At 35.4% G+C, this 72,089-nt stretch overlaps 2 protein-coding genes across 4 annotated transcripts; one reads left to right on the top strand and one right to left on the bottom strand.

Annotated features, from left to right (window-relative positions):
* The first annotated feature begins 15,686 nt into the window (after window positions 1-15,686).
* On the top strand, window positions 15,687-17,750 carry LOC141719100 (serine/threonine-protein phosphatase 7 long form homolog). The gene is made up of 3 exons (XM_074521482.1): window positions 15,687-16,453; window positions 17,099-17,580; window positions 17,725-17,750. The coding sequence occupies exons 1-3, from the start codon at window positions 15,687-15,689 to the stop codon at window positions 17,748-17,750; spliced, it is 1,275 nt and encodes a 424-aa protein (XP_074377583.1).
* Window positions 17,751-23,591: 5,841 nt separating this feature from the next.
* LOC141720382 (uncharacterized) lies at window positions 23,592-55,959 on the bottom strand. 3 transcript variants are annotated; one of them, XM_074522768.1, is made up of 26 exons: window positions 55,719-55,959; window positions 55,113-55,279; window positions 52,857-55,028; window positions 49,531-49,606; window positions 43,328-43,450; window positions 42,934-43,201; window positions 42,353-42,844; window positions 42,090-42,275; window positions 41,706-41,996; window positions 38,037-38,684; window positions 37,043-37,439; window positions 36,788-36,930; window positions 36,404-36,574; window positions 35,080-35,292; window positions 33,837-34,394; window positions 33,688-33,747; window positions 33,267-33,589; window positions 32,567-32,990; window positions 30,886-31,353; window positions 27,712-27,828; window positions 27,454-27,575; window positions 26,630-27,368; window positions 26,234-26,488; window positions 25,509-25,691; window positions 24,894-25,235; window positions 23,592-24,463 (listed from the first exon to the last, which is right to left on the bottom strand). In XM_074522768.1, the coding sequence occupies exons 2-26, from the start codon at window positions 55,270-55,272 to the stop codon at window positions 23,714-23,716; spliced, it is 9,681 nt and encodes a 3,226-aa protein (XP_074378869.1). In that variant the 5' UTR covers window positions 55,273-55,279; window positions 55,719-55,959; the 3' UTR covers window positions 23,592-23,713. The 3 variants fall into 3 exon arrangements, with proteins under 3 accessions (XP_074378869.1, XP_074378870.1, XP_074378871.1); XM_074522769.1 differs by lacking the exons at window positions 55,113-55,279; window positions 55,719-55,959 and having other exon boundaries at window positions 52,857-54,694; window positions 54,919-55,029; XM_074522770.1 differs by lacking the exons at window positions 52,857-55,028; window positions 55,113-55,279; window positions 55,719-55,959 and having other exon boundaries at window positions 43,328-43,508.
* Between the last annotated feature and the right edge of the window lie 16,130 nt (window positions 55,960-72,089).

Here is a 72,089-nt window from a genome sequence, read left to right as displayed (position 1 = left end):
TTTTTGCCTTTAACCTTTGAGCCTTCCCTTTATCCTCCAGGAGCTCCCCCTTCTCTAGGTAGTTAATAAATGGAGTCATCCAATTTGGGTTGTTGTCTATTTCCATGACTTCTTCAGATTCTGTGCTCGGTTTCTGCAATTCCTCGAAGTAGACGGAGCAATCCAGGTCTGATGAATTTTGAACAAGTTTAGATAGTGCATCAGCTTCTGAATTCTCCTCTCTGCATATTTGGATGACTTGGAATTTTGGTATGGAGGCGGGGTAGCTTTGGACCAGAGCCTGGTACTTGGCTAGAACTGGATCCTTAGCTATGTACTCGCCATTTGTTTGCTTTACCACGATCTGGGAGTCGCTGTAGATTTTAAGATCCTGGATCCTGAGTGTTCTTGCTAGCTTCAATCCTGCGATCAAGGCCTCGTACTCTGCCTGGTTGTTTGTCGCTGAGAAGCCAAAGAAGATTGCTGTTTGGATTGTGAATCCTTCTGGGCTTTTAAGGATGAGCCCGGCTCCTGATCTTTCATTTGTTGAAGAACCATCGACTTTTAGGGCCCAGGCTTCTTTTTCTTGATCTGTATTTCTCTCAGGGTCAATGCTCGTAGGCACGGGCTCTTTTTCTAGGAAATTACATTCTATGATGAAGTCAGCTAGAGCCTGGGCTTTGATTGCTGTTCTAGGAATGAAACTCAGATTGAACTGACTTAGCTCAACTGCCCAATTTACCAACCTCCCTAAGACATCTGGCTTGTGTATTATCTTCCTTAAGGGTTGATTGGTTACAACTCGTATCTCCCTTCCCTGGAAATAGTGTCTGAGCTTCCTGGATGTTGTGACCAAGGTAAAAGCAAACTTTTCTAGCCTCGGGTATCGGGTCTCCGCATCTTAAGGGATTCATCTTTATCTGGTTGTACCCAGAGTAGGCGTCCATGAAACTTAGCATTACGTGCCCAGAAGTTGCATCGATCAATTGATCAATGTTTGGCAAGGGGTAGGGATCTTTGGGGCATGCACTGTTCAGGTCTGTGTAGTCGATACACATTCTCCACTTTCTGTTTGCTTTTTTCACCATTACTACATTTGCCAGCCATTCCGGGTACTTGACTTCGCATATTATTCCGGCTTTGATTAGTTTCTCGATTTCTTCATCGATTGCTTTCTGCCTTTTTGGGGCAAAATTTCTTCTCTTTTGCTTGACTGGCTTCCTCTCGGGGTTGATGTCCAAGCTATGCATCACTATGGATTCATCCAACCCGGGCATGTCTCTTGGTGTCCACGCAAATATGTCAGAGTACCCTTGGAGTAGTGATACCAGGTCATTTCTGAAATTAGCCTCTAGCCCGGATCCTATCTTTATCTTTTTTGAAGGATCGCTTGTATTGATCAGAATTGTTTCTATTTCAACAGCTGCCTCTATTTTGGACTGATCCATATTTGATACAATATGTTGGATCCGAGCCTCTGTATTCTTCTTCATATAAATCTGAGCCTGGGCTGTCATCTCTTTATTGTTTTTTTCTCCATTTTTTTCTGGGTTTGTTGCTTGCACAGTAGGGTTGGTTTGGCCAAGGCCTAGGCTCAATTCTATCCCTTCTGTGACTTGGTTGCTTTTTTGCTCTTCTGAGCTTGGTTTGGTTGCTTTTGGATTTGAGACGGACTCTATGATCTGAACTTCTTTTCTCGCATCATCCCTTGAGTGAGGGAGATGTTTCTTAATACTTTGTTGTTTCCGAATTACCATGGCCTTTCTCTTGTTGTCTTGATGGGTCTCAGCCATTACCAGAGCCTGGCTATAACATCTTTCAGCTACCTCATAGTCTCCCTTGATTTCTCCTACCCCGGTTGGGGTTGGGAATTTGATTTTCAAATGTGATATTGAGGTGATTGCTTGGATCCTGGTCAGGGCTGAGCACCCGATTATGCCGTTATAGGATGAAGGAGTGTTGATCACGTAGAACTTTATCACATGGGTAACTTGGTTTGAGCCCGATCCGAATATGACTGGCAGGTATAAAGTTCCCTGGATCGGGACCAGGTTGTTCCCGAACCCATACAGAGGGTCCTCTTGGCATTCATTGGAGCATACGCTCCCAAGCTTCATCTTGTCCACAATATGTTTGAAGAGTATGTTCACTGAAGATCCGTTATCAATCAGCTTCCTTCTTACTTCGTTTTCAAAAATATCAAGTGTTACCACCAAGGCTTCGTTGTGATTCGGGTTGACCCCTTCATAATCCTTGCTGCTGAATGAGATGATCATCTCCGGGTAGGATTGAATGGAGAACACCTCATCTCCTAAGCCCGGGCTCCTAGGGGGAGAGTGTGAGCCTCCCAGGACCACATTTACCACATTCTTACCTTTTCTTTGCCTTTCTTTTCTCTGATTTTTCTCCCTTGAGATGTATTGATTCAGGTTGCCTTTCTTGACTTGATCTTCAATGAAGTATTTTAAAGAGAGACAATTTTCAGTCTTGTGTCCATGGGTTTCATGGTAGTCAAACTGCCTGTTGTAAGGCCTGCTCTCTGGCGGAGTCTGCATTGGCTTTGGAGAATAGTATAATGGCTTTCCCTTGATTTCCTTCAGTATCTCTTCCCGGGTCCTGTTTAATGGTGTCCACTCTGGCTCTTGCCTAGGCTCCCTTGCCTGCCTAGGTGGACCGGGATCACTTTTGGATTCTGTTTTAGGGCCCAATCTTTGGAATATTGGGGTGTTTTGTACGACATTTGTTTGTTGGGTTTGGTTGCTTTGTTTAAACTTTTTCGCCTGATGGTAACCCCCTTTCGGTCGGTCATCAGAAGATTTGTTCCTGTTTCCTCCATTTCGAGTCATTCTCATCACCCGGAGAACATCTATTTCTTTTATGAACCGAGCTGCCATAGAATAAGCAGCGGCCAAGCTTTGGGGCTCTTTGTTTATCAACTCCACAATATACCTCTCATTGTGTTCCGGATCCAGGTTTCTTCGAAAAATGCTTAAAGCCTCCCTTTCATCGAGATTCGAAACTTTGTTGATGGCTTCCTGGAATCTCCGCATATAGGCTGAGAGTGCTTCGTTATCATACTGGCGGATTGTCTCCAGGTGGCACATGTGCATTTCATGTGTTTTATTGGCTCTGAATCTTCTAAGGAAGGCTCCTCTGAATTCCTTCCAGGAGTGGATGCTTCTTGATGGGATTCTGCTGAACCATCTTTGAGCCCCCCCTTTGAGGGTCGAGGCGAAGAATCTGGATTTCGTCAAGTCATTGTAATAGTATATCTGAGCTATCTGTTCGAAGTAGTTGAGGTGCTCTTCCGGGTCCCCCAGTCCATCGAAAAAGTCAAAGTTGTAGTGTTTGAGATTTTTCTGTCATGGGATGGCTTCTAGGGAGTGGCTGAAGGGCGTGAGGGTCTCCCCTACTTCCAACCCGGAATCTCTCTCCATTTTCTCTGGGGCTCATAAATCATGTCTTTGAGATCTTTCTGACCCTCCTCTTCGTCATCAGAAATGAGTTCGGGGGTAGGGTCCCTCCGAGTTCTTTTGCCTTTTGTTTTAGCTAGGAGCCTCTCCTCCTCCTGCTGCATTCTTTTCTAAATTTTTTGCTCCAGCTTTTCCTCTTCTTCCTTTCTTATCTTTTCTCTGATTTCTTCTAACTTTTTCTTTCTGGTTGTTACTGTCTCCTTCTTACTAGGCTCTTTTTGATTCTTTTTTGCCTTAGCCCCAATTCGGTCGAAGACAGATCTCCTGGATTGCTGAGAGTCCCCGGATTCTTCTTGCTCATCATCTTGTTCAAATTCCATCTGAGTCTAGGCTTGTTCATCTCTATAGAGCCTGATTGCTTAAGCAAGTTTGTGGCTTGTTAAGTTAGCCATATGCTCCTCTGCAACTGGAACATTGGTGTACTTGTACTGATTGAGCTCTATGACATTTCTAGCGTCCCTTACCGGGGTATGCTGCATCAGTGGTAGCTCCTGGAAGGTCTTCCTGTCTCCTCCGGGTTCTTGGACTTGAGAGGGGTCTTGATCCTGAATGTGGGTACTGGCGGAGGGCCTACCAGCTGTACTTTTTCCTGCTCTTGCCATTACCACAATTGTACAAACAACTGACCAAGATTTGAGGCTACAAATGTGGATCTAAGGTTGCTTTTTTGAAGATTACAAAAAATTCCCAGAATAACAGCAAGCAAACTTTCTGGGTTTTGCTAACAATAATACTAAACAAGAACAGCAGGCTCTTGAACATAAAAGAAAATATGCAAGCTAAAACAGTTCTGGGTTTTAAAATTACCAAGACTATCAAACCCCAGGCTTCAAAACTATCAAGATTATCAAACCCTAAACAACCAAAACTTAACAAACAAGAGCGGGCTCACACAAACGTGGCCTAAAGTAACAAGCTCACACAAACGTGGCTAAAATGAAAATTCATATTCAAGAAAGGGTTTTGCTGTTTATGTTCTTACAGGTTTGGAAGTGGACTCTCTCAAGAGTTTGCTGATGAAGATGAATCCAGGGGCACCGAGACCCATGGATGGAGCGCCCCTCCTTCTAGCGCCAAATGATAACTCCGGTGAGCGGGCGGCTCCGTCCGACGGCGTTCCTGGACCTTCTGTGCATGGGTGAGGTGTAGCTGCTGGTTGGGCGCCTGCAAAACAACACCGGAAGGGGGGTTTAGCTCCCACGGCGCCTCCGTGTGAGAATAAGAACAGGCTTTGGAGAAGATGAAGGTATGTATATTTATGTAGTTTAGAGGCTGCTGTGTGTGTATATGTGATGGCTGCTGTGTGTGTGTGTGTATATGTGATGGTTGTTGTATGTTTTTGAATGTATGAGAGTGTGTGAGTGTGTAAGAGTGAATATTTTCCAACCCCTAAACCCTTCAGCCATGGGGGTATATATAGCCCCAAGGTAGAGTTTAGGGGCAGTTACCTCTAAATCTGGGCCGTTGGATCTTGGGACCAGAGGACGCCTGGCTTGGGTGGATTGCTTACACGTGTCCAGGGGAGGACCACCTCCAGAGTGTCCTAACGGCCTTTGACACGCGCCGTGCTTGTCTGGTGTGCTGGTTGTTGATAGCTGTCATAGTTACGTGCCCACGTACCTTTGCTTGGCGGGTTGTGGGATGTGCATGTGTTTGCTGGGACCTCCCTCACGGTGGTTTTGGCCCCGATCCGGATCCGGGTATGCAGGTGGATCCGGATCTGGGCAATAGGATAGACCCGGGCCTGGGCTCTTATGCTTGATTGGCTTGGGAGAGGGGGGTCTTAGCAGGTCAGTTGAGCCTATTCCTTTAGTCCAGGTTGACGCCTATCCGGGTCTCTTATACCTTATGAACATGTGTTTTGAAAGCTGATTTATGAATGTATTTTCACACACTCTGATTTGGTGGTAACCAGATTTAAGATCGATCTTAAAGAAGAACTTAGTCTCATGTAATTCATCCATTAGATCTTCAATGAGGGGGACTGAAAATTTATCTTTAATAGTAGCTTTATTCAACCCGCTATAGTCAATGTATATTCTCCAACCACCGTCTTATTTGTCAACTATGACAATATATGTTGCAAATGGACTACTGTTCGGCCTTATTATCCCTTGATCTAACAATTCTTGGATAAACTCCTCAATGACATTCTTCTGTACCAGTGAATATCTGTATGGCCTGGGATTCATTGCACCAGTTCTTTGCTTTAGTAGAATTCTATGATCAAATTTCTCTCTAGAAAGAGTTAAGTCTTTAGGATTCTCAAAGACTCCAGCATACTCTTCTAATACAGTTGCTAAGGAAGCATCTTGGAAGGGTGTAGTTAATTCCTTGGTGCATAACTATGGAGCACTACATACTTTAACAGGTACCGTCTGCAACATAGATAACTCACATGTTACCTACAGAAGCTTATCTAGCTTTTGGGACTGTATCCCCTTCAATTTCTTCCCTTGAATCCCTCTCAATGACACCTTTGTCCTATTATAAGTAAATTGCATTGTAAGCTTATAGAAATACCAAAGTATTGGTCCTAGCTGAGAGAACAAGTCCACTTCAAACACCAAATCACCACCACTAAGTGGTAATAACAGTACATCTTCCTTAAACTCTACACCTTGCATCTTTTATGTAAACCTTCTAATGATCTTATCACATACTAACTTTCCTTCATCAGCTACTCTCACTCTCATTGGAGTGATTGCTTCAATTTGGCAATCCATATTTAAAGCTCTATTAGTATCTATGAAGTTCTATGTGCTACCTATATCAGTAAGAACTGCAAATTCTTCTTTCCATGATGCCCTCTTAATCTCATCGTTTGAAATGCAAATACCCCTTTTATGTCTTCAAATGATATTTGTACACACTGGTTTGCTTCTGCTGATTATTCCTCCAATACCTCATTATCATGTTCAAGTTCATCTTCATCATCCTCCATTTCTAAATGAAAAAAAGTAGTTTCTTCGCCTTGCATTGTGACATGGTACAAACTTCTCATCACACCAAAAACATAAATTTTTGGCCCTTTTGCCACTGAGTTCAGCATGAGTCAATGTTCTCATGTTGGTTGTGTTGTTTGAGTTGATTGGAGAATTAAGTTATAGTGAGGTTAGAATAAGGTTGATTTATTGGGGCAGAATAGGGCTTTTCTTGGTTTGAAGGTGAGTTAATGTAAGACCTTGAAGCATGAGAGGTGGGTAGTGGTGGTTTAAAATTTGTTTCTTTGGGATTTGGATGAAGCTTCAAGAAATTTTTCTAAGTAGAGTGCTCGTTGAATAAACATGGAAGTGACCATCCTTACTACCAGGGGATTTTACTAGCAGAGGCTTGCTCTCCAGTATTAACCAGATACTTGCACTGATAAGCCTAATAACAACTCGTTGATTTCAGCAATATTCTTAGCATTCTGTTTTATATTGACATTACTATTATTGCAGGCTTGAATCAGATGTTTGTTTTTAGTTTTCAGCAAGGATTAAATTTTTACCTCCATTCTGTTAAAAAATCTGGACGTTCACCTTCACCATCAAACCCCTCCCTATATCTAGTGCACTTCCCTTGAGCCATCTCCAAGGTTTAAAGACTCTGATACCAGTTATGCGATTATTTAACCTTAAGAGACTTTTAATAAATAAAAATATTCTGATCTCGAAGAGATGGAGATTGTAAAGTATTCTTAGAGAGCTAGACAAATAGAAGAACAACTCTCATAAAAGCAACTTAATGATAAGAAAGAAAAATAGAATCAAGAGAGAAATGAATTTGATTGATAATGATAGATAATGGTTTTTAGGTTACAAAAATTGAAATGATAATGAAATGTGACTTGTTAACATCCATCCCTAATGGTCCTTGACACCGCCTTCTTTATAACGGTTTCCTCACACTTCCTGCTAGTGTCATTTCTCCATTATGCCCCCAACCATCAGCTGCATCTAAGAGCAAGTCCAACAGTCTCTTAATAGATTCCTTATAAATATTATAAAATATTAACTCTTAGTGATTTAAGACATAATTTTGAATTTCAACTCGAACAATGTTCCTTATCTTCAATCCTTATTATTATAATAATAATAAATTTGAATGGGATATGAAAGGAAGAGAGAGAATAGAACTAAAAAGATGAAAGAGAAATCAATTTTTTATTGATAAAAATGATATAAGGGATGACTTGTGTTTCCTTAAAAATAAGGTATGAGAGAAGTGTTTTAGTGATATAAGACACTGTTGGAGTGCAATTTTATGTCATCTTCCATATATTTGGATTTAAGAGCATGTTTAAGGAACCGTTGGACTTGCTCTAACTATATTTTGTCTTGTTGTGGAGTCATTTCAATTGTTTTAACTTTTAACTATCCTTGAGTGAGTAGCTTTGACCTCGTGGCTTTTAGTCATTTTTATACAGAGTAATGCATCACGAGTTTGGTACGAGTTGGGTCACTGAGTTGATTTAGACGTAGATGGTGAATGGGAAGCTTGCGGATTAGTTGTTATTTATTATAGATATGTGGTTGGTGGTTGTGGCGCCTAACGAGATGTTTGTGTGATTCACCGTATTTGCTCGCATAGTGTTTGTGAAAATGCCTCAACAAGCTGGTAACACATAAAAAGAGGGTGTAAGCCAGAACCAACAGGGACCAAGAGTTTGGAGGTGACAGAATAGCTGAACAGTGCCAAAGTGTACGCCAGAAGTTTGACTGATGCTTGTAAAAGCTGCCATGACTTAACTTCAGCTATGTTTTGTTCGAGTGAATTAGGTTCTGTTTGGTATTACTGTTAAAAATTGTTGTGCTGTTAATCATTGCTTTCATGCACACCTTCCTTTTCATTCCTATTTTTCCTAGGTGATTTTACCTTGTTTGCATTCTTAACATCTTTCAGCTTATGCTTAAGCTGTTTCTTTGTCATTAAGCCTACGTTTACTTCAGTTGTCTTTTCCTGTTTTAGTTTGTCAGAAGTTAATTCCTTTTTAACTTCTGATTTCTCATTATCAGACTTTACAGCTACAAACTTAACAGGCTTTAACTTAGATTTTTGATTAACAATTATAGGTTTAATTTCTACAGTTCCTTTATCATTCTTATCATCTCCATAACCTAAGCCCTCTTTCCAGTTTTCACTACTTAACAAATTCTGAGTTATTCTTCCAGAGTTAGTCCAAGTCCTGATAATCTCTCTTTCCTTTTCTAACTCAGCTTTTAGAGATTCATTCATTTTAAGCACTTCATCCCTAACATAGAAAGCATCATCTCTATCTTTCTGAGTTTGATGGAACATGACTAACTCTTTTTCTAAATAATCATTCCTCTTTTTGCAAGCAAGATTTTCAGAAGTTAATCTTTCACATGTTAAAGTTTGATCTCTATAGCTAATGAACATGGTTTTAAGATATCTTCTCAACTCATTAATATCATCAGTATGAAAGGCATAAGTAGTTTGAGGTACCTTTAACTCAGCAGCTTCAGAACTGCTTTCAGCACTTGCCATATCAGCATTTGCCATCAAGGCATAATTCTCCTCACTTTCAAAATCTGAGGTGTATGTCCAGCTTTTGTTCTTTGTGACAAGAGCCTTGCCTTTCTCACTCTTCACTTTCTTGCAATCAGGAGATATGTGGTCTTTCTCACCACAGTTGTAGCATTTGACATTTAAATAATCTCCTCTGTCAGACTTTCCTCCTTTGCCCTCAGATTTTCTGAAATTCTTCTTATCAGAACTTGCACCTTTCCTGGAAAACTTCTTTCCCTTCCTGAACTTCCTGTATCCAATCTTTGTGATTCCTTTCACCATAAGGGCACACAGCTTCATCATCTCTTCATCAGCATCCGTCTCAGGCAAGCTTTCAGATTCTGAGTCATCATCACTATCAGAACTTGATGACTCGGTATCAGACTTTGTGAAGAGAGCTTTACTCTTGTCTTTCCTTGAGGTAGCTGCCTTGGGGGATTCTTCTTCAGCCTTAAGAGCAACTGTCTTTGACTTTCCTCCTTTCCTCTTGCTTCTTTGTTCCATATCAAGTTCATGAGTCTTGAGCATCCCATAAATTTCATCAAGAGTCGTTTCATCAAGATTATAGTTGTCTCTTATTGTTGTTGCCTTCAAATCCCAGCTTTCAGGAAGAGCCAACAGGAATTTAAGGTTTGAATCTTCAAGATCATACTCCTTATCAAACAGTGATAAATCATTCAAGAGTATGACAAATCTATCATATAAATCAGTCAATGACTCATTAGCCTTTGAGTCAAAGTGTTCATACTCTTGAGTGAGTATTGTCTTCCTGTTCTTCTTAATCGTATCAGTTCCCTGACATCTTATTTCCAAGGCATCCCATATCTCCTTTGCAGTCTTGCAGTTTATTACCCTGTTTGACATTGCATTATCAATGGCACTATGCAGTAAGTGTCGTACCTTCGCATCCTTAGCAATTGATGCGATATCTTCAGCAGTGTAGTCACTCTTCTCCTTTGGTACTGACTTTGCTGCTTCACCTGCAACTGCAACAGCGAGCTTGGTTGGTTTGTGAGGCCCTTCCTTGATTCTATCAAGATATTCTGGATCTGTAGCTTCCAGAAACATAGTCATCCTCACCTTCCATATGGGATATTCAGATGGTCTCAATATGGGAACTCTAATAGCCTCATATCGGCTATGGATTTGTGTCTTTAGAGGTTATTCAGTTTTGGTGGGCTTAGTTGGAGTTTCTACTTCAGACATGATTGTTTTTGGATCTTAAATTATTTGTATGTTAACAGATAGGCTCTGATACCAATTGTTAGGTTACACACACTGTAGAGGGGGGTGAATACAGTGTATAGCACAATCAAATCGAATTTTAATAACACAAGTAACAGAAAACAGACTTTATTCAAAGCAATAAATTATGTTACAGTATGGAACTGTCCTCTCTCAGTGATGAACAAATATCACGAGAGCTGCTAGGGTTACAATGAATAATCTTCTCGATAATGATAACACTTATAGTATAAACCCTATGTCTGTGTTTATATACTACACAGTTACAAGATAATCGCTAATTGATATGGAATATAATTCTGCTTCCTAAAATATATCAATCAGATATCTTTTCTTTCAAGTATTCTATTCTTCATAGAATTCCTTCTTCATGCATATCTCTTCTTACGTTTGTCTTGATCTTCTTTTCCTTTCAATCAGTCATCTTCCTTATCTGAACGTTTCTTTTAAGTCCTGATATTATCTTCTGATAAATATCTCCTGAACCTTATGTACTGATGACTTAAGTTCTGACTTCAGTATAAGTGCTGATTTCAGTTAAGTACTGATTTGTCCTGTTTAAGTAAGATCTGAAAACTAAACATAAATTATATTAGACATGACATTATCAAATATATCTAACATTGATCTATAAATTGGATTTTGTATTAGTTTTACATTAGAGTTCATAGTTCGGAAGTGCTGGCTGATTCAGTTGATATCAAAGCCTTCTCTTGAAAACTTGATGCGTCAAGTTGCTGGTGGTTGTGACACGAAAACTGGTGGTATTATCCCACAATGGACAGAGATCCGGAGTTGGGGACACTTACTAACCGGTATTGTCCCATAATGGTTAGAGAGACAACGATCTGAGCTTATAGGTTGTCTGTTTGGGCTTGAAGAGGATGTCAGGAGTTTAAGTGGGGGAGTTTGTAATACCCCAGTCCTACATCGATAAGATATGAGATTTCTGTTCAGTTTATAAGATAAAGTACTACTACTATGTGCACCAACAAATTATGAATCTTTTGGGGGCCTGTATTTGGCCAGTCGTTACCCAAATTGGCTGCATTTGAGATAATGTGCTTCAAATCGGGACTTGACCCGATTTTCAAAATGTTCTATATGTTTCTTTAGTATAATATCAAAGAAATTTCATAATAAAAATGGGTGTTGGCCCCAAATATCACTATTTGGGTAAGAATGACCCTCAATGTAAATTTGGAAAAAATGACCCTAAATGTCACTTCAAAACGGAATTTTGGTTGCAGTTTTTGTTATTAATGAAAAACGCAATTGTGTCTGGCATTTTTTTTTAAATCGAAAAACGTAATTTCAAATAATGTTATTCAAATCAGAAACACAATTTTAAATGTTGTTTTCAATGTTAACGCAAAATGCAATAGCGTTTTGCATTTTTTTTATTTTTATTCATTTTTTTACCCAAAATACTCAATAATGTTATGTTTTTAAACTCAAAACTTTATTCTAAGAGGTATTTTGTTTGTACTTTATTCATATATATATAAATAATTTAATATTTTTAAAACCCAAATTGGGAACTGGTGAACCCTAAAATATTAAAAACGGCTAATAATTAGAGTTCGGTTCCCAAGGTTTAGGTGGCTCTAGGGGCTCTAGTGTTTAGGGTAGGCCCTGGACCCCTTAATCGACGTACGTTTTATTAATTATTTTTTTACTATTTCTAAAATTCAAAAGGGGATTGGTGAACCCTAAAATGTTAAAATTTGTTAAATTAGGCGTGTTTTCATTTAATTTTTTTTATATTTCTAAAACGCGAAAGGGGATTATTTAACCCTAAAAAATTAAAAATTATTGAATTAGGGGCCACACTTGAATTTTAAAAAATTAATTTAAAGTTTTAATATTTTTAAAACCCAATAAAAATGTATGAAAATGTAAAATATTAATTAAAAAAGAATACATATTATTTTTTAAGTTGTGTTTTATTGTTAAAACGTAACATCAAGTGTTGTTTAGGGTCTCCAAATATGATTTAAAGTAATGAAATAAATTAAATAAATAATAATAAAACAAAAAATGGTGAAAAAACGGAAAGAGAAATCACGTTTTTTCTTCTTTGAAGATGGAGAACGAAATGAGTTATGAAGTGATATTTGGGGTCATATTTTTACAAAGTGACATTGAAGACCATTCTTCCCAAAATAGTAATATTTGAGACCTTTTTTCTAAAAATGGCATGTACTGCTGCACTGTTATATGAACTTTTCTTAACTGTGTTTTGGCCCAAATCGTTGTAGAAAGGCTGAAATAACCTTCAATAAATAAACGGAATTAGCCTGAATTAAATATGAGCTTTTAAATATTTTGGAATCATGGTATTGCAAGTGGATTTTTAAATACGCATATTGCAAGTATTCTGACAACCAAATGTAAGTATTGCAAGTTTTCTGACAACTAAAGTATACAAAGTGCATTTTAGTATAAAAAATTGGGGTGGTGGCCCCAAATGTCACAATTTAAGGGAGAATAGCTCTCAATGTCATTTTGGGGAAGATGGCCTCAAATGTCACTTCAAAACAGAATTTCGTGTTATGTTTTTCTTTTGGAAAATGCTTGGTGTACAAAATTTTGTACATAATGACATGTAGTGTGTTTTAATTGGAATGGGCCCCTGCATTTACATCAACAAAACTAATTAAAATATCCACATCAAATACCATGTCATTATGTACAAATATTTTGTATAAAATTCTGTACACCTAGCACTACTCTTTTCTTTTTAATGAAAAACGGAGTTGCATGTGATGTTTTCAATTTTTTATTTTTTTAAACTGAAAACGCAATTTCAATTCATGTCTAGGGGGGCAAAACGCAACCTCAAAGAGTAATTTTTCATATGAACTCATTTGGGATTTGCGTTTTGGTTTTAGTTTTTTTTTCTTTTTTTACCAAAAATGCTAAATAATGTTATATTTTTAAGTTTAAAACTTTATTTTAACTGGTATTTTGTTTCATATTTTATTCGAATCAATAATTATTTTAATATTTTTAAAACCCGAATTGAGAAGAAAGAATGTTAAAAATAATGATTTTTTGGTGCAAATGGCTGAAAATACCTATTCTGGAAGTGGATGGCTGAAAATACCGTTTTGGATATACATTTGCTATTTGGGTATCCTGTTTTGTACTAGATACACATTTGTCAAATTGGTATCCAATTTTTTTAAGATACGCATTTGGCAAATGCATATTGTAATACCTAAACTACAAATGCGTATCTTTAGTAATTTTCTTAGATACTCAATTCTCAAATGCGTATTACACTTACCCAATTATAGAATGCATAACCAAAATGGTATTTTCAGCCATGTGTTTTGAAAATGGGTATTTTCAGCCATTGCACTTCAAAAATAAGTATTTTTAACAATCACCCAATTGAGAATTGGTTAACCCTAAAATATTAAAAACGGGATATAATTAGAGTTAGGTTCCTAGGGTTTAGGGGAACAAAGGCCCAGATTGTCACTATTTGACTTAATAATGCCCAAATTGTCACTTTTGGGTAGGAAGGCCCAAAATGTCACCTCATAACGTCATATAAAGTTCCATTTTTTTAATACATACAAAACAAAACATCGTCTTCCATTTTTAGTTTTTAAATTTAAAAAAAATATACAAACAGCACACAACACAGTTCCTACCATTTTTTTAATACATGAAAAATGGAACATCGTCTTCCGTTTTTAGTTTTTAAATCTAAAAAAATTATACAAACAGCAACACAGTTCCTACATGAGTTAGACAGAGGAGCCAGGTTGAGCAAAGAGGAAACTGAGCTAACTGAAAAAATACATAAACCATACCACAGAACAATCCGCATTACTCCCTACAATAATCATGTCCATGAACATTGAGGTAATTAACTGCATGTTTATAATTTTTGAGTTTTCGAGGTATTGCATACTAAGTGTTTGATTAAATTACTCATTGAGGTTTTGTGTGTTTTGTGTTTTATGAGATAACAAATTTGTAACTATCACTGTTTTTGTGTATGTGTTGTTATCTTAAATGTCTTAATTTATGACAGTAGATAAATAGTTTAGCAATTTGAGCTTCTGTTTTGACTTTTCATTATGATATTCTGAGCAATTGATAGTGCATACAAATTTTTTGATAATATTCTTGACTCAGTTTAGCAAAAATTGAAAATTTAAAATAATCTCGACTCAATTTTGATAATAGGCTTGTAATTGTCGATACCCAAGTGCGATTGTGTTGAATTCAAGCATGTGTTTCGAATTTGATATAAATAGGCATGGTTTGGATCAAGATTGTATTATTTTATATTTACAACTTACATTGCAGCTACACTGCTACACATCATGTATCGATTTACGAATAGAGTGTCGAGAGTTGTAAAGTCTTCAGTTGGGAGTTTATGTTTCTCTAGCCTTCCACGCTTATTATCAAATTAACCAGATTGTATATTTGGTTACTGGATGCTCTTGTGATGTAGTTGGGATAGTTTGTTGTGTTTATTAATCCTCTATAATTGTTGCAGTTCAGTTATTGCTAGATATATTATGTATAACAGATAGAATCTACTATTAAATGTACAAGTACATACACGCATCATGTATTGGAGGCACCAGTTCTACAATCTTGAATCTACTATTGCAAGCTTATACTATTAAGATTTAAGACCCCCCCCCCAGAAAAACACATGAAATAAGTTAAAACTTCAAGTACTGAAGAGTTTAAAGCTACCTAACAGAAGCACCAAAGTAACTTTGTGATATTTATTATCTGTGTTCATTAAAGGAGCGTTTGTCCTCTGTGGTTGCATAGTTGAGTAAGTTCACATGCAACTAAAGTTATGTCAAGGCTACAAAAGCTTGTGGAGCTGCTGCAACTCCTCAGACTAAAAGTTTAAACATTATAGTCATTTTCACCTCCCCTGTAAATGTGTAAAATAGTTATTATCTATGAACCTATGGTGCTACTGTAATAGTGCAATAGCCCCTTTTAGGCGTGGCCAAGTGGTGGCTTTCGTCAACTTATACAACACGACATGTTACCTAACAGAAAAACAGATAGAAGCCTGCATTTGTCTCGGTTGGGGGATAGTAACTATTTGAGTGGATATTAGGAATTTATGTCCTAATATGATGGATTTTCTCACTTTATATGCAGAATTGGTAATCAACTAGCTGCCATTAAAACTGTGTCCTTTGCTTATTTAGTTAAGTAAAACTGTGTTGGTTTATTCTGTTGTTTGAAAGTAAATATGATTAGTATGTTAATGTTTTAGGATTTTCAAAAATTTCAGAAATTATTGCTCATTTTAATGTTTGTCATTGGACTAGTAATAGATATAATCTGATTGTTTATTTTTTAACTTGTTCTTCTATATGTTTGCAGGATGTGCATCAGGGCCCTGTTAACCCTAGCCTTCTTCATCTTTAGCATACACATAGATCTTTAGATATTTAGAGGTTAGGTGGTGGTCATATGTTGAAGTGTCGCCGAAAAAACCCTAATAATGAAGATGATCTTCCACCGCTAGATCTTCGTATGGTTCCTTTACTTCAGTCTACTGGTTTTTATGGCGTTGCTCGAGTGGCATCTTTACAGCTCGATTGGAGTCTCATATCAGCTCTTGTTGAGAGATGGCGGCCAGAGACTCATACCTTTCACTTGCCTATGGGAGAGGTCACTATTACTCTACATGATGTAGGTGTTCTTTTAGGGCTTCCTGTTCATGGTGATGTTATTATTTCTGATGTCACCCCGGGCCCTGATATGAGTTGGCGTTCTTATGTTGTTGAGCTTTTTGGTAGAGATCCTGATCCGAAGAGAGACATGAATGGATCCAGAGTTCGGTTGTCCTTTATTGCTTCATGTGCTCTATCACGTTTACCGCAAGATGTATCAGCAGATGATATTCGCTTTCAGGTCTTGTGTTATCTTGTTCATCTGTTTGGTGGTGTACTCTTCACTGATCATTCAGGAGGTCTCTTCCATCCCATGTTTCTATATTTCATTCGTGATCTAGACAAATGCGGAGATTATGCCTGGGGTGCTGCAGTTCTTGCATATTTGTATAGGGAGTTATGCAAGACAAGCAAGAAGGACGTTAATGAGGTAGCTGGTTGTCTGCTATTATTGCAGTTATGGGCGTGTGAGAGATTGCCCACTCTTGCTCCCATTTGCACCTCTTCTACTTTGTTTGATGCTCGTTTCTGGGAGGGTCAGGTTGCAGCTCCACGTGGATTGAGGTACTTAGCATTTATTAATTTATTTTTGTTTTAGAATCGTTGAAAAGAACTTCATATGTTACGGAATAGTTAAGGTTTAGGGTTATACTTTACTTTAATGTTAGATTAAAATTTAACATTTTTTAATGTTTTAGGGTTCATTAATCACCAAATGGGTTTTAGAAGCGTTTAAATGAGCTTAATATGATATTGAACGTGTTAGGGTTTATGATTCGTGGTTTAGGGCCTTTAGGCCCTAAACCATGGAGCATATACCCTAATTGGTGCTAGGGTTTAGGGTCGTACGGCCCTAAACCCTAGGAACGAGAATTTATTTTAATGTTAGATTAGAATTTAACACTTTTTAATGTTTTAGGGTTCATTAATCCCCAAATTGGGTTTTAGAAGCGTTTAAATGAGCTTCATATGATATTGAACGGGTTAAGGTTTATGATTCGTGGTTTAGGGCCTTTAGGCCCTAAACAATGGAGCATAAACCCTAGGAACCATAATTTATTTTAATGTTAGATTACAATTTAACACTTTTTAATGTTTTAGGGTTCAGTAATCCCCAAATTGGGTTTTAGAAGTGCTTAAATGAACTTGATATGATACGGACTTTTAATTTATATATGAAACTGACTATTTATAGTAATATCGTTATAGGTGGCTTCATGGTCATTCCTACACTAGTACGGGTGGTCATACCCTTTCAGCTATTCGGACGCTATTGGATGGGCTTGGACCATCTCAGTTTATATGGAAGCCATACTCTGCTGATGTCATTTCTGAGCTTCCTGCATATTGTTTCACCGGTGAGCGTATTTCGCGCTATTACGGGCCTTTGATATATATTTTCATAGTCGAGCTTCACTGCCCTGATAGAGTTGCTAGACAGTTTGGGCTCGTGCAGACTATACCAGTTGATGTTGTTTACTCAGAGGTAGAGCATAGTACAAACTTGAGGGGAAATGACAAAATCAGATGGATTCAGAAACATGCAGCTAGCACATCTATCTGGGCGTATCGTTTAGATCATTTGTTTGTTGGAGATGCGATTGTTGCTGAGAGTTCAGTGTCTGAGTACCATCCTTGGTATTTGGAGAGGACTGTTAGATTCATTTCACGTGTTGGTGCATTTAATCATCGTATTGTAAGTTTTCTTCTTGTTCATTTAATTTATTGAATAGGTTGTTTTGCTTTCGTAGTTTCATTTCAAATGCTTTAGTAGTTTCTTTATTTCATACAAGAATCTTGTAACATGTGTATTTTTTCTTTGTTTGTTTATTCAGGATCTTATGTCCAGGCAGATATCTGAGTGGACACAGGATGTTCTTCCTGATGTTTCCCGTTATGCTGACCATTACATGGTTTTGATGAGATGCCTGTGGAGGTTCATAGAGCTAGGCAGTTGGAGGAGAGGCAGCAACCGGCCCGTCGAGGTAGACGCGGCGGTGGACGAGCTGCTCGTGGTAGGCGAGCTAGGGTTTTGGTTGACGATGATCCTATTGCTGCAGAGCTTGGAGATGATGGTATTCCATTACATTCTGATTCTCATGATGTGCCCGAGTCATCTACTCATGCTCATACTGATCCTATGGCTACGGATCTTGGCGATGATCGGGATCCTCTTGTACATGATTTTGTTGCTCATATTGTTTATGTTCATGTGCCGGGATCATCTAGTCGCGTCCAGCATGATCCTCAGATTCCGGATAGGTATGGATATGTTCCTCCTTTTGATCTTGGTTTGACTCCTACTCCCGAGCAGCCTCGTACCGAGGACCCTTCGACAGAGCAGCCTCGTACCGAGGATCCTTCCACTGAGCAGCCTCCTCCTCTGTATCATTCTCATTGGCCTACTGAGCATGTATCTATGGATTTCTCCATTCCATCATTCAGTCTCCATGTTACACCTACACCTCATACTGATCCTGATGTCGGTACGGATGTCACTTCTTCACAGAGTATCCAGGACTAGAATTCCCAGGATCAGAGTTCCCAGGACCGTCCCGGGAAGTATGGTCATTTCTATACTTCTCAGGATAAACGGTGTTCAAAGAGAACTGCTAATCCTCCAAACTGTGGAACAGATGGGCAGAAGTGTGCGAAGAAATGAGGGTAAGCTTAACTTTAAGTTCTTAAGTGTGTGTGTGTTAATTGTGTATGTTTAGTATGCATCTTAATTGTAACTTTAAGTGTTGAATTGTGTGTTACTTGTCAAATGTAATTTCTATTTTATACTGTATATTTATAAAATTTATTTTTTATGCAGATGATTGAGTGGATTGTGGATCATAGCCACTATGCGAATATTGAATACTACAGATGGTGGAGTTGTTTGTGCTTATTTTCAGTATTTGTAGGACTTTACTTTTGAAATATTGTAAAAACAAAGACTTGGAGATACTGTGTTGTTGATTTGGCTAAAACTTTATATTGATTTAAGTTCGTATTGTATTCGTTGTATTAAAATTTTTTGATTGTGTTATATTACTGTATTTCGTAATGTAGTTTGTATTGTAGTTCGTGTTATAGGTTGTATTTGGTTAAGAAGTTAAGGAAATTTATTAAGCAATTTTATTTCAACAAAACAGGGCTTTCAGATTTTTTTTAAACATAACAGTATAAAACAAAAGAAAGAAAACGGCAGACAAACTCCGTTTTGGTAGATGAATAACAAAACGGAACATCGTCTTCCGTTTTATATCTTTAAAAAAATATATACTTAAACGGGTCTTCATGTTCCATTTTAATTGTTTTATTTAAAATTCAATTTTAACGGGTCATCGTGTCCCGTTTTACCTGATTTAGCAGGGAAAAAATAAAATAAAAAACAAAACGTTCTTTTGTGTTCCGTTTTACTATCTTTTAAAAAAATTAAAAAAATCATAACTCTTCTTTGTGTTCCGTTTTGTCTGTATAACAAAAAAAAGATCTAAACGGAGGATGAAGTTCCGTTTTTATATTCTTGTCTGTCCTACCCACCAGACGCACACAACTGTTTCTGCTTCTCAGTTTGCGAACACAACTGTCTCTTGTTTCTCCCTTTCCAAACCCCTTTCCAAACCTAAAATTCAAATATCAAGATAAAAATTCTTACATAAATATTTATTAAAATTCTTACAGATTTATTAATGGCTTCAGGTTCGGAATCTGGAGCACAATCAGTGACGGTGATTGCGTGGATTTATACCGATGGTAATATACGATAAACTCAATTAGAGGGTTACGTATATGATAAACCGGTTTCTAAGCAAGTAAGACTCGATTCTAGTATGAATTTTAATAATTTGCGTGATGTATTTTTTTGAAATTGAAAATTGATAGGAGTTTATATGATTTTAAGTTGTGTTATCGATGGAAAAATTTCAATGATATAAAATTTGGTATTATTTCGGTTGATGATGATGATGATGTTGAGATGATGTTTGGAATTATTGTTTCGAATGGACCTCCTTTCTTTGTTGAAATTTATTTACAAAAAATTTCAACTTGTCCATTGATTGAAACAAGTACGAGAGTTGTGGAAACTAGTTCGAGAGTTTTCGAGAGGAGTGGTAGTAGGGGTTTTGATTGTCAAACTACTAGTAGTATGTATGTTGGTGGTGATACTGTTAGTAGTAGAAGTTTGGATGCTTATGATGTTGTTGATTCGGCTTTGATTACACGAGAGGAGACATTGGAGCCAATGGAGTTGAGGGAGGGGATGATATTCGACTCAAAAAAAGTGTTGTTGCATACGGTTAGAGATTTTCGTATCCGGAATCATTAAGAGATTAAGGTGGTTAAATCAAGTGATATGTATTGGATTGTTGTTTGTAAGAATAAGGATAGTGGTTGTGAATGGAGTTTAAAAGCTAGGTTGCGAAAATCACTTGGAAAATTTCAAATTATGGAAACTTCGGGACCACACACATGTTTGCGCACCACCGTTACTCAAGACCATCCTAATTTGACATCTCATGATATTCTTGAACTAGTTAAGGATCAAATCGTTGTCGATCCCACGGTTAAGGAAAAAGTGTTGATGGCCACGGTGAAAAGTATTTTTGGCTACCAACCGGGAAGAAAGTAGATTAGAGATGTAAAAAGGCTAGCAATGGATGAAGAATATGGTTCTTGGGAAGGTTCATATGAAGATCTCCCCTTTTTGATGGAAGCGTTGCAATGTTTTAATGTGGGAACCAAGGTAGATTCGGTTTTTAAGGAGGATGAGATGGAAGATCATGGGAGTTTAGATGTATTTTATCTCTTTATAATAGTATCGCATAGATTTTTAAATGATTTTCCATATTTATGTAATGTTTTTGTAGTTAACGAGTATATTATGTCTTATTTGGAACAGGAAGTGACATTCAAGGGACTCTTCTAGGCTTTCAAACCATGCATTGATGGATTTGAGTATTGTATGCCTATCATACATATAGATGGGACTCACCTATACGGTCCATATCCGGGTGTACTATTGAGTGTTGTGGCAGTGGATGGGTTTAGACATATTCTTCCACTTGCATTTGCTATTGTCGAATCCGAGAATGTTTCTAGTTGGGGGGGGGGTTTATGGATAGATTGAGGAGGTTTGTGGAAGGTAGGAGACATGGGATTTGTGTCATTTCTGATAGACATGCTAGTATTATTGTTGTTATGCAACAGATAGGATGGTGCGATCCCCTTGACCATCATAGGTTTTGCATTAGACACTTGGCAGCAAATTTTTGTACTGCACATAGGAGAAAGGGTTTGAAAAATAGGTTAGTTGAGTTGGTTTCTCAGGTGCAAGAGAAGAAGTTTCAATTTTTATGGGAACAATTGTTGATTGTGGAGTCTAGGACGGCAGAATGGTTTGAGGATAAACCATTAAGTAAATGGTCTTTAGCATATGATGGAGGGAAATTTATGGCATGATGACCACCAACCATGCGGAAAGTTGGAACAACGCGATCCTTGATGCTAGAAAACTCCCGATTAGTTCATTGGTTAGAGCACTATTTTTGAAGACGGTTGAGTATTTTGATGAAAGACGTTTGGAAATTGCAACTGAATTATCTAAAGGTCGATTGTTTACTAATCATGCAAGCAAGAGGTTGAGTCGGTCCATTGTGTGTGCTAGGGATCATAGTGTTAATGTTTATGATCGAAATTCATTGTTGTTTGAAGTAGTCACGAGAAAGGTTGACCAAAAGGGGGGAATAAGCATACCGTTAGGATTCCCGAGTACTTGTGTTCTTGTGGGAAATGGAAAACGTATCGTATTCCATGTTCTCATGTTATAGCATGTTGCGCGCATTTGAAATTGAGCCATGAATCGTTGGTTGACGAAATCTATAGGTTAGACAATGTATCGATGGTTTACCATGGTGTTTTCGAATCCATTCCGAGCAAAGGAGATTCTCGTTGGCCGACGGGTATTAATTTTCCAACCGTGATATATGACAAAGATGTTGAGAAAAAGAAAGGAAGAAGGAAGTCGACGAGGTATCAAAATGCGATGGATTTTCAAGCACCCAAGGGGAAAAAATGAGTTGTATTAGTGATTTGTTTAGTAATAATGTTGTCTAAAAAATTGTATTGAATTTGAAGATTTTTATTACTTATTTTAATGTATTCGTGTGTTTTTTTATTGTCAATTTAATTATATGGTTTAATTCCATGAAATAGCAAGTTTTTATAATGTTTTGATGTATTTTAGTAAAAATTTAAAAAAAATCCAGTAGCTGTTGAAAAGAACAGAAGCTACTGAAGTTCAACATGCAAAACGGTTCTTTAAATAACGTTTTGAGTAAAACGGCACATCGTGTTCCGTTTTGATACAAAAAAATATTCCACAACAACGTTTCTTGAAACCACGTTTTGCTTTTTTATTTTTTAAAAAGCAAGTAAACGGTTTATTAACCTCCGTTTTAGTCTAAGTGTTCCAGTTGTGTCTTCTCTTTTATTTTATTCAACAAAAACGTTTCTTGAAACCAAGTTTTATTTTTTTATTTTTTTAAAAACAAGCAAACGCTTTATTATTGTAAACGGTGAATTAAGCTCCGTTTAACATAATAATAATATTTTTTTTAAAACATAAAACGGTGGACGAAAGCACGTTTTACTTCCTTTTTTTTAAGACTAACGGTTCACGATGTTCCATTTTACCTTTTTTTTAAAAAATGTCAAAACGGTAGACGAACTTCTGTTATGAAGTGATAATTTGGGCCTTTAATTTTCATAAATGACAATTTGGACCATATTTTACCTCAAAGTGACATATAAGGCTACCCTAAACCCTAAATCGGTGTATCTTTTATTACTTTATTTTTTAATATTTGTAAAATCCAAAAGGGGATTGATAAAGTTTAAAATGTTAAAAAAGTTTAAAATAGGGCCACGATTGAATTTTAAATAATTAATTTAAAATTTTTAAGTTATTGAAAACCAAGATATGAAAATATAAAATATTAATTAAAAAATAATTGAAAACATATTTTTAAGTTATGTTTTATTATTAAAAGCATAATATCAAATGCTGTATAAGGTCGGTAAACATGAACTGAAGTTATGTAATAAATTAAAAAAAATTGTTAAAAACGTTAAATGAGAATCAGTTTTTATATTTAACAAAAACATTAATTGAAACTGAGTTATAAAATGACAATTAGGGTCCAACTTTAACTTTTCAGAAAGTGACATTGAGGGTTATTTGACTAAAAAAAGTGATATCTGGGACATTTAACTAAAAATTTGCCCCTATAGATTATTAACTTCGACTTCGACTTTTAGAACACCACCTAGAACTAGAAGTTTCAAAGAACAAATTATTAAAGGTGAATATAATGATAACTGAACATAGCTTGTCTATTAAATTGTATCAACTTGGACACAAAAATGAACTCATAAACTGTCTTCTCGATGAGCACTTTATAGTATCATAATTACATATTCTGCATTCCTCCTATACGATAATGTACACATTTTACATATTATCAAGATAACAAAGTTTATACACTTTGACCACATGTTAAAAATGGTGGTAAAAGAAAAAGAATAGAGACATCCAAAACTTCTCAAATTAGACTCACCTAAATATAATTTTAAGGAACCCGGCTACAAGATCTCTAAACAGGCAGAAACCCAATTCAGTGAAACCTATTTATCTCCCGTACACCAGCCTGCAACTTTGCCAACAGATTTGAAAGGCTCGATGATCTTTAACAGAACATATTTGTAGTATCGTGTGAAGGAACTAGTACCTTTAACTCTGTATTTGTGCCATTACTTAAAAAATTCATAACATATTTACATTAGAGGCAAGTAAGCTCCTCCGTGCCCTTTCCTCAGCACTAGGGGCCCAGCACTTTCAGGGACCCTATCTAGTGCCTTTGTTAGAGCATCAATTACATCAGTAAACCCAGTTGCTATTGTAGCAAGTTGCAACCGGAGCTTAAAATCCCTAGTCCGCTTCAGAAGACATCTGAATGATCTTTCAAGATATTTAGCCCACTCCGCCGGCAGGCCTCCCCCTGTTAGCCAAACTGAAAACTGCGATTGGTCCCCTCTCGCTGCAACCTCAGCCCTATAGAATCGTGCGAGTTCAGCAAGCATCATTGGGTGGAGAGGGAGCACAGCAACAAATTCAGCAACAAACTGTTCAGTGAGTTCCGGCTTGAGCATTTGATTCCAGAGTACCAAAGCCCATTCACTAGGTTGGTTAAGACCATAAGCCTCAGCAACAATTAGTGCCTCCTGAAAACGGGATTGCTCGACCAGAGCACGTCTTGCATTAGTTTCCGATAGATTTAGCCACTTGAAATCTGGCATTCGGATCTGGAGGGACACGAGGGAAGCCTGAGAACAGGCAGCATGCGTTTTGTTGCCAGCGTCAATGGAGGAGTGAACTTCAGCAGCTTCAATGTAATAGCGCATCGACTCCAGGAGGTCTTCATTCTGATCCTTGTCGTAGCGATAGAACCACTGCTGAGATGATTGCTGAGCTCTCGACTCCAGAAGAGAAGCAGTCTCATGCTTCATGTCAAAATGATTATAAACCTGTAACATCAAGAAAACTTTGTTAAATGTAAAACCTTCCATGCATGTGAATTTCTGAGAACCTGAAGAATTTCCGTCTTACAGTGTACCAATAATTTAACACTGCAACAGTTTTATTTCATACAAACTTGTATGACCATATTATAGCTCTAAAATAGCTAATTCACGGGTATTTTTCACTTTTGTATGAATTTAGGACAAAATAAGAAGTGGGCAAAGAATACTTTTTTGCAAAGGTCTAACAATCTGCAGAGATTCAATAACATTTTATTGAGCCTGCTATTTAGAAAGACTAGTATGATATACAACGGACTGGATTTATACTCTACATAGTCTATTAGACGATCAGGACACTAGATTGGCCTATGTTTAATGTTTCCGTATCAATAATGCATGAAAGTAGTAAATATCTATAACCCAGGATACTAACCATAGCAAATGCATCAAGGTCATTCAGATTAAACTGCTTCAGTGATGTCAGAACAGCCATTCGAAACCCTCTAACAGCCTCAGCAGTGCTGGAGTTCGAGTCTGCAGCAGCTGAATACTTCTGAAGAAGAAGATCTAGCTGCCCGTTCTCAATAAGAATTCCCAGTATGAAGTTGAGCGCATGAAAGTTCCCAACACCAGTTATAAGACGAGCCAAACATGAAAAATCACCTTCTAACACATAAGCTTCAACCCTGGTGGCTGCAAGGGCTACTAAAACATCAACTCCGTCAAGACAAGCTGATGACTTGTAAAAGTGGTGGGACAGTATTAGAAGTTCAACCTAAAAGATCATAAAAATGAGTGAGAACTTAACTCCACAAAGTAAAGAGAATCAACAATTTAACTCGATTCAGGAGTCTACTCATCGATTACTAGGAAGCTCCATTGTTAGGGCTAAGTATATTATTCTATTAGATCAGATCCATGCCCAAAACAAGAATTTTGCAAAAAAAATCAGTATGTGCAACAAATACAAACTTAAGACGGTTTTACAATTCACTTCATCTCATGATATATGACACCATTTATCATTTCAAGGTCACAAATAATGTACCTCACAGGCATGTGGTATTTCCTGCCCAGTAATCACTAATCGCATCAGAGCATGGCCAATTTCAGGTTCTGAAGGACAGAGATTTGCCCACTTAAGAAAGTCTGAAAATCTCCAAAGCAAAGGGGCAGGTCCTTCCTCTTTCTGAGAATCCATATATCCCCCACGGTGTGCAGCCAATAAGCCCTGCAAAACAACAAATTACCTATAACCATCTTTCTAGTTTCCGAAAAGAAGTTACACAGGAGATTGTACAGCTTAAAATGCATAGGAATGCAGTGTCCAATATACACCAAACTAGGTAACTTAGCAACTGATATTGCTTAGAGTCTGCAATATTTAGGTTGATAATTGGTCTTATAACTCTAGTTATTTACACCCTTCAAAGCACAACTTCTAGGTCTCAGCACATAGACTCCGTAACAGTCATGATACATGAGTAACTATAATTACACAACAACGCTAAACATATGAAATAATTCAATTTTTTCTTCCTAAGATTCCCAAGAAGCTATCTCCCTTATCCTGCATATCTAACTTTACCTGATGGCATGTAACTGGAACTAACATCTCTACAAATTTGTACTCGACAAATTTGCATATTTTATTATGTGCAACTATACTTAAACTTCTGGTTCTTCTAAAACATTTGCTGCTGCAAATATTAGACATGACTATATGAGTACTGGTACCCCTTTTGAGATCAATAATGCAAACAAAATATGAACCTTTAAGAATGATTCTGCAAGAATATGTGCAATACTAGCAGCTGGCATAGTATGAGTCTGCACAAGTAGATTCGCTTCATCAAAAGAATCTTGCGCTTTAAGGGACAGAAGCTGCAGCAGTTCAATTGGTTGCTTATCATATGCCTCCGAAAATGGAACACCCAAGACATTGGCAGCCTTTACAATAGAAATAATTCGTTTGCATAGACCACATCCTCTACCATCAGTAAAACTAGTTGCTAAATTCTCCAATACCTATAATTGCGCAGGAAGCTGAGTTATAATATGCATTGATCACAAAATACGCACCAGTTTTTGCTAAGCATTGTGATTAAGCCCCTTAGCACATCACACTAATAAAAAAAATAATGATTAATAAACAAAAAAATTCCAAACCTGAAGTGGGTAAACTATATAAGGGTCATTCACAAGATTGTATGACTGTATAATCAAATTTAGTTCATCATCCAACATTGACATGGATACACTACTATTGGGTGTTGACATGGCCGCAAACTTTAAAGCAGCATCAACCAAAATAAATTCAGCCGGTATCTCTCCTGGAGAAAGCTTCTGCTGTAATTGTTTAGCAGCTGTAACTTGTCCAAATTCCAACAAAGAAAGAACAGCTCTTTCCAACTCTGCAGGTCCAACCCTCTCCTCCCACCTAGAAAAAGATGAACCCAATTTCAGGTTTTCATCTTGCAGATGCATGTCCTTATGGAAATTGAGAGGTATAGAACTTTCTTCAGAATTAATGTTTTTCTCCACCACGTCAGCTATGTGCCGTTTTGATGACAAAAATGCTTTGGCTCTCTTCTTTGCCTTCATGCCACCATTCAAACTATTTGAGATGTTGTCATCAGTAAGTTGTGGGATTTTTTGATGTGTATGGCTAATCTCCCGTGTGTCATTACTCTCCGTTGATTTAATTCTCATCGCATTTATATGACTATCCATTTTTGCTATCAGACATGCAGTGCATTCGATGATGTTCGAACTTTTTCCAGTACCAGGTTCATTGCTACTAGTGGTTAGAGAAAAATCTCCATCACTCTTTATTTGAGCTTCTGACTCTACTGCCAGGAGCCAAACTCTGGTCTCAATTTCTCGCAGAAGCTGCAAAGGATAAGCTCTACCAAATACCAATTGTAAAAATTAAGAAAATACTGTATTCAATATATAAAATAGAAAATTAGTGGGAGAGGAAAATCACTTACGGATCAGACTGTGTTATCATCCCACTCAACCATCGTAAAGATAGAAGCAAAAGTTCGTGAAGCTCTCTTGCAGGTAAATCTTTCTCCACAGCTTCTGCATGTTTAAGGAAAAAACAACCAGCCTAGAGAAAATAACACAACACCGTAAGAAAATATATTGCAGTTACCACAAGCACCAGTAGTAGAAAAAAGCAGTTGTGATAAAGAGTAAAAAATAGCAATGTTCAACAGGAACTTTTAAATAACAATTGGACAGACCTGTAATGGGGGAAAAGCGTATCTGATAAAAAGTGTCTGGCAGTGTGCCCAAAGAGCAACCCTCTCTTCCTGGACATCCCACAGAAACTCCTTCCACTCTGCTACCATGGACTCAGCCTAGAAGTGAAATGACACACGTGGAAATTATATATAAATAGCGAGAGAGTGCAATATAGCAAATTCATTTGAACATTATGAGACATTATTTTAAGACGACTATCTTAGAGCAAGTCCAATGCAAGATTCAAAATAGCTATAGCTATTGCTATAATTTGGCAGCAAAAAGTGTCTTTTGATGCTAAAATAAAACTTCAACTCCAATGCTAGATGCATTTTGAAACCAAATATTTCCTAATTTACCTAAATTTTGTCACTTTCCCCTAAGTTTTATTTAAAGCACAACAACATTTATCTCATTTATAGTAGTTTGATGATGTGGCTATATGCATAAATGCATCCTTGGTTTCAAATTTAGAACAAGGATGCATATTTGCATCCAAGTATAGAACTCCTCTGGAGTTGAAATTTTTGACATTTGGTTTCAAATTATAGAAATGGCATCACTTATAGCATTGCATTGGACTTGCTCTTACATAAAAAATATATTTCTATAATTTGTAGTCTGTAATACATGAAATAAGCTAACATGCTCCATAAAACGGTTGAAGAAACTAAAATAGCAGCAGCTGATCTAATAGTAAGCCGCGTCTACTACTATACATGTTTTTGAACCTTCCATGTAAGTGCAATGGTATCAGGGTGTGATCCTCTTAGTTTATAGATACTCGTATTCTGTGTAGTGCATTAAGCCTATAATTACAACTACAACCAAATGACATGAAGTCTTAAACTATTCTTTTCACCAAGATATTTAATAGCAAGCATGAGTTCTCCCAGAACTTACTCAGTTGCAGAAAGAGTAAGATTAGCAGTGAGATTAATTTAATATATAAACAGTACACTTTTGCCCGTAATATGTTACCTTACTAAAAAAAAAATCTTATGTGTTATGTCAATAACACTCTTACATTCCACCTTACTGTGAGAAATATTTAGTCGTTTAGAGCGATTGGAAACCCAGGGACCAGGATACAATTCTTACATCCCATTTTTTTCCCTAAAGCTTCGAAGTTAAAATAGCCAACAGCTCTCATTGTATCAGTTTCTAATTTAAACAAATTAAAAGAAAGATCCAGAGAATTTTATGCAACGGCGCAAAATGTATAATCTGGAGAGAAAAAGAAGTGTAAACATCACAGGTTACTTGAAAATCTAAACAGACACAAAAACCCATTAACCAAAAAGAAATTATGAACAAGAACAATGAAACTGAATACTTGCCAGTAATTCAAACAGGAACTGGAGCATTCATCATTTTTAAAACATGGTTCTGTTGAATCTATATACATACAAAGAGAAAGCCAGATTAAGAACTCAAAGAACGGTTCTTTCAAAAACTGATAAAACAAGAAAAGTGGTTTTAAAATTTGGAATTGAAAATATGGCATTAAAATTTGATATCAAAGATTGAAAACCTTGTTGGTTAAACGTCTGAAGTTATGATAGAGGAGGAAGAAGAGAAGTATAAAATAGTAAAAGTTTTTACAAAAGAGAGGACAAACACAAAAAGAAAACATATATTATCTCTGTGTGTGTAGGGTTTGGCTCAAGAGAGAACAAACACTAAAAAGAATCAGAGAACTATTATTAGACCTTGGATTACCTTTAAATAGACCTTGGATTACCTTTAAATCAACTGTCCAGATTCATTTCATTTTCAAATACAAAATCATTCATAAGGGTATTGTTGGAAATAAAAAAGCTTCACTATTGCCTCAATTCCTTAAATAGGATAATTTAATCGATCACTCATTAAAATCTTCTCCTTTTTATTAATATTTTCATCTCAAATATTTTTGGCAAAGTTTTCAATTTTACTTTATTTTATTAAACTTTTTTAACAAGAGAATAGCCTGTGAGATAATTAGAAAAACATAAGATCTAAAATAATTTGTATATCAAAACAAAAGGCATTGAAAGTTAAAAACAATTTCACAGTTTAAACAAATTGATTTTGTTAAAGATTGTTTTAAAATTGATTTGATATAATTGATATATAACAATTTGATATAAAAACAATTTTACAGCAAAAACAATTGTTTTTTTTAAGATTTTTAAATTTTTCTTCCTGTGAGAAATCTTTGGTTCTCTTGTACATAACGTTTGTTGGTATTATCAAAAGTCAAAACAAAAGGAAAAGGTTAAACTTCACAAAAAGAAAGTAAAGACAAAATATAAATTTCTTTGGGAAAACAATATCTCGCTTAAAAAACAATTTGATTATTCTTTTTTTGATCTAAATTTAATTGTATTATGTCATTTTTTATTAATTTTATGACTTGTTACTATCACCTGTAATTTTTTTTAAGTTTAAAGTTATTTTTCTTCTTTAGACTGTATTTACACTTTGCTGCCATCCAGGACAAATATTTGGCTTTTTATGTCACGAGCTAAGCAACTTAACCTACCCTAATATCTTGGTAGAGTATATTATGAAACTTACATACACATGTCATAATTCTAATTCAGATCTTGGATATACATAATCAAGATCTCTAGTAAGAGGAAAACAATGTAAACATCATAATAGAGTATGTCCCCGCTGCCTAAATACCTATGTATATCTTATACAGCAATAGACCAAAAACCTAATTCCTTGCAAGACAGAGAATGACAGCCTATCCCAAAGCAGACAGCCAAACATTACAGATCGAACTTATGTGTAAAAGGACATTGGAAACATTCACCTTTACAAGAATACCCAAGAGGATAATGGGTCAATATCTTTGTTTTCTAAAATCCTAGTCTGACCTTCAGAGAAAATAAGAAGCAAACCTAAATCCACAATTAATATCTCCTGCCAGGTTAAAAGCATAATTTATGGTATAGATTAAATATATGGATCTCCTCCCACACAATGCATACAATATACTAATAAACAAAGATAAAAAAAAATATCACAAGATACTCCACAACAGCATATTATTTCATAAAAAGGTAGCCATTCACAGAGAAAATTATCAAAATGTAAGATGAGAAGCATTGCACAAAGAAAAGGAAGCTACAAAAACTGTTGGCAAAAAATCTAGCGGAGGAAACAAAGGTAATATATACCTGGGTTTCAGTCACATGGTGTACAATAGATTTCCACTCTCCACCACTGGCCTCCAACTGCATGGCCCAGTTGCGTGCTTCCTCCCAGTTCCCATTCTCTTCTAAAGCTCTTAAGAGTGAAACATCATCTAGAATATCATCCCCAAGGCGTGAACCACCATCTTCCCTCAGTGAAGGTTCCGCTAAATTAATTTTCCAGTAGTGCCGCTTGTAATTTACTGCAGCCGATCCTCCATCACCAAAGTCAGCAGAAGAAAGTAGTTGTAATAAGCATCTTTTCTCATAAGGTGATGGACATTTAGAAAGCAATGTGTCAGCAGCTTTCACAGCAGTTGAGCTTATCCATGCAGTTCCAATCTGCCCATCACTTCCATTGTTCATTTGAACATGGATCTGTTCTTCCTTAATTCTAGCAGAAAATGAACCAATATGTGCCGAAGCGTCTGACAAACGCATTTGGAAAAATGCCTAGAGAATATAAATGGAAAAGAAGAGGAATCAGGTAATCATCTACAGAGTGCAGAAAGTATAAACTAGGACTAGGCACAAACATCAGAGGTGCAGATGCTTGCGTTGCACATAAGAGCATAACCAGATAAGAAACCATCACAATATTAGGCGAACCGTGAAGCCACTCCTCGATGGCAATTACTAAAAGTGATATAACCTTTTATATGCGTGAATCAATATTTTGTGATTTTCTTTACATTATGTGTTCTAAAGCTGCAACATAGATTTTACTTGCGCCTTTTTCGTGAAGACGATACTAATCAATATACACCCTCTCAACAGGCAGTGAATTGGCGGTTAAATTTCATGACAAATTACTCTTTGTATGAGTAATTAATCAGTTTTAACTAGTCTTCATTAGAAGAAACATACAAATCAGTATGTTTTGGAGGCCTGGATTTGATTGGTTGCAAATAATATACAAGTAAATACAAACGTAATATAGGGTTATTAACACATTGGCCCTTAAGTTCAGTCAAATGGACACACAAACCCACAAAGAAAATTTTGCTGACTCCGGTGCTGCTTAGGTTTGTCTCTTGTACATCCCGGCCCTTGAATATAGTTTATTCCAATTTTGCACGCACCCAGTCATGAATATAGGTTGAACTTGGATGGAAACTTAAAAAAAAGTCCTCATGTTTTACAATCGCTTTATCATCGATCAGAATCAATCACTTTCTCATTCACTTCAAATACAATGAGTATAAATTCAACCCAAATTTGCAAATCTGGTAAAGGTGTATTTGGTGAAATAATTTTAAAAAGGGTGTGATTGTGCAGAAGTGAAAACATAAGGCGCTGGATTGTAAAGAGGACTAAAAAAAGGTTAAGGAAGTACGATGTGTCCAAATGGACATACTTGAAGGGCTGAAGTGTAAATTACCCTACAATATATGTTACTAGTATTATATTGTTATAAGAGACGACAGTACATTATTTAAACCTAGTAGAAGAGGCAAGTAACATAAAAATTATTAGACACTAATTTGAACAATCAATAGTCTATAACATAGACCTCATTTAGCTAATTACTATCTTGATTAGCAATAGCACATAGGCAAACCTTATATATGTATACACAAAATATATAAAACTAATTGTGCAGGTATGTGTGCTTGAAAAATACAATTACTGAATGCAGTTTAGGGCTCATCACATAAAAGCACACCTGTAGAGCACGGATAAATGGCAAAAGAGAGCACGAAGGAAGGAACATCTCGAAAGCTCTTAATAAAGGAAGAAATAAATGTTGTTCGCAAAGCAACGCAACCATTCTTGACAAAGAAACAGATGGTTCAGCCGTATCATTAGACATTATAAAAAGGTCACCAGTTTGGTTTTTGCCATCATCTTCAGCAACATTGCCTTGGGAAGCAATGCTCTCACTCCTGGTACTTATAGACACATCAGATACATTCAACATTAAGGGATCCACTGCCTCCATTATACGTCTACGTTTTGGATTTCGACGATTATAATGACATGCAAGTTCTCCACTTGCTACTAGTGTAGCATTAGTAGCATCCACAGCTGCACCAACATTATTCAAAATCTGGGATGCTACATCATTCACCTTAATGGATGAAGTTTCCCTGAAAAGAGAAATGCAGATTAGATCTTAACCCAAATAATCCCTTGCAATAGTAGACTTGTGGATAACCATATTCTATTAATATCAAGAAGTGGAGGGTTCAAACCTCATTGGAGGCGTGTGTGTAAGTGTTAATATAAAAATTTCTTTAATTAACCATTATCGGGAAAAGAAAATCCTCGTCCACTATTACAAATATAGTGTGTTTGTGTGTGTGTGAGCCATTTAGGTAAAAGATACAAGAGATGACAAACAGTTTGTCTGATGAACTGCTAACCTGGCGGCAGTAATTTCCAACCAAACTGTTAGACAGGACAATGGAGACACGTCAGGAAAACATGATGCAATCATTGCCAAAATTGACCAGCACAGATCCTTCGCTTTCAACAGAAGAGCTTCTCCTGGATGTTTTCTCTTCTCACACTCTGCAATGATTCCAAAGAGTTCAGCAGGGGTATAAACATCTCCTTCCACAGAAGTACTCCTTTCTTCTGTAACATCAGAATTTGACAAGGAGATAACTTTCTTTCTTGATTGCATTCCCTTCAAAACTGTGAGTATGTGAAGTTTAAGGCGATTGTCTTTAAATTCTTTTGATGCCTGAAACATATTTTATATTAGGATAAGGAACAGTTCTTTTTAATGCTTCCTTTTAATGTAAGGGAGAAAAAAAAATCTGAATGAGAGTTGAGGCTTACTACTTCAATCACGTTATCAAAAGGATATCCTCCAATCTGAGCTTCTGACAAAAATCCAACCTAGAAAAAGATTAACCGACTTCTAGCTTTAGAAATAGTACAGTCATATATCTCACGAGGACAATCAAAAAATATGGTTAACTTTATACCCAATCGTTGTCTCTTGCTAACACAGCAAGGTAGTTAGTGCTCAAGGGAATCTGATGGACCCTGCAAAAGGTTGTCACTAAACTCCAGTACAGGCTAGCATCTTTCTGCTGGGACCGTAGCTCGGCTCCATCACCATTCCCACTCAATAGCCAGGAACCACATGTCATTCCATCAGTCAACAATGGCAAGCTGGCCTTCTCCAAATGTTGTTGGACAAGCATGAGAGCTCTGGAAGGTCTTTTGGTGGCAATGCTCCCTATGACTTCGGTTTCGTTCATGATTCCAGCACTATCACGGTTCACATAATCATCTGCCAATACTCGACCAAGAGAATATGAAATATCATCTCCAGGTAATTTAGAATCATATACTAAACCTTTAGGCAGCAGTTGTATATAGTCAGAGTGAGCATTAGACTTGTAAAAAGAAGATATCCGTCTCAGAGCTGCTATGTCCATTCGGAGCATGTAGGCAGACAAACCACATAGCTCTAGAAGAAAAGCACAAGAAGCAACCAATAAAGAATCCTGAAAATGCATCACTGCAAGGGGCATGACCTGCGGAAAAAAATACATTACGATTTAGGACGATTCATAAGTCGTGCTTTGCGAAAAATTGCTGCATCTATGAAAGTTTTACTTGTGGAAATAAGTGTTCTAAATATGCGATAGATGTGTATATATATTCAATTTAAAAATGTAATAAAGTTAATTTTGTAAAAAAAATCTTCTGTAATAGAATACAATTTATTTAATTTGGTATTTTTTTTTGACAAAATTTAATAATTTATTGAGAACTTATATTTTTACACCCATTGGGAAATATACTTGATGGCAACACTGACATTCACAATAACCATGCCTCACATTACAATGACAAAATCTAGAGGATACTAACCACAATCTTCGAAAACCTATATTTTTACTAGGACATTTTACCAGTTTCAATTACTAACATACAAGTCCGGCATCCACAGAGACATCATTGTGGCCTAATCAAATTCATAAACTATAAATGCCTATTCCAAACCTACATACCTTGTCTTCAAACTCTTCACACTTAAAATTTCTTAGTAACGTTCTTTGTATTGTATCTAAACAATGATACATATACACATCTGATTTTCTAATCTCCAGAAAAAATTGTGACACAACTAAGCATATATGTAAACAACCTACACTAACGCTGTTCTAGTGTTGGTATCTAATATATAGAGAAAAGATTCAAATAGAAGATCCATACTGATGCTAGAATAGATTCTTCACTTTGTGTCATTGGTGCAAGTAAAGTATGAACATCCGATTGAACATTTGTTTGCCCGTGTACAGAACTGCCAGATTGCTTTCTTTGGATATTTTTGGGCTTTAACTTTTGAACTCTAATGGAAAGGAGATGGTTGAAAGCTGCCAAAGCACGTCCTCTGTGCAAGTGATGCTCAAGTCCAAGCCCACTTTCCTGATGTAAACAAACAACAGATGTGAAAGATACAAAAAATTCAAGCTACTTGAGGCACATCAAGATAGCTAGTCTCATAGATTCTACATGTTACAGGTTATTTATATGTGGGGTGGGGGTGAAAATCAATAAAAAAAAGTTGGTTGCTAATGAGACTGCATGATCAACTAAATTGCTAGTTTCCACCAATAGATGAAAAAAGGCAGGGTCTAGACCCGCTATTTTTGTTAACATATACAAACTAACGGTTGCTATAAATCACTATCCATAGATAGATGCATATATACATTCACATATGTATAAATTCTGTATATTATAGTTTAAAACATAATTAAATATATGATTGCTTATATCTCAACCCCAAGGAAATTCCAACACTTTGGCTTCAATCCTTGTATCCATGGCCGATCCTTTGGTTGAAAATTACACATTTTACGAATCCTGTTAAAATCAGCTAAACCAAACCAAACTTAACCTGTATATCGCTCGTAGAGCAGAGTCTGGGAGGTTAAGATGTATCATGTATGGAGTCTATGCCTAAGTAAAGAGATTATGTTTAGTTTTTGCTGCCCTCTCTTATTCAATAAGAAATATTGTTTACAAAAAAAATTAGGATCTTTGTTGTAAACATGTCAAAAATAAAGAAATGGATAGAGTCCCCCTTCACATATCACTAATTTCCAAAATACAAACCCCACGCTTGAATCCATGTAATGTACGACACTCCTTACTGGAGTCCAAGCAAACTTAGTGTGTGTGTGTTTGTGTGTGTGTGTGTGTGAGAGAGAGAGAGAGAGAGATGCAAAAATGACAAAGCGTACTTGTCTAAACCCTGAAAACAAACCAGAGATGTTACTTTAAGTAAGACTAATGCGATAGTGCAGCAATGAGATTTCATTGCTTAATAGACATTAATTAAAATTCATATATTTCAAAGTTGCAAAAGTTAAGTACGATACTACAGATAAAAAATTATAATAGTACTTTAAAACTGAACACAGAAGGACTTGAACAATTACTTACTTCCCAGCAGCTCATGTAAAAATCAAAATTTGCAAAGCAAACAGCAAATAGGTCTTGGGTAATTACTAGGTCTCTGAATTTATTTTACCTCTGTCGATGAAGCATAGAACTCCTCTTCAACACGTTTCTGGATAACAGTTTCCCAGGTCATGGCACTAATCTCGCCTTTTTCATTAGCATTAACTAAATAATCAATATCCTTAACAGGTAAAGTTTCTCCCCTGGGAAGACCTGATAATGATTGACACCCAAGCGGACCCTGCAGAAGAAGGCATTGTAGATTAAAGCACAGCAATAAAGGACAACTTGGGATGTTAATGAATAAATAAATACAAGTCTCAGACTACAGATATATTGCCTAAAGATCTCGATAGACCAGACTTATTAGTAAAGATGCAGCCACTATAAATGGCCATGTTGCTACGAAGCAGAATAACAGTAAATAAAGAAATGATATATATTAGCAGTTAACCTGAACATAAAGTTGAATTAATCTGCGAACAGACTTAGAAAACCAGGAAGGAAGCATCTGTAGAAGTGAAGTGTCATTGCTGGATGAGAAGAAGATGCTGTCCCTCCAGTTCAGATACTCTGATAACTGAGAACTGACAAACTCTGTACATATAATCAGTAACCAAACCAATTACGCAGAACACCAGAGAAGATATATTTGAGATATAATACAGTCATCACAATATTTAAAGAGAGACAGACAATAGAATCACACCTTTTGTTTTGGGGTTTAAATAATTGCAAGTTGGATCTTGCCCAAAACATGCTGTCACGAGCATCCTCCACAGTGTAGGGAAGCGCTGGAGAGCTGGTCTAAGATTTTCCAGTGTACATTGTGCTGAGGAGCTAGAGTGTCTCATTACACTTCCACTGCATAAACAGTTCTCAAAAGGTATAGGTGCATACATTAAGGTTGCTAAAGCTGCTATTTCACCTCCTCCTTCAGCAATGTCATCAACAGTACGGATAATGTCGTCAATCTCACAAACACCGAGACTGTTACCAGGAACAAGATTTTTTGATGCAATCAAACGGGTATTTGCAAATGACGCATCATATTCATGCCCTTCGACTCTTAGAAAGAGCAACCACTTATCCCTTTGATCATCTCCCTGTAAAACACAATGAAAAAACATACTTAACTTTTGTTCAAAGTATATACCAAGTAGAGAAGAATAAGATAAGTTAAAAACTCTTCTCGAAAAATAAAATGCACATCTAATTCAGCTATTTGTATAAAGATCCCTAACTCATACATCATTTCAAACAACTTAAAAAGGTAAAATTACGTTGCATAATGCTGCATTTATGATCATGAAAAATTATCTTTTTTTCCCCAATACTTGCTCCCAATGTACCATTAGCTAGCCAAACCTTTTACATTATCTAACAAGCTAAGTGGTCAAAGTCAACACAGTATACTTATCTGTCCCAATATCCCATTCAGTTAAAAAAAGTTACTGTAAGAGACTGCATAGTATTAAGCGGAAGAAATGAGAGAGAGATGTTTTGGAAATTCTCCATACAAACAAATAGCAGTTGTCACGCGGTTGGAATCTAAAGCCAATCTATGCATATGCAAGAAATGTGTGTGACCACTTATGCACACTTATTTGTTCATAGTTTAATATATCAAGAAGAAATAGGTACCACAATGCAAAATACTGTTAGAAACATAAATGAATACTGAATAAGCAAAATGAACTTACCACTGCATCTTGAAAAACCGAGAGAGAAGCATCATCCAGAGCTAACTTGTGGTGATCAAGGTAAAGATCCAGGAGGTTAGGCAACTTATATTGAGCACAATTATGTAAAACAACTTTATGCAAAGCTTGGGCTGCACCAGGATTAACTGTTCCACTAACACTTAATATATTCGAAACTGATGAACCCTCGATAGAATCATCTAACGATGAGGTTTCATATGTGCTAGTCACGTAACCTGACCGAGCGAGAAGACGAACAATCTCTGCTGGGCCTTCCCAGTATTCCTTTGTAAAATTAAGTCTTCTGGCAAGCCGCTGGTCTACAAGTGCTCTCATCCATGTGGAACACATATTATATGCGGAAAATCTGATAACCATTATATCTGGAATGTCCATGCACACAGCATCCAACTCTTCAATTGAGCTTATGTAGCTATTGTATTTACTGAACTCTGTACTATATCCAACAGCTGAAGTAGGGTGAAAACCATCCAAACTAACTCGAATTGTCCCATTGGATAATAAATATGATGGGATTACGTCAAGGAGTTCAGAAACTTCAACAATATCGTTGTGGCATATATGATAGTCAATTTGAGACTCCCATGACACATTGACGCCCATAAGAAATGGTTGATCCAGCACTATCTGTGGGAGAAATCTTTTAACTTCCAGTGCTTAAAAGGTAATGTACATAAATTATCAGTATTATAGAGAATTATTTACGAATTTAGTGAGATACGGAAATCACTTCGCAGACTAAGGATGGCATCTCATATCATTATAACCTTACCTGTTAAGAAAAACTGTAACAATTATTCCCAAAAGTAATTGTTACAATTTTCTAGAAGATAACACTTACAAATTCAAAAGAGCTGCAAAAGAATAATTGAACCAGTAGATTTATCTTTGATGCATATACTATACACTGTTATTGAAGATTGGGACTTGTATCTTATAACATCTACACAGTTCAATTGTTTTGGTTGCATTACTGAACACAAACAATGACAAGAAATCATTCAAGGATTTCCTACGTTATATAAATAATGATGTCAGATGTGGCTATGCTGAGTGCTGACCGACATGAAATTACGACTATAAGAATCAACTACTTTACATAAAATCCAAAAGGACCTTTCAGTGGTAGGAGTACAGATGCTTCATAGTACCGTAATTTGGCTAGCTTCTAAATATATATAGAGGCCTTTCTTCAAGAGAGAACCCTCTTATACGGAGAACTGTAGAGAACCCTTGATTTTATTATAGAATTTCATCAAAAATTGTAAAAAATTATTTTAGAAAATATAAAATTCGTTTCAAATGTAGAATAATAATTATATTCGAATATAATAAAAAGTTTAACAATTGATTTTTTTAAAAAAAATTGATTTTAAATTTGATTGTACTGTAGAACAATTTTGAATGTGATTTTACCGTGATTCTAATATAGAACCACCGTAAACTATTTCATTAAATTTCAATGATTTTTTAAATAAAAAATTGTGCAACTATATATAATGAAAAATAAAATGAACTGTGTATTATATATTTTTAAATAATAGTTCTCTACGGAATTCTTATATATATAGGCAAATGATCAAATAGAAACTAAACTTAACATAAAAACTAGAAACTGATATAAGCCATTAGATCAATCTAATCTAATGGCCCCCTAAAAGCACAACACCCAACTAATCTGCACCCTCCCACACACAATCTCACCTTTTCCCCTCCGTTTTTAATTTTATTTTTCCTGTTGAACGGTAAGTTTTTTAAAATCCGACTTCACTGTATTTTTCTCCATCTCTCAACGATCGATTTGCATATCAATTTGCATACCATATGTAATATATTTCGAAGTAATTTAAAAAAATATTATTTGGTTTATAGTTTCTATTCTAAAATTGGTTCTCCACGGTTCTCCATATAAGATGGTTCTCCACGGAGTAAAGGCCTATATATATATATATGGATTCTTTCTCTAATACAAACTAAATTAAAATACAAACTACAAAACTTTGTAAATCACTAATTTACATAATGAAAATCATTAGATATAAAATAAATTATATATTAACAATTTAGTGGCTATCACTAAATTACACATAGATAATCAGTAAATTACCGGGAATCACTAAATTACATAATACTGATCGGTAAATGAGTGGTGTCACCGTCATAAATATATAAGTGGATTATTTTATAATCACTAATTATAGCTATATCAATCACTAATTAGTCACTGGTTTGTAGTTTGTATTCTAATATTGGTTTGTATTTAATCACTGGCCTATATATATATATATGTATATATATATTAATGATGATTTCCTTCTTTTCTTTTTCCATTAAATTCTTATTAAAATCCAAATACAATCTATTAAACTTACAACTTCAAAATATATAAACATGGTATAATCATTCACATAATATTCAAATTTATCATTCCATATCAATTGTTTTGTATAAAATATAAAGCTATGTTCACACTGTAATCTATTATTCTATACTACAACTACTAACAAATACATGTCAAGCTTCCATTTATTATCATTATTTCTAATATCTATAAAACAATTTATAGAAAAGGATATATTAAGCAAACTATTCTTACATAATGATTTGGTAAGAATAATACAAAATTTTACAATTAAAGTGGAATACAATAATTCTATAATCAACATATAAACTTGGTTAAAACCTTATATTCATAATGTCATAATTATTACTTGATATATGAATTATAGTTAAAAGGCTAAACTCAAAATAATTAATTATGATATAAAGTTACTTAAGTTAAAAATTGAGAAGGTGAAAATTTTAATTTTAAGCTAGTATATGTTTGTATAATTCTTTTGTTATATGTAACCTATGACTTCCATATACCTAGTAAAATTGCAAATTGGATTGTAATTACTCTATAAATTTTGAAATACCTAAAGGTGTGGAACAATGTCCAAAATACCCGTTGATATGCGTATTCATCATTTAAAAAAATTACAAAGACTACGCATCTTGTAGAAAGATGCGCAATCCATTTCATAGTTTAAGAGAATAAGCATTCAAGGAATGCGTATTCACTAAATGACAAAAGTGAATACGCATTCAGAGAATGCATGTCCTTTGTTATTTTTAAAAAAGTGAACACGCAACGCAACTACCAAATGCGTGTTCTGTGAGTATTTTGGGCGGAACATCCCGCCTATAGGTATTTTGGGTAATTTAGCCCCAAAAGTGGGTATTTTGGTACAACACCCTTTGTTGTTTCCTTTATATATTTGCAATTTAATTAGTTTATACAAATATTTACAATCTAATGCGTTATTGATACATATACATAATCCTTGTACATTTAAATACATATTAAACCAAAAAAGTATTGTAAGAGATATAAATGATAAAGAAAAGTAAAAATGTATCATATTCACTATAATCAAAAATATATTTTGGTTGATTATATTAAAGTTTTTTTAAAATTATTATATTATAATTATTATTCAATACTAATAATTACTATTATTATTGAACGGAACAAAAAAAACTCTGTATTTGTATCCCACCTAAAATTCCGTTGTTCCCTATAAAGATAATTAGATCTGAAAAAGAGATATTTTCACATTATTATAAATCATTCAAAGTTCAAAAACAAAAACCTGTGTTTCTTACCAGATCAACAGTTCTTTGATCCCAGGCATCAGACCAAACAGCAGCTCCAGCCCAGTAGCAGGAATGAGCACTATCATCGTCAAGCACAGGAACTATGGGATGTTCACTCACATCATTCCAGGTACCCAACACAGCCCCATCGACCTCACCGCAGAAAATGACAATGTTATCAACTGCGGGATGCAACAGATGCAAGCTAATTTCTTCAGGTGAGTTGATGTTCAAAACTGGAAGGAAGAATTCCTTGCGGCCACAATACGTTCTCCAAAAACTACTGCAAGGGTAGACCCTCTTTAAGAGAGAACCAAATGTCAGCTAAAAATGTATTTATATAGAAACTACAAAGATTGATATGCAAATCATGTGATGCTTAGTTATAACAACCTCAATGAGTGACATCCTCTCCAATATATCCCCTTCATATAGTCCGATAAAACTATATTTGGTCATCTCAGCAGCTATCTGCAGTCGAAGTGATCTCCTTAAAGTGCCAAAGATTAATTGTCTGAGACAAAGTTCAATATCCTCCCCGAGCTTTTGCAATGTTGTAACAGCTAATCCGGTTTCACCCTATAATTACAAGACATCTTTATAAATTAGATATGAAGCATGGACTTACTTCATGTATACAGATATAATTAAAATACCTTCAGAAACAGATCATAGGCAATAGCTCTTCCAATGTCACGGACTTCACTAAAAGTATCGTGAGGCTCCTTGTCACCACTCAAATTGTGCAATCGATGAAGATGCAATTTGAGAACTGCTAGAGGAAGGCGACCAGAAACTAGAGCATCTTCAACAACATTCCGCTGGTCCAAATTATCCATTTCCCAACGTGCAATCATATCCTTCGTATTTTCCGAGGGTAAAACTTTTCTATCTGACACAACTATATCAGACTCAAATCCAGTTGATCCACTGGTTCGTTCAGAGGTTATATGTGTACTCGTCTCCAAGGGATCAGTAGAGATTGAAGCTAGCTTCTTTACACCGCTAGATTCCAAACCAGATTCAGAAAAAGGAAGTTCATGCTGGTTCAACATTTCATACGATAATACATTTGTAGGATGAATTGAAAGCTCAGATTCATCATTTGATAAATCTGTATCCATCAAATTTGATGCATCCAGTTCCACCTGAAACATGAAACAGAAGAACCCATTGGACCAAACCGTATGAACAACACACTAAATTTAAACTACCTAAGAAAAAAAAAAAGACATACCAAACTTTGAGCTGGCCTTTTGATTTTAGAATTGAGTCGAGATTGTAGATTTCTTATGATTTCAAGAAAGTAAGCCATCTCCTGAAGCCTTCTGAAGTTTCCCAATTCATTGTATTCTTTCTCATTGTATTCGTTCTCCAGCAACAATGGTAAATGACAACCCTCTCTTCTATTAACACTCCAGATTGTGAAGTCATCACTTCTATGATGCAACAACCCATACTTGCGTATCATTTTGGTCGCAAAGCAGGTCGCCAATGCCAAAAGCCTTTTCAACAATTATGACGTAAGAAAATACAAAGACAAAACATAGATCAGGCACAAATTTTTAAGAGTCTATCCACTTCACATCACCTATACTATTATATCATAATAGATATAAAAAGCTTGATACCTCGACGCGGCAGAAACCTCATTATCGTTACTAATTTTATCGAACATCAGGTAAGCTGCAACAAAAAGCAGCCTCAGGATGCCTTCTTCTGCCAAATTGACATCCACAAGCTTCTCCAGTGAACTGCTCATCCACCAAAAAGCACAATCAATACTAACATCTTGCTGGACCTACATTATCGCTGAAGTATAAAACTTCAAATGACATGCTGAGCTTTGAATTTTAGGAAAATCTACATTTGCACATGAATATGTACACAGTAATTCAATACTAAAAAAGATTTAATGAGATTACCACAGTTTCATGGAAATAAAGGTCTGGATTCAGGAATCCCTATTCACACCATGTTTAAAAACATTGTAACTATTGGCACCACTAAAAAGCTCAACATTGACCCTACCATCAAATTTTTGACATGTGTCAACTGCAACTACATGTAAATGATTAGTACTGCAATAGCAATACCTCTGGAACAAAAATACGAGTAACAATCGACGTATTTTATTTTTATCCTTTAGGGAACTGATTTATCACAGCCACACGTGAAAACTCCTCTAAAACTCTTAATCATAAAAGACAATGAAAGCACATTTAAATAAATAAACATGACAAAATAGAAAAACAAATTAACTGAATCTTGGTCATACGTTTGTTGGCCACACTGATATGTCAAAAAAAGTCATTGATCTGTTTAAAGATATGTTGGGGCTTTCACAATCAGGAAAACCAACCGGAGTGATATCAAAAAAGGCAAATTATCCCATTGTGTAACAGATACCATGCCAGAGGAGAGTGAATGTTGAAATATTGTGCAAACTTCCGGAAGGTTCTAGAAAAGATTGTGAAGGCATCATGAAAGTACTAGAATTGTTAAGATAAATCATGTATTAGAAGGTTCTTGTAATATGTACTTGAAATTAATAACCATCTAGAATATTCTACTAGGCTCATGCACCTAATAATCATCTAGAAAATTCTGTTCTAGAAAATTCTGCTGCTACTATAAATTGTACTCTGCAGATGGTATCAAACCAGTTAATAAAAAAAAGTGTTACCCTGTTCTCTCTTGTTTCAAACAGCAGTGTTTGTGTGTGTTTTTAAGAAAAGTATTCAGCCTAGTTTCAAGGTCTGGTCTTGGGCTGCAGTTAAGTGTGTCAACTTGTGTCTACTGCATATAGAAGAGAGTGTTCCTAATTCCCTCAACTTGGTATCAGAGCTGTTGAATCAGCTGCTGTGTTCAGTGGAGGCTGCTAGCGAAAAGGCAGGTAGAAAATTAGTTTAAGACAGAAATTCTGCTGTTGTAGCTGGTGATTGTATTCTAGGAGATGGATATCAATGGTGGAGCATTGATTCAGTTTGGAATGGAGAAACTAACAAACAATTATCAGTATTGGAGGATATGCATGAAGGCGTATCTCCAAGGACAAGATATTTGGGATATCATTGATGGAGGTGATATGGATTTACCTTCGGATACACCGGAAAATTCTGAAGCAAGAAGAAAGTGGAAGATTAAGTGCGGGAAAGCCTTGTTTGCATTACGAGGCTCTATTCACAAAGATCTAATTGATCACATTCGAGATAAGGAGTCTCTATAAGATGTTTGGGAAACATTGGAGAAGCTTTTTACAAAGAAGAACATGGCCAGACTTCAATTTTTGGAGGACGAGTTGGCAAATACAACTCAAGGGAGCATGACGATTGCTCAATATTTTCAAAAAGTGAAGAATTTATGTGCTGAAATTTCTGAACTTGATCCAGATGAGCCTATCAAAGAAGCCCGAATGCGAAGATATCTTATTCGTGGCATAAAGAAAGAGTACACCCCATTCTTGACTTCGATGTAAGGATGGGCAAATCAGCCTAGCATCGTCGAATTGGAGAATCTGCTAACCAATCAAGAAGCCTTGGTAATGCAGATGGCGAAATCTTCAATTTCAGAATATGATGAAGTGTTGTTCGCTAGAAAATAAAGGCATTATACTTATAATTACAAGAGTTGGAAGGCAAATAATCTCAAAGGAGCCGCTGATTGGAAAAGGAGTTCCAACAGTGAGGAGCAATGGAGACTCAAGGATTCAAATGAGAACAGAAGCTGGCCGGGGAAGAACCTCAATCAAAAGGAGAGGAATTCTGACAATTCGCAATACGAAGCCAGGAAGAAAATAATATGTAACAGGTGTAGTAAACCTGGACATATAAAGAAGTTCTGCAGATCAAGATTTGTAGAAGGAAACGCACGTGTTTCTCAAAACAAGGAACATTCTGATGATTGGGGAACTTGTCTTTCAACCGAGACGACAAATTCGAAGAACTTTATACAAGAATCAGCCTTAACTTCTCTTGATAAAGGCAATGTAGAAGAAGGTTTTGCAACTATCGATTATTCAAAAGATTGGATAATTGATACAGGTTGCTCTCATCATTTAACAGGTAATGATTCTTTACTTTCACAGCAAAAGGAATACATCGGAAATAAAGCAATCGTGACAGCACACAACTCCATTCATCCGGTTGAAAGGGAAGGAAATGTAAAGATCAAGGCAATGCAAGGACCAGTAAATCTGACCAGTGTATACCATATTCCTGGTATGACAAAAAATCTGATTTCTGTTTCCCAATTAACAAATTCTGGTCGATATGTGTTATTTGGTCGAAATGATTTCAAAATTGTGGAAAATATCACAAACATTGATGCTGACACGGTGCTAAAAGGAATGAGAGTCAAATCTCTATGTTTTGTCGACAAATGAAGCTTTTGTGGAGAAAACAAGCCGAAAAGATAAAGCATCTTTGTGGCATGCTCGTTTGGCACATGTAAGCTATGAGAAGCTGCAAAATATTTCAGCCAATAACATTGTCAATGGGTTGCCTAATTTAGAAAGCTTTAATCGTGAAGTTGTTTGTGAAGAATGCCAATATGGCAAAGCACGCCGCCTTCCGTTCGAAAAATCTTCAATAAGAAGTACAAAACCTTTGCAACTGATTCATTCTGATTTATTAACAAGCAATGCAGCAAGTTATAGTGGACTTCACTATATGCTTGTAATTGTTGATGACTATACGAGATTTTCATGGGTTTTCTTCATGAAGGATAAGTCTGAAACTTTCTCAATTTTCAAGCAATTCAAGAGGAAGGTTGAGGGGGAGCTGTGATAGACATGGAATAAGAAGACAATTTACATGTCCACGAACATCGCAGCAACGGAAATTAAGGCATTTACAAGAGGTGAGTAGAAGTTGGGTACATGCAAAAAGTCTTCCTCAAGAATCATGGGCAGAAGCCATGTGGTGTGCTTGTCATGTGATAAATCATTTACCCTCAAATGTTATCAACATGAAAACTCCTTACGAACTTCTCTGCAAGGAGAAGCCCTCAGTTTCATATTTCAGAATCTTTGGCTGAACATGCTATGTTCATGTTTCTGATCAGCTGCGTGCTAAAATGGATGCAAGGGCAAGAAAATCTGTCTTTGTGGGCTACGATCCTAATAGAAAAGGGTTGCAATGCATGGATCCCAAAACACTTAAGGTTGTGACATCAAGAGATGTTGTCTTTGATGAAACATCGTCTTACTATGTACAACCTATATTAACAAAGCTTGCAGATCCATCAATCGATGAGCATGAAGATGCACATGTGACATGACAAAGAAACTCCTTCAGCTACGAATATGTCTCACGATGATTCTGGAAGTGAAAGTGAAACTCATGAAGAAAATAATGAAACTTATGGAAGCGATCAGCCACCTCGAAGATCACAAAGAACACGGAAGAGGAATGAAAGATACAGTGACTACACTATTGGAGCTAAATATGATAAGATTACGGAATGTTTTGTTGCTGGCCTGGTTGATGAATCTGAACCATCATCATATGAAGATGCCAAAGGCAATCCATATTGGGAAGTTGCTATGAAAGAGGAAATATCAACACTACATAAGAACGAGACATGGGATCTAGTTCCCAAACCTGAAGGAGTTAAACCAATTTCTTGTAAGTGGGTTTACAAAGTCAAGCGTAAATCGGATGGAAGTGTTGATCGTTATAAAGCGAGGCTTGTGGCTCGTGGTTTTACCCAAAAGTATGGACTGGACTATGAGGAAACATTTAGTCCAGTAGCAAAGATGACGTCCGTTCAAGCCATTTTATCCATAGCTGCCTCAAAAGGATGAAAACTTTGGCAACTAGATGTGAAGAACGCATTCCTTTACGGAGACATTGATAAGGAAATCTATATGGAGCAACCTTTGGGGTTTAAATCAAAGAAATTTCTGGACTATGTATGTCGTCAATAGATTAATTATTTGGGAGTATTGAATACACCATAAATTCTGAGCTTCATGTTACTCCTCCTAAGCTACATGTCAGGGCCAAGGCATCCCGGTTGGATTGAATAGGATGACAGAGTTTCATTCCGAATCATCTGTAAAATAAGAATTTCGATCAAATCACACATCGCAGTATACTAGGCCTTCTAATTCTTTAAGAGGTTTATCTAAAAGATTCGCAATATAACTAGGAAGACGTTTCAAATACCACACGTGGGTTACTGGGCATGCGAACTTGCTATCCGTTTTGAGATGAAAAATCTAAGGGAGCTGAAAAACTTTCTTGGTTTGGAGGTATCAAGGTGCAAGGAAGGTATTTTTGTCACTCAAAGTCAATATACTAAAAAGATTCTTAAGAAATTTAAGATGACTAATTGCAGATCAGCAGCTACTCCAGTGAAACAGAACCTGAAGTTAAGAACCAATTCTGGAAAGGAGCTCAAGGATGAAAAAATATATCGCACTTTGGTTGGAAGTTTGATTTATTTGACAATCACAAGGCCAGATATATCATTTCCGGTTGGAGTTATTAGTCAGTTTATGCAAAAGCCAAGCAAGCCACATTTGAATGTAGCTAATAGGATACTTCGTTATCTTAAGAATACAATGAACTACGGGCTGATGTATAAATGAAGTGCAGAAATTTTACTCAGTGAATTCACTGACGCAAGACGATCCACCTCAAGCTATTGTTTTGACCTTGGATCAGCTGTGATACCGTGGTGCAGCAAGAAGCAAGCTACCATAGCACTATCAAGTACGGAGGCAGAATATAATGCTGCTACACTTTTTACACAGGAGTGTTTGAGGATATTTCTCATGGTTCTATGCATCCGGTGGAGTTATATTGTGACAATATGAGTTTGATTCGACTAGCCTCAAATCCGGTATTTCACGCAAGAACGAAGCACATCGAAGTTCACTATCATTTCATACGAGAGAAGGTGTTGCAAAAAGAGATTGATCTTATCAAAGTGGATACCAATGAACAATTTGCTCATATATTTACGAAGGCTTTACCTAAGGCGAAGTTTGAGTTTCTTAGAGCCCAACTTGGTTTAGTACCCGAAGTTCACATAGGGGGGAGTGTTGAAATATTGTGCAAACTTCCGGAAGGTTCTAGAAAGATTGTTAAGGCATCATGAAAGTACTAGAATTGTTAAGTTAAATCATGTATTAGAAGGTTCTTGAATATGTAGTTGAAATTAATAACCATCTAAAATATTTTACTAGGCTCATGCACCTAATAATCATCTAGAAAATTATGTTCTAGAAAATTCTGTTGCTACTATAAATTGTACTCTGCAGATTGTATTAAACCAGTTAATAAAAAAAAGTGTTACCCTGTTCTCTCTTGTTTCTCTCTTGTTTCAAACAGCAGTGTGTTCTGCCTAGTTTTAAGGTGAGCTGCAGTTAAGTGTGTCTACTGCATATACAAGTGAGTGTTCCTAATTCTCTCAACTCGTTTATACCCCTGAAAACAACAAATGTAGCCCAAACCCAACTTCTAAAACTAGAGCCTGATATCGACCAGAAAAATGTAATAAATTTGTCATTAAACTTTGCCAATTTTATATATATTATAACATCCAGAGTGCTAACATGCAGTGAAAAAGTTAAAGACTCTTAGACTGGTAACAGCGGGTTTTACAGCAACATCACATGAAAAAATGTGTATTGTCACATGTCACATGCTACTATTAACTGACAAGTATATACTCCAAAACTTATGATGTTCTCGGTGTTTAAAAACAAATAATCAGAGCAGGCAAAAACGAAAGGCAAATTTGCTCACCACTTATCAGATACTAACGTATTCAGCAGAAATAAAGAGATAATCAGATGAAATTATTTTCTGCTACATTTTCTTACATCTCAATCTCGTCAAATTTCAGGTAGTCCAAAGCCAGTTGCAAGCGGCGAATTCGAGATATCTTCATGTCCCAGCCTGCAAGTTATATATGGAAAATGTCATATATATATATATATATAGGTTACAGACACGACAACTTCAACTAATTCAGCTAATCCATCAAAAGTAAATCACAGGGCATAGAAACATCACTTCTTGAATATCAAAAGGAAGACACTCTGCATAGATGATTATAAATTATTTATGCAGGTTATGCAGAGTGTCTGCCACATAAAAGAATCATATCCACAAAATTCTGAGTATTGGACTGCAATTGATAGATATGAGAAACACGGTTACACCAAGATGACAAAAAACGACATGTACAGTGAAGCCAGATGTTGCGGAAAATATTAAACTACCCACTCTGAATAAAACAAAAGTAAGAATTTTTTTTATGGTAAATGACTTCTGGCGATTCTATGTCTCACCTTGAAAATGTCAAAAAGACTTCCAGAAAATACCACACAGAATTAATTATTCCAAAATGTTACAATGAAGTCAGCTTTATAAATGATCTATCATTGTCTACTGGATTCATTTCATCAACAGTTTGAGGTAGCGCTTTCATGTCTGTCTTTTTACATGTAGTCTTGTTCGAGCCTAGATTAATCTTCTATTCAAAAACTGGGGTCGAGTATTTTCAAAGGAGGGCAGAATAATGTGGGGAAGAAAATAACAGTTAATTATTTATATAATTATTCATATATAAGTGTATTAATAATTTAAAATTTTGTGTTGTCTAGTTGGAAATATTTCACTAATATTTAATTAATCTCAAACTTTACTAATATTCAATTAATCTCAAAATTTATTTGTCTTTACTGATTCTACAATAACCTCCTTAGCCCATATCATTTTCATGTCATATATTTGTAAAATGATTAAAATAAAAATAAACTAAAACTAAAATCTACAGGATGACTTGGCTCAAACAAGAGTAGGACTTTTTGCTTCGAATTCGTTTTAGCTCGTCCACCTTGTAATAAGGTTAATACAGAGGCATGAAACTTGCTCATTTTTTGATCAAGAGGTAGTGGCCTTTGTTTTAGATTGGCCTCCTCTCCACTTCTACTGGGTTAAGGCGGAGGAAAACCGAAGATCATATCAAACTAAACCATTCCATAAATTCCTCCTTTCCCGATAAAATTTTAAAACCCATCAAAATCTTTATAAACGATACACCCACGAAGGAACCAACTAACCAAACAGAGATATACATTTCTGTTCCCTTTACAGAGTACCAGCCAAACGCGGCATACACCAACATATGCCAAACTCCTCTAAAACTCTTGATCATAAAAGAGGACCAAGATCACATTCTAAGAAGAAAAATATGACAAATAGACCGAGACACAACTTTGCAGAAAAGACGTCATCTGAGGAAGAAACGCTGAAAAGGGACTTACAAGGGCGCAGCATTACCTCTACCCAATAGATAAATACGCGGTTCCCAGATATTGACCTTTACCACTAGGCTATCTCATAATCCTTATTAAAGGTAGGAGCACTGGTATATTCAATTTTATAGTTTAGTAGCGAATCTCTTTTGACAACTCCCTCCTTAATTAAGGTTAAAACACTAATAAACTTGATGTAATTAATTTAGTATATATCCCATTTCACAGCTCCCTGTAAATGAAATTTGGACCCCTTTATAAAACGCAAGGAACATTGGTCAACATTGATAGAGGTGTACAGATGGAAAAGGAAAAAGTTGAATTTATGTTCACATTTATTGTCTTGTTCAATAGAAAACTGTAGATCCAGCTATGGGTTTATGTTTTAGTGGTGTTTACTGATTATTTAGCTTTAGGCTAAGCTCGATGTTTTACTTCAAGAGTAAAAAGATTTCTTAATTATGGAGTACAGCAGACAAAATTGTATAATTGTAAGGAAAAAAACAGACTTTGTTTTGATTGTAAAGAACAATAAAAAAGGACATGGATGCCAATGGCCTCTCTGTCTAGCGGCAACTTCCTAGCTCCCTCTTCCTTTACCCCTTTATGTGAGATTTAGAGTTCAAGCCTTGTCAACGGCAAAATGGATGTTTAAGAAAAAAAGGAGCATGTAAAAATAAGACTGTTTCTAACTGAATGATACATTACATTTGTTGAATACACAATCTCCTCCCATAATTTACAGTTTGGTGCTCACAAGTCCATGTTCAGCCTTTGATGTTATCTGTGTACTGAATTAAGATATACAGTACCTATTCTCCCCTCTAAACAAGTCATAAAATACTCCATCCAGTGATTCCTATTTACCCTGCAGTTTAAGATATACAAAGGAGGTGCTTCTAAATCTAAATGATATTTTTCAAATGTTTGCGTTTAGCTTAAACGTGTAGCGCTTAAACTTTTGTACTAAACAAAACATGCCCAGAAACATTTTTTATAAATACCTTTGTTCTTAGTAGAGCACATACAAATGAGGTGCTTCTAAATCTAAATAATATATTTCAAATGTTTGAGTTTAGCTTAATGTGTAGCGTTTAAACTTTTGTACAAAATAAAACACACCCAAAAACTTTTTTTATAAATACCTTTGTTCATAGCAGAGCTAGATAGAAATTTCTTGAAATTAGAAAGAACAAGTGAAAGTAATAGTTACAGTAAGACAGATCTCCAGGGATGAACAGAAGTCAATTAATTATGTTTTGAAAATTCATTTTAATTCAAGACTTAGTACTATATTCCCACAACAAATACGTTTCCCTGCAGCTTATTAGCATGCTGTGCTAATCTATACTTAATACTTGCATTACCACTACTTTTGTTGGTCAATCAAAAAAGTCAGCATCCTTCATTATCTGTGCCATTACTTGGGGGGTTTTGTGAGCAAATTTACAGATGAGTAGCACCATATAACCAATAAGAAATTGACTAACATCTCTAGAAGTTGCTTTTCAAAAGTATATTGCTAATTTTATCAAGTCAATCTGCAATTTAGCTACTGCACAATACAGTACCTCAAAGTAGCAACAAAATCTGAATCATACTCGCAATACAAATTTTACCAGATGAATTAAAAAAGGAAGTGGATGAAATTTAATGTAAATGGCATTAAAACAATACTAAAACTTATGTCAGGTTTCTCCAAACAAAAACTATTATTGGGAATAGCAATACCATATAATTAAACAAAACGTGATACACACAAAAGAACCTTGATATAAAAAGGCCAAAGGGTACAGATCAACTATCAATCAGTATCTCTTAAGCAACTAATTCAGAATTTATTGATAAGCCAGCACTGATGTAAGGTTTCTGTATAATTAAATTACCATTTTCCAAGCACAAGCGATCTGCCCCTTCAGAATCCTCGTACAAAAGTAGCCGATCCAAAAGCTCTATTCTCCAAGGCAGAAAAGACTGCTGTTTAGATCCTTCTGATTCAAAGAGAATCCCAGCTTGAGAAGCAGTAGCAGTACTAACAGTTTTTTGTCGATGACCAATAGCTTCAACAGGAAAAAAATTAGAAGAAACTGAAATGGACGGAAGAACAACAGATAGACCATCTTCTGTGACCAGATAAAAACAACCTTTATAGGTACAACCTACAGCTTCGCCTACAGAAATACCCCAGCCTTTTGAATTCAAGCTTAATTCATTAATTGTCGCTGAACCTACTTGCAAACTGGAACAAACAATCTGAAAAGACCTCCCTTTATTTCTTTCTTCGACAAGTCTTATGATTCCAAAGGGGGAAAAACAAAGTACACTGCCTTCTTGAGATCTTTGTGTAGGAAGAAAAAGCTTCCTTCTAGCACGAGAAAAAGAAGAGGATGGATTTTTTGTCTCAACTGTTTGAGACCCAACAGAGAAACCACTAAGTAACGACTCATTGTAGCTCAGCTTGCCTAAGAGAGAATATTTATGAACTGGTAGCAGAGATGGACAGGTATCTGAAAAAATCTTCTGACAGCCAATATCAGCTCCACCAACCTCCCAGCCAACCAAAGTCCCCAAACTTAAATCCTCAAAACTTTTGAGTGATCTATTAAACATATCATTTTTTCCTTGTAAACAGTTACCAGCACATATTACATAAACTATACCGTGCTCATCTGTTACAGCCAAGAGTGTGGTGTGCGATGCAACTAGCAACCTCCTAAATATTCTTTTACAAGCAAAATCACGAGAAGTTTGGATACCGTGGATTTCACATTCAATATCAGTACGTGTGGGTGTATCATCACTTTTTCGAAACTTTTCACAATCTTTATATGTAAATTGAGGAGTTAAAGCATTACTTTGTAAAAGATCCAAATGTGCTACATATTCACCGGTTGTAGCTCTATAAAAGTATATTAGACCAACTGCATTAAGACAAATGACAAAATCATCTGAAAATTTGAAGTCTGTCCATTCAACTGTAGGGCCTTTGTCTACAATCTCAGCAAGCCTTGCCAAGCAAACCCACTGTATTCCACAGCTGACTATTCTAGCCACAACAATAACAATTTTATCTTCATCACTTTTACATGTATCACTGAGGCCGACTGGTGCCGGATATACTAATTTCAAAACAAATCCAATTAAGTGGTGCGAGTTGCTAGAGAACACTGTAGAGCATATGTATGAACTTCTTAAACTACCAGTCAAAAACTTTAATAGAGCATCAGGGGAAATTACTGCGCTGGAAGAACTAGAATCAGGTATATATGCATTTTTTACAGCATCTAAAACTGAATCACTCTGTTTGCCATCTCTGTAGAACATTGGTTTGCTATCATTCCAAGACTGTGAAGATTTTGATTCACAACCAAAAAGGTTAAACGAAATTATTCTTGCTGTGGAAGGTAGCAATGACACCTCTGGTAACATGGTAAATATGATACCTTCAGATTTCGTCATTTCTGGTTTGGTTAGGAATGTACGCAACCATCTCTTTTGAGAAATCGTTTTTGATTTCCCATCCTCACCCACACCTAAAGAAAGACTCTCCAGAGCCTGTGGAGTTCCATTAGTTTTACTTTCCACAACTATCCCACCAGAGGTTTCAACATGCAAACTGGAACTTTCTTCAGCTGTCGTACTGCATGCTGGAGAAATAATTGGTCCCCACTCTACCCATACCCCTTGCCCATGCTCACCCTCCATAGCTGGTTTGGTCACTTCACTGCGTCGATAAAAAACATGGACGGTCACTCCATTATTTCCGGAAACAAAAAGAAGGTCTCTACCTGAAGCTGTATCCTGGCGACCATAGGCTTCCTCACAAATACCCCATGCAAGTGAGTGTACATCACAAATAAAGGGATGATTTTTCGAATTTGAATAATTGTTGTCAGAAGGTAAATATTCATCGCAATTAATTGATTCAGAGGTGCTGGAAATATTCACCTTTGAATCTGACCTATCAGGGGCTGACAACTCTTCCAAAGAGGTGGATGCAGAACTCGAAATGTGGTTATTTGCTAAACTATCGGTTTCTACACAGTCTTTAGCTTCCCCTGCAGAAGAAATAATACCGAGTATCTTGAGTAACAAAGTAAACAAACAACAAATAAAGTCAAATAAGACTTAATCAATTCTACCAAGAGGAAGCAGCATAGCCTCGCACTGATACGAAAGCAGCAACAGTAGCTCCCTTGTTGGAGATATAAAAGCTTCCCGAAATTGTGACACGTTGAGATGCACATCAGGTCCCCACTTCTGCAACTGAAGTACAGCAGGACCATCGTTGGGAAAATCCATAACTAAGCTGCCAATTACAGAAAAACCGAACACACCGATAAGAAAATAGAAAGCACAAAACAAATAATCGCCACACAACTTAATTCCCGAAGAGCTAATTCCTCCTTTACAAAAAAGCAAACACAGTAATCAAGTCTCAAGCTACAACAAATACGAAACACTAACTGATTCATATACTCACACCATACTTCGACTACAAAACCACAGAAGCTACCGAATCATAATCTCGACTAAATTAATTTGAAATGCATAACGATAGCAAGACAATCACAATTGATTGAAAGATACACACAAACATATCATCAGGACATCAACACTGTTCCATTAACATATATCAAACCCTAACAATTACAAATAGTAACATCACTAGAAATACAAAAATATGTATGTATGTGTGTATGCTTATAATAAGTAGAAAAAGGAGCAAAGTGAAAATGAGAAAGAACCTGAGAAGATTCTAGATTATTAGGTTGAGTGAATAACAGTTCATATCACGGATTCAAAATCGATCCCCTTCGATTCTCTAATCTATGTATGTCTCTATCTCTGTGTGTATATATCTCTGCGTGTAATAAGTAGTGTGATTTTTACTCAAAAAAAAAAGTACTGTGATTTTACTTCAAAATATCCTGAGATTCTCAAGTTTCTTCCATTCATGTCTTAGCGCCATGTTTGGCTTTTAGCTATCGGGGATCGCATTTTTAACTTCTAAACATATGGTCATCCCAAACAGTCTTGCCCGACTTTTAAATCGGGTATCTCATGATAAATCTCTAATCTCTAATTAATTTAATAACCCCTCTAAAATATTGGGTTTTATATCAAAGTGTCCAACGTTCTTATCAAAAACTATCAAGTGGCTACCCGATCTCCAAGGCAACTCGTTTTAGCCACTAAAATCAAAATATATATCACGCGGTTAAATCTTGAAAAAAATATATAAAAATTAAAGAAATCGTAATCGGTAAATGATGTGTGAACCATATGAATTACAAAAATGAACGTTATGCTTCTTTGTTATTTAATATTCTAACAAACCCATCATCGGTTCATTAAATTTTTGGTCAATTACTTTTTCAAAATTTATCAAAGTGATATACCTATAGTGATTATAGTGGACAAAACGAGTCCCCGTGGAAATCGGGTAGTCATTTGATAGTTTCTGATTATACTGGTTGTGGTTAAGTCATGGCTAGTTCTATATCTAAACTTTGGGATTCGGTTATTTGTAATTACGTATAGTGAATTTCAATTTGCATATAGCGAATTGATATAAGATATTACATGTTAAAAATTTAGTTTGAAATGTGTACAATGTCAGACTGACTAGATTTATTTAGTATATCTGAAGCATTTGAAGATAGAAATGATACAAAATTATATTCGTATATTGCTTATACAACATATTTTATTTTTCAATTGTTAAATCTGTAACTAGTTCATAAATTCTTGATTTGTGAATGGTAATTGACATTGCTATCGGAGTATGTTCCTTATTTGATGGAAGGTGCTTGTGCACAATTGAAATCAAGACATGTGGTGGTTTCTATTTTTAATGTCAAAGTGGTAAATGATTTTAGTAAAATCGATGTTTACGATGGTAGTAAGATATTATCGATGTATTGTACTGCATATGAAGTACATGTGTAACGCTCTCCAAATCCGGGGTCTAGATTTTGGGTTACTTGCCAATTACCAACATAATTAAACCTGTACACTAATTACATAAACATACATCTAACCCCTTTATACTACTACTTGGGATCTTTAAGGTTAATGTATGAAGACAAGAAGAAAACACTACTTTTATTACAATCCCAACTTCAAAGTCTTACAGAATTCTTCTTATTACAGACAAGCTATCTAAACATGTTTTAAAACTAAATTCATTTTTATTCAAACACATACTACATCTATCTACACTACACTTGCTCAAGAAGTTCAAAACTCTCCTCTTGAATCGGGATTAGCACCCCTAGTGCCAGAGGGTCCCGCCTTTTGACTCGCTTCTTTACCACTCGGGTGCGAATGGGTTTCATTTTCATCTTTTACTGTAAAATAAAGAGAGTAACAACAAAAAGGGTGAGCCATAATTATTTAGCAAATCTGCTATATATATACAGTATCGTAAGGAAACTAAGTGAATCTAATATGAACCAGTAAATCAGATTCTATATGTATCTATGTATCTCTTTAAAAGATAAAGAAGGTTGTGATCGGCGATTAACAATAAACTAGACTGGACACAAGATCAACATTCGCACCCATATCCTGCTGATCAGTCAGGATACAGTGCAGATCTATACCTACCTGTATAGATCCATTCGGGTACCCAGGCTCTACGACCCAATAACAGGGTTCCGGTCAGTTCCCGACCCACAGTGTCCAGTCCATCACTGGCCCTTTTCGTAACCATCCAGTCCACAAATGAGCATCCGGGATAATCATATATTTTGATATATCCCAACATCAAGATATATCAGGATATAGATATAGTGTAATCTATTGGAATATGAATAGAGTATTCAATACATCAAGGATAATCATAATCAATATAAAAGTGTGATCAAAGGAACTGTAATTGTGTATCAGTGTATGTGAATAAGAAGTATCAACATTCATTGAGTTGAGACTTTTGAATAAGATAAAACAATTCACTATTCTGGATTTAGAATAGGGGAAAAATTTGTCTGATACGCGATCTACCCCAATTCTATCACAATTCTCTAACACTAGTTTGAGCAGCTTTGCCGAATTCGTATCTATCAAGGAAAGATACTCATTTAGTTGACTTATACCTTATTCGTATATCAATCTAAATCCATGTAGCCCTTATCGTCTACCCGTACGATCTAACTGACTTGTATAATAATTAACTAGCAATTAAGACTCGATTAACCACATAAATCACATTGGCACATAAGTCATATAGTCATTCTAGGCTTTAAAATATTTTTAGAATTGAAGTCAAATCATTATTCAGATTATTGAACAATATCTGACTTGTTTCCTAATTTTCAGAATTTATTAGACTCGTATTTCTAATTACTCGGGTCTATAAATAAGAAATATCAAAATATGACTCGTTTTCGAAAGAAATTAAGATTTAAAACTATTTTTATTGGAAACATATCATTTTTCTGAGTTTAGTGGCGTTCGTTTCATTTAAAACAGATAAACAGTTCACTTAATATTTAATTAATAAGAATAAATAAATTATTATTCAAAATAATTAATTATTCAAATTAATTAAGCCTCGGATATATTTTTAAATAATTATTCAGGAAAAATCCGAATTAAAAATGATTTTTCCATAATTTTTGGAATTAAAATGAATATAAAATAAATTATCCAAATAAAATGATTAATTATCAAAATAATTAATCAATTTAAATAAATAAATAAATAAATAAATAACTTTCAAATTTTGGAAAATAATTTAGATTTATTTATAAAATAAATAAATTAATTAATTAAATTAATTAATCAATTTATTTAAATAAATAAAATTGATTTTTATAATTTATAAAAATAAAAGTAAAAATAAAATCCAGAAACAGGTTTTGAAAACATGAATTGGGTTTTTCAGATCAAAACCGGGTTTAGAAACCGGGTTGAAGTCGGGTTGTCAAGAACAACCTGGGTCATGAGGAACATGACCGGAGATTGCTCCCAGAATCCGGCGACCGGCCAGGATGCCGGCGATCCTTTTTCAAGCCAAAAACAACATTGTTTGGTGTATTTTTAACATGGTTTTCATTCTAAATGACCACGACAATCTAACTCCGACCACAGCTAACCAGAATCATCCCGTAATCTGCATTTCCGGAGAAATCGAACCAAAAACCGGCCAAACATCGATCTGGCTATTTTGTACATGAAACTTCACGTTCTATAGCTTAAATTAAAGCTTATGAACTGTATAATTAAACCCTTAACCTCCTACTGACCTCAGCTTCTTCAAAATAAAAAACGTTCAAAACAAAAATTGGGTATAAACCCTAATAATCGAATCATACTTTCCAGGAATCGTTTGATGAAATTAACCACGTAAATCGACTGTAAATCATCATACAAAGCTATATCAATCATCAAATCAAGCTAATAACTCTAAATCAAACATGAAACCTAGAAATAGAAATTAAAAATTCATGAATTAAAACATGAAATTGATTACAGAAACTGATAGAATAGATTAAAATCATCGATTTGAGTACTTGCATGGTAGTAATCGATGCTCAGAATTGATCAAAATCACTAATTGAATTCTTGACCCGAATTTTAAACCCTAACCCGAATTGAGAGGATGATTCTGATTTTTCTGATTTTTTATAATAATTATATAATTAACTCATAGAAAATTAGGCTATTTATAGTTGTAAAATAATACCCTTAATTAAAATTTAGGCCATAATTATATCTCTTAATAAAATTAATTGGCTTTTAATTAATAATTTATGGGGTTAATTTTTAAATTTGTAATTCCAAGTAAATACAAAATATATGCCAAAATAACCCAAAAATTGTAAATAATTCATAAATACAAAGAAATGAAATATTTGAAAGTCCCACGATATTATAAAAATAAAAATATGATTTTTGTGGGGATTTTAGCACCCGTAGGGGCCCGAAAAATTCATTTTTCACGATTTTTTTTTAATTAACTGGATGTTCAAAATATCGATATGGTATATGCCATATGTAACGTTTGGGAAATATTACGTAATTATTTTTATCAATAAATATTTATTATGTGAATTTTGGTGAATTATTTGATAATTAATATTAATATTTGGATGTTTATTTCTGATAAAATTTAGATATTTTAATTTCCAATTATCCAGAATTAAATCTAGATAATTTTGGTATTTTTCTGGTAATTTTTGGACTATTATATGATTTTATAAGGATTTATAGAATTAATAATGATTATTCTCACATAATTATAAAATTAATTTTTAGAATCAGAAATCGTCCCACTTCAATCGTTTTTGCGTTTTTACAACCCGAAAATTCCTTCCTAACCTAATCTGATAATTCTAGACACTTTTCGTGTTTTGACTTTTTCGATCCGGGATACGCTTTGACCTGTACGAGTCCCGGTATGAAATTTTCGATACGCAAATCATTTTAGAGATCGATAAAAATCCGTATTTCCAAAAGGCGAGATATTATTACCTCATTTTAGTATAAAGTATTTTATAAGAGTCTCTGTTTTGATAATTATCCAATTCTGGTATTAAAATCGTATCGTCTTTTAGTTACTTAGCGGCTAAGTAACCTATTTTCGGATCCGATCTGTAAATGTAATTATTGAATTATTAAATAAATAAAATAGGTGATGGTTCTGTCAGCTATGTGTCGTTGTGGTATTAATTGTTTGAGATTTGTTGGACGCGAAGATTAATTTTATAATTAATTATCGAGCTGTATGCATTTAATTCATTTTAAAGTGATTTTATTGAATATTTATTCCTAAAAATGCTAAAATTGTCTCTAAAATTATTTTTGTTGTTCTATAATTTTATTTATTATGTTTAGGGGTTTATAAAATTTAGAAATTAATATTTTATTAATTATTTAATTTTAAATGATTTTCCAGATTGCAATTATTTCTTAAATCCGTATTTAATTCCAAAATTCTTCAGAAATTATGAAACTCGTATTTATGTAAGTTTGGAATATTCCGAGAATTTCAAATTTATTTTGATAATTTTTGAGATAAATTTCACTTGTGCGTTGTTTCGGTTATTCATTAAACGGGTATAAGTTATGTTTCAAAATTTATTTAAAAATTACGAAATTTATGTTTCATTAATGTTGGGATATTTATAAAGTTTTAAAATTATCTTGGTAATTATCCAGATTTGTTTTACCCGTCACTTGGTTCGATACTTGCGAGTTTTCGGAACGAATTCATATTTCGGGCCACGTATAAACACTTGGTTTAATTGTTGATACGTGGCAGCATATAGTAATTCAAGTTACAGGTATCCAAATTCTATTTACTTCTCCTCCTTCTCGGTTATTCCCAAACGAGCCCTGTTCTTTGTCTCTCTCTCCATCGAAATCTCTCTTAATCTCTACTCTCAAAAATCTCTCTCTCTCTGCACTCTCTCTTCCCTCTTTCTCCTTCTCGATTCCCTCCTCCTTCTCTTCCCTTCTTCCCAGTTTTTCTTCCTTTTTGCTCCGGTGAGTTTTCGGCCGGTGGTTCCAGCGAGCTTCCTGGTTTCGTTCTTGTTTCAGTCGTGTGTATATGCGATGTGATGTATATATGTGCTTATATGTGTGAGTTGTGTTTGTTTTATTTTATCGCCGCCCCTCACCGTTTTTCGGTGAGGATGGTGGTGCGTGCGTGTGTAATTCGTGTGTGTGTGTGTGCGTGTGTGAGTCAGGTGTGTGTGTTGGGTGCGTGAACTATGTGTGTGGTGTGTATGGCGGCGCGTGGCCGCGAGTGTCTGTGGTTCTGTGATTCGGTTTAATTGATTTTGATGGAATTTGTGTTAATTTAATTCTGCAGGAATTTATTGATTAATGATTCGTGAAATAAAATAAATTCGTACAGAAAATTCTTAATAATTAATCGATGGAATTCGTGTCGGATGTCCGTAATAAACGAAAACCCACGAATTTTATCGCCGTCGGCGATGAGCTTCGGCGAGCCGACGGTGGACCGTGATGAATTAATTCTGAGTCCTAAATTATAAATAAATAAAAATTAAAATTAGTTTGTGAAATTAATTTTGAAACAAAAAGAAAAATAAAATATGAATAACAATAATTGAATTTATAACGGTGATTGGGATTGATAATCGGATTGTGGATTGGATTGGTTATTGTTGTTGTTGTGATTGACGTCGAAATGATTCGACATGTAGGCCGATAAACAAAGGAGACGCTGCCCGGTTTTCGGGAAATTAATTCCGAAATTACGGGAACGTAACCTATAATTATCGGAGACGTCGAATAACCATATATATAGTTATATTATATGAACTTAAATGCGATTGAGATAAAATAATTTACAAATAATCGATTGCCTTATTTTTCAAAATGACGAATATATGTATTTTCCGAAAATAAATACCGAACCGAATTTTGAAGATGTGAACCATAATTGCTATGTGTATTTCAATAATACATATAAATATGAGTTCGGTTATGAAATCGTATGGGTAGAATAGGATAGCGATTTGATGTTAAGCTTAAGCGGTTATCTGAATTAGGGTATTTCAACCCTGTAGGTTTAGACGGAAGACCCGAGACGTGACATCGGACTAGGAACGATCTAGTGATTAGACGTCGAGATCAACGAAGTTCCAACTGAAGGATCTGAATGTTGGGATCGTATCCAGAATAGGATAGAAGTTTGACGATAAAGCTGAACAATCAAAGTCGAACCAAAGTCAACCGATAATAGTGGTTAAAGCTTATTGAGGCAAGTATTCTAGATTTTTCTTTTAAATACTGCAAGTATTCTTGATTTTTCTTTTAAATACTGTAAATATTTATTCGCTCCTATTCTAAGTTCAGAATAGTTAACTGTTTTATATTTCGCTGCAATTACTCTGATTATGCACGTTCCTTTCATTATTGTTCCTATAATTCGATTGCTCTCGTGAGCAAATACCCATTCTTTCGGGTTATTTGCGAACCCTGAATTGGGATGTTTTGAATTCAAAATGATTTGATATCAAAATACTCTACGGGCTGTATAATGATATTTTGGGGATTGAGTTTTACTTAATCCAGAGGACCGGGATGACTAGTGCCTTGAGATGGGCCGTAGTGCCTGGGGACCCGACTGGATCCATACAGGTAGGTATAGATCTGCACTGTATCCTGACTGATCAGCAGGGTATAAGTGTGAACTAGTGTCCAGTCTAATTTGTTGTTGATCGCCATTAATGGCATTCCTTCTTGAAAAAAAATGTGATTATGGATTAAAGTTATTCTTTCTTAGCACTCAGTTTCGGGAAATTACAGTGTTTCTAAATAAATTCAAGGTTCAGATTATTGATGCAGCATTAGTTGCTCAGTGACAATTAGAATCTTGAATGAATTGAGATCTTCTTAATTATTCAACCCGTCCTTATAAGGCTGGTTTAGCAGGCTAAGTCTATGGAAACTTAGTCGATAATGATGGATACTGAATAGTAAGGAATTTCTTGAACGTCGTTTTATGAATAGTTGTTGCATTCGTTGCTCAGGTATGAAGTGTTACCAGAAGCTATTTTGAAAACACGCCATTCTGAAGTTCTTACAAAAATGTCATTATTTCCTATGTGATTTATAGCAATGCAAATCAAATTGATTTTAAGTTGATAAAGTATATCCTTTAAATGATTTCGTGTTTCGCTCTTCAAAATATTTTAGAGATTTTGTCCGGAAGTTGTTTCTTTGGTATTAATGTTTAAACTCAAATTATATACTTGCTGGGCATTTTTGGCTCACTCTTGCTTTGAAAATTCTTACTTCTGCCAGAAACAAATAAGGATAAAAATGAATAGCTTCGATAGACAGCAGGAGTTAGAAAAATTTCCGCTGAGAGAAGTTGAAGGTGTTAGAAGATTGTGACAAGAGCATTAGTTCAAAGGTATTCTCATTTGTATTTTAGTTGTTATAAGTTGTACAAGATTAGATTCTTGTTTCATACCATAATCTGTAAATGATCCGGATAACAAGGGGTTAATTGATTATTCTTTTATTTTATGTAAAGATTGTTTTGTGACACCAAATCTTGACCCCAAATTTGGGTTGTTACAAGTTGGCATCAGAGCTGCAGGTTATTAGTCACTGAAATAAGAATGAGAATGATAGGTTGTACAGGATAGGAAAAACCCTAGGCATACTCAGGATAAGTTGAGTTGAGTGCGAATTAGGGTTAGCAAATCCGATATGGAGTTGGTAAGATAGGATTGCTGAGAAAGTGTAAGGCGAATATCGCAATGCTATAGGTATATTGAATTCTTAGATTCTAGAGTAATGAGGAATTGATAGATCGACGGAGATGGGGTATGTTACCCAACTGTTCATGCGGTTTTGAGAAAAATGTGATTGATTCTTGTGAGCACTCGTGAAAGGAATGCTAGCTGAATTTTGGTATGATCTAACTTAGAATTAGGTATTAGGACGAGTTCCACGTCGAAGGCAACCAGTTGATGGAAGCTGATGAAGAAATAACGTTGCGCGTTTCAAAGACACCACTTGCGAGAAGATTCTTATCACTTATCGGGAGCTGCGTTCGGAATAATATCTACCTTACTAGGTACAGGTAAGACTAGCAAAAAGGTGCGCCCTTACCTATGGACAGAACATCGAATCACATGCGCAGTTGTAAGCATAACGGCAGGGATGACGACAAGAATATGAAAGACAATGGCAGACGTCAGCGTTGGGTTCGAGTTAGGAATAAAATGGCATATAATGGTGAATGGAGTTTCGTCGACTAATAAGTGCATGTATAATCCAAGGAAAAGTGGAAGAAGTACCAAAGTGGAGAGACCCTTATATGGGCATTCTTTTAGTTAGACATTTTATTGGTAAATCATAAAAATAACAAGTAACTTATATAGTAATGACGACCAAATATTTGTTTATCAAAACTTTAAAATGAGACTTTGGCAAAGATTTTCTTAACCAACTTTCAGAGGATTTTTGGCATGAAATGAGTTTTACAAATTGGTTGTCGAATTACTATTTATGTTTTATAATTATTTTATATTAAATATCAGCTACTAAAACGAAGTCTGAGCCGTATAACTTTTGATATAAAAGCATTTATCCCGAAATAAAATACCTGAAAAACACCTCGAACTATACAGAACACATACAACACATAACAACTAATATTCTACGACTAATCACAATTAATGATATAATAAAACATATAATACACCTTTATTATGATGTTAAACAATCATAATTTTCTCAGTCGTTACATCCTCCCCCCCCCCCTTAAAAGGATTCTGTCATCAGAATCTCGCTAGGAAAATAACCGGGGATACTTTTCTAATATTTCACTCATAAGCTCCCAGGTTGACTCTTCAACTATAGGGTTTCTCCACAAAACTCGTACTAATGGTACAAACTTATTTCTCAATATTGTCTCCTGTCGATCTAAAATTCTTATTGACTGCTCTACATAAGACAAATCATCTTGAATCTCTATCGGCTCATACTCTATCACATGCTTTGAATCAGGATTATACCTCTTAAGCATTGATACATAAAACACGTTATGAATATGCTGCATATGGGGTGGTAAGTCTAACTCATATGCAACTTTTCCTATTTTCTTTAATATCTCAAATGGTTCAATGTAACGCGGATTTAGTTTACCCTTCTTGCCAAATCTGGCCAGTCCTTTCCATGGTGATACCTTTAGTAACACAAGTTCCCCCTCCTTGTATTCCATATCCTTTCTGGTTTGATCCGCATATTTCTGTTGTCGATTCTGCGCTGCTTCTAGCCGCTTCTGGATAAGTTCCAATTTTTCCTTAGTCTGTTGAATCAATTTTGTACCTAGAATCTTGCATTCACCAACTTCATCCCAATATACTGAGATCTGTACTTTCTTCCATATAAGACTTCATAAGGTGGCATTCCAATGCTGACATGATAGCTGTTGTTGTAAGAAAATTTCACTAACGGTAAATGTTCGTCCCAACTGCCTTCAAAGTCTAGTGCACATACTCGTAGCATATCTTCAATTTTTTGAATTATTCTTTCGCTTTGTCCGTCCGTCTGTGGATGATACGCGGTGCTCATATTTAACTTAGTGCCCAAGCGTTCTTGAAATTGTCTCCAGGATCTCGAATTGAAGTGAGGATCTCGATCGGATACGACTGATACAGGAACACCATGTCGCATCACGATTTCTTTGAGATATAAGTGCACTAGCTTGTCAAGCGAAAATCTTTCGTTAATTGGAAGAAAATGAGCTGACTTTGTTAGTCTGTCAATAATAACCCAGATTGCGTCATGATTTGCCCTGATTCTTGGAAGTCTTACAATGAAATCCATCGCAAGGTGTTCCCATTTCCATTCCAGAATATCCGATGGTTTTAGTAATCCGCTTGGATGTTGATGTTCTACCTTGACTCATTGACACGTATAACATTTATTTATCCATTCTGTTATTTCCCTCTTCATATCTTACCACCAAAAGTTTTCTTTCAGATCCCTATACATCTTTGTGCTCCCTGGATGAATAGAGTATCTTGAGCTCTGAACGTCTCGTAAGATCTCTTCTTTCAGTTCTGCTACATTAGGTATCCAGATTCTCGAGGAAAATCGTAGAATTCCTTTATCATCCTTCTGGCTTATAATTTCCTCTCTTGTTAAGCGGTCGCTTTCATGACTCATTTTCTCCTCTTGACATCTTCGAATCTTTTTCAACAGCTCTGGTTGAAACGTCATTGTATAATTCATTTCAGTGGACTCTTCTGGTAGACGAACCTCAATTTCCAATTTCTCAAATTCTTTAATTAACTCTTCGGAAGAAGTTAGCATGTTTAACCTTTCTGTTCTGCTCAGCGCATCTGCTACCACATTTTCCTTGATTAATTCTAGCCATCATCGTTGCCTCATGTTGAGCTCTTTCTGAGTGAAGATATACTTCAAACTCTTGTGATCAGTGTAAATTTCACACTTCTCACCGTATAGATAATGTCTCCAAAGTTTCAGTGCGAACACGATTGCAGCTAATTCCAAGTCATGTGTTGGATATTTCTGTTCGTGAGGTTTTAATTGTCTAGAAGCATATGCAATCACGTCACCATGCTGCATCAATACGCATCCAAGTCCACGATAGAAAGCGTCGCTGTAAATAACAAAGTTTCATTGAACATCTGACAAGACCAATACATGTGCGGTAACCAATCGATTCTTCAATTCTTGGAAGCTTTCCTCGCATTTCTCATTCCATATGAACTTCTCGTTCTTTCGAGTTAGCTTGGTTAATGGCGCAACTATCTTTACAAATTCTTTGATGAATCTTCGATAATAACCAGCTAATCCCATAAAACTTCTGACTTCTGTAGGTGTCTTTGATCTTTCCCAGTTCAAAATAGCTTCAATCTTTACTGGATCAACTTTAATTCCTTCAATATTGATTACATGACCTAAAAATTGTACGTCTCCTAACCAAAACTCACATTTAGAAAATTTCGCGTAAAGTTGTTCTCTCCTTAAGATTTCCAAAGCAGTTCTTAGATGCTCTGCATGTTTCACTTCAGTCTTTGAGTAGATCAAGATGTCATCAATAAATACAATCACGAACTTGTCCAAGTATTTCTTGAAAACTCTGTTCATCGGATCCATGAATGCTGCTGGTACATTAGTCAATCTGAACGCCATTACGAGAAACTCATAGTGACCATATATGGTACAAAAATCAGTTTTGGGAATATCTTTTGCCTTAATCTTCAATTGATGGTAACCTGATCTTAAATCAATCTTTGAAAACCATGCTACTCCTTTCAGTTGATTAAACAAATCATCAATCCTTGATAAGGGATATTTATTCTTGATGGTTAACTTGTTCAGCTCGCGATGCCGATATATAGTCGCATACTACCATCCTTTTCTTAACAAACAATACCGGTGCACCCCATGGGGATTCACTAGATCTTATAATCCCTCTGTCCAAAAAATCTTATAATTGTGTCGCCAATTATTTCATCTCAACTGGTGCCATTCGATATGGTGCTTTCGAAATTGGTTCTGTGTCTGGCGCTAGATCAATGGAAAACTCGATTTCTCAATCCGGAGGTAACCCTGAAAGTTCATCAAGAAATACGTTTGGGAACTCACACATGACCGGAATATTTTCGATTCTCGGACCTTCCTTATTAACATCCAATACATAGGCTAGATAAGCTTTACACCCTTGACATAACAACCGCTTAGTCTGCATCATCGTAAGAAATTTCTTCGTAAGAAAATTAGGGTATTTATAGTTGTAAAATAATACCCTTAATTAAAATTTAGGCCCTAATTATATCTCTTAATAAAATTAATTGGCTTTTAATTAATAATTCATGGGGTTAATTTTTTAAATTTTTTATTCCAAGTAAATACAAAATATATGCCAAAATTTCCCAAAAATTGTGAATAATTCAAAATACAAAGAAATGAAATATTTGAAAGTCCCATGATTTTATAAAAATAAAAATATGATTTTTGTGGGGTTTTAAGCACCCGTAGGGGCCTGGAAAAGTCATTTTTCACGAAATGAGAAATTTTCTAAATTAACTGGATGTTCAGAATATCGATATGGTATACGCCATACTAGGCAAAATAAGGCCAATTATTTTATATGAAATATCAGCTACTAAAACGAAGTTTAGGCCGTATAACTTTTGATATAAAAGCATTTATCCTGAAATAAAATACCCAAAAATACCTCAAACTATACGGAACATATACATCACATAAAGCTAATATTCTACGACTAATCACACTTAATGATATAATAAAACACATAATACACCATTATTATGATATTAAACCATCGTAATTTCTAAGTCGTTACAACGATGTATCGTTAATTTCCGTGTAAGGTTCATATATTCAGATGGCTAAATAACTTACCCGAATATAAAAAATGATACTTTCATATACAGACATCATTTATGATTTGTTAATATTATTATTCAGCCTTTGTAGCATTGCTCTTATAAATTGTATTGAATTTTGTACATACTTGTCTACGTCTCTAGTTGCATTTTTATATATTTTAACCTTGTAAAATTATCTATATACAGGCTATGAATCCGGGACCTTTTGATGGTAGCCTTCTTCAGCTTGAGCCCAAGCATAGGTCTGGAGAGATTTGGAGGTTGGATATTAGACTGATGGTGAGGCTATGAGGGTTAGACGCTCTAATCCTAATAAAAATACTTTTGTATTGGACCGTGGAATGATATAATTATTGTAATCTACCGGCGTTTATGGTGTCGCTAGGGTTTCGGCGTTACAGCTTGATTGGAGTCTATTATCTGCTTTGGTTGAGAGGTAGAGGCTGGAGACTCTTATCTTCCATATACCCATGGGAGAGGTGACAATTACTCTTCAGGATGTTGCCGTCCTTTTAGGCTTTCTTGTTGATGAGCATGCTCTTATTGTGGCGCCCTCCAAACCCGGGTCAGAAGTTTGGGGTCCACAACACATATACAATATATAAACCTGTATATGAACTATTATTTGCAATGACCCTGCTTTATATAACCACAGATCGCAACAGGTTAAAGTATGAAAACAAGCCACAACCTTAACTTTTATTAGAACGTACCAAATCCCAACTAATTTAACTTACAATTGATAATGAAATTATTCTTACAATCTTAGTATCTCACTACCATATGAAGCTTCTGCTAGCTCGATCCAACTCAAACTGGAATCCTAGCTCGCACTTTGGACTGAGAAACTTCACTATCATCCATATCCTTCTTAGCTGTAAAATATATAAAAAGATTCGTAAGAGTGAGCTAACTAGCTCAGCAAGTCATAGTAACAATAACTGAGGTTAAACAATGCTCAAACGAGATGATTCAAAGGAATTAAGTTTCTTGTTAAACAACCAATATAATTGGATATTCATTTTATGTTTTTAAAACCAAGGTTAGGCTGCTGATCAGTCACGCACTAACCCCGAGCAAAGCACACCGCACTGCTCTAACTACTGGATCCAAGGCACACATTGGCCTAACTTGACCATCGATATGGCCTGACCACGAATCTGGTCCACATAAAGAAAACTATCCAATTCTAAAGTAGTTCAATATGATAAACAATATAATTCAATAAAACCGGATCATAATCAATAAAAATAAAACATTTGTATAAGAGCATGGTGAAAATTCACGGGTACCGAAAGGGTATGTCAAAGTATATAAAAGAAGTGGCCTCCAGCCCATAGGATAATCGGGTATTAGATGAATAATGTTTTTACAAGGTTTTAATACTTTGATGTCACAAGGTATGGTTGAGTATAAAAGTTTCTGTATGTTTAAACAATTCTGCTTAAGTGTTTGATATATGATGAATATATATATTTATGGAGCGGTATCGTATTTGTGTGGTTTAGTATCTGGTAAATCAACAAGAAATGGTTCACAAGGAATAAGGCTTACGGTTCAAAGATCAAATGATGTGGCTCAGGTTCAAGGCTGAAGGATTCAAAGCATTTACAATATAAAACAGAGCTATTTTGAATACTTAACAATATGTTACGAGAAAATTTAGAAATAATTGCTTTATGTCTCGAAAAAGGTTTAGAAGTACTTTCCTTATCACAATCGATTCCAATTTCACTTGTATTCGTCAAATGACTCTCTTCAACAACCACTCGTCTACTTTTCCTATGCCTCAGATTCTATTTTCTGATCACTTGCTGTAATTTCTACATGTCGATTCCGTTTTCTGATCACCTGCTTCCCTTTCCTACGCCTTACTTACTCTGCCAGGCATCATAAGTATCTATTAATATTCAACTCATATGATTCTATCCGACATACACTTCTATCTACCCTTCGTTTCACCCAAATCCAATTAACGGATTGAAAGTTACGCTATAAACAAATAAACACCGAACATATAGCCCGACAGTCAACCAACAAGTCACATATAACAAATAACACGTCAAATAATCAATGACATATCATTTATAAAGGAGTCTCGGATTATAAACAGGCTTTTGGGTATTCAAAATGATTTTTAAAACATTTTTCGGAATTAAAACGGGTCGTTGGATCAATTTTAAAGTAATAAATAGGGTTCGGTTGGCCAAATCTGCCTATAAAACAATTTTATAATAATTATCGAGCCTTGAAAACAATTTAAAATAAAATTTTAAAGCTCAAAACTATTTTTCAGAATTTTTAAATCATTTTTAAATAATTAAATCCAATTAATAATCAATTTAAATCAATTAATAAATAATTAAACTAATTAATCAATTAATATTTAAATTAATTGATCAATTAATCAATTAATTATTAATTAAAATTAATTAATTAAGTAATTTAGATTTATTTTTGAATTAAAAATAAATTTTGGAATTAAAATAAATAATTTTTAGAATTTTAAAATAATTAAAACTATTTTTAAAATCATTTTATAAAAGAAATCCTATTTTTGGAAATAAATAAAACAGAAATCAAAATTTTATAAGTTTTGAAAAGGTCAGGGACTAAATTGTAAGTTTCTGAAAACTATGGGGACCAGACAACAATTTTGCCGTCTTCCCCCTTCCACTTTGCCGGCGGACGGCCGGGAAGCCATTAACGGCGACCCAGGAAGCCATTAACGGCGACCCGCCGCTGCGTTAGCTCACCGGAATCATGCTCCACAGCCCGGAATCACCCCAAACTGTGCAGATATATCCCGTTTACTGCTAGCAACTATATCATGCAATCATATCTCACAAAACGTTAGTAACTTGGCCGGATTTTGGCCGGGAAACGAAGAACACCGGTGAACTTTCCAAACACAACCACGGTCACTACAAGCAACGTCGATTAGCAAGGTATATATTAATCGTTTGCAAATTTCAAGGGGAACAAAACCCACTATCTCTCAACACCTGTTAATCCCTATTTAAGAAACCCCTAAATTTAATCAAGAACATTCAAACAAACTATAAACCCTAATTTCTAATTCCGAAAATCAAACCCAAAATTAAACATGTTATTTAACTCCAAATCAAGAGTATAATATACCAAAATCATCAGGAAGAAAAGTTCTACAACATGCAATCATCAAATCATACAAACAATCTCTCGAACAAAAATTCATAATTTAATTCAAAAATA

The sequence above is a fragment of the Apium graveolens genome, chromosome 4 (genome assembly GCF_009905375.1).
Source record: "Apium graveolens cultivar Ventura chromosome 4, ASM990537v1, whole genome shotgun sequence".
Classification (NCBI taxonomy): domain Eukaryota; kingdom Viridiplantae; phylum Streptophyta; class Magnoliopsida; order Apiales; family Apiaceae; genus Apium; species Apium graveolens.
This window is presented reverse-complemented; position numbering and strand designations above follow the sequence as displayed.

Excerpts from the sequence above, each read along its gene's own strand:
- LOC141719100 (XM_074521482.1), top strand. The coding sequence starts at position 15,687 with ATGTTGAAGTGTCGCCGAAAAAACCCTAATAATGAAGATGATCTTCCA. Across the intron at positions 16,454-17,098 it reads GCAGCTCCACGTGGATTGAG|GTGGCTTCATGGTCATTCCT; the intron begins GTACTTAGCATT and ends ATATCGTTATAG. Across the intron at positions 17,581-17,724 it reads TGTTGGTGCATTTAATCATC|GATCTTATGTCCAGGCAGAT; the intron begins GTATTGTAAGTT and ends TTGTTTATTCAG.
- LOC141720382 (XM_074522768.1), bottom strand. The coding sequence starts at position 55,272 with ATGGATTTTCCCAACGATGGTCCTGCTGTACTTCAGTTGCAGAAGTGG. Across the intron at positions 26,489-26,629 it reads ATATAGTTTACCCACTTCAG|GTATTGGAGAATTTAGCAAC; the intron begins GTTTGGAATTTT and ends GCGCAATTATAG. Across the intron at positions 25,692-26,233 it reads TTGCAGAATCATTCTTAAAG|GGCTTATTGGCTGCACACCG; the intron begins GTTCATATTTTG and ends GTTGTTTTGCAG.